Raw genomic sequence first — 60,948 nt, 5'->3', positions numbered from 1 at the left:
CATACATAATTTATTTTCGCCAGTCACATGGCAGTAAAGCTCATTTTGCATAATGGATACTCGCAATGGAAAAGTGCTTACAGGGTTTCAGTGTAGCAGACGGCCCTTTCATCTGTATCAAAGAGAAACTAAACAATTACGGGAGTTTACAGCGCTCCTGTGTTATAGAAAACTCCGCAAATAATGTTTTAAAGGTGTGCAAAACCCATTAAGGCAGCAGTTACCCTGTTCAAATGTGCCGCCGCACAATTGTTCATTTACGCCTCTTCCCGGCGTCTTTGTACCCCGGGATTTACATGGAATTCATTTTCTCACCTTTAAAAAAAAAAAAGTCCCGCTCTGGCCCCGGCGGACTCGGTGCCCGCCGCGCCCGCACCGCCGCTGCCGTTTGCGCTCAGCCGTGCGCCCACGCGTGAGCGTGCGCGGGTTCCGCGGGGCGGGCGGACGGGCTGGACGCGCCGCCGCCGCCGCCCCGCGATCGGGAACCGGCGTCGGGGGCCGCGGCGGCCGCGCGAGGCCACCCGCCGCCCCGCCGGCCGGTACCAACGGCCCCGGGACCGCCCGACCCGGGATGGCCGAGGGCAGCCCCACCTCCCTCCTGCACCTCTCCATCATCCGATGGTGCGTGTCGCCCCCTTCCCCGCCGCCGGGGGCCGGAGCGGGGCGGCTTGGGGAGACCCCCGGATGAGGGTGGAGGGAGGGGGGCGCGGGAGGAGGTGGCCGGGGTGGTCGCCATCCCCCCTCCTCGCCGCGGGGCTTGCAGGATCTGCCGGGTGGGCTTATTTCAGGGAGGGCAGGAGTCTTGCTTTTAGCACTTAGGGCAGTTTTGTAAGACAAAAGCCTGGTTTGCTGTAAAGGCCCCATCCTGGAATCATAGAATAATTCGGTTGGAAGTGACCCTCAGGATCATCGAGTCCAACCATAACCGAACTCTGGCACTAAACCATGTCCCTCAGAACCTCGTCTAAATGCCTTTTAAACACCTCCAGGGATGGTGACTCCACCACTTCCCTGGGCAGCCTGTTCCAATGCCTGACAACCCTTTCTGGGAAGAATTTTTTCCTAATACCCGATCTAAACTTCCCCTGGTACAACTTGAGGACATTTACTCTTGTCCTATCACTTGTCACTTGGGAGAAGAGACCAACCCCCTCCATGCTACAACCTCCTTTCAGGTGGTTGCAGACAGCGATCAGGTCTCCCCTCAGCCTCCTTTTCTTCAGGCTAAACAGCCCCAGTTCCCTCAGCCACTCCTTATCAGACTTGTGCTCCAGACCCCTCATCAGCTTCATGAAGGTGCATAAATGATGCCATGAAAGTGGGGAACTTGCCCTGAAAGTCCATCTCCCACCACAAGTCTTAATGACACGGAGGTGGCTTGACATGATGCTGCAATGCGGACGGTGAGGACCATCCCTGGCTGGACCACCCATGGCTGGCGGGGTTTTACAGTGCACCATGATTTGAATTATGGTTGGACTCTATGATCTTGAGGGTCTCTTCTTGATGACCTTGAGGATCTCTTCCAACTGGGATGATTCTGATTCTATGAATGGCTGTGAGGCTGCACGGCTGGTGTGCTGAGTGATTGACATTCTCCGAGGTTATGTTTCTTTGAGGTGAACGTAATGGTTGAACTCCTCAGTGAGATACCTTCTGTGGTGGAGTAAGGTCGTCACCATCATTTTCTTGTGCTTTGAGAAGAGCGTCATCTGCCGTGTGACAACCGAAGAGAAAACAGGGTTACTTTCCTTTTTTCCCCAAGCACAGATGAGTCCAGCTAGTAAAGAGTGTTGAAGCTTTGTGTAACAACACACACAATCGAACTTTTAACTTGACAGCAAGTAATCTTAAATCTTTTTTCCCCTTCTCAGTAATACCTGAGCAGCAGGAGTTAGTCTGTTTTGCTGTCATATAGATACCACTAGTCCCATTTTAAAAGGACTGAAGGAAGAGATTCACCCAAGATCATCCAACAAGTTTGAGACACTACATAAAACTGCATCATAAACAACCCTTGAAAGGATGAACCAATGATTTTTTCATCACAACAACCTTTCAAATCACCTTTTCATGTTCTGAAAATTTTTCAGTATTTAGATTCCTTTTACAGTTGGTGCATTGACAATAGCAAACTAGATTTTGGTCCAGAGATGGTTTACAGCAAACTTTCAAATCTCTATAATGGCCTGGCTGCCAAAAGTTCACATATAACAGGTGGCAAATCCCGAAAACCTGGAGTCCACTTGAGGTCCTGGAACCAATCAGCTAACAATTTCAATGGAAAGTGTGGATAGAAAATAACACAAAATTGAGGAGGTGTGCTTTTTCTTTACCCTCCATCTTCTTCCTTTACCACTCTTTTTAATTTGTTGTCTTTATTAACAGTTTTGTTTTGATGCGTGCCTTCAACACTCAGATTTTGAGAATCTCAGGTCTAATAGGCAAGAAGATGAGTACTGTGCTCTCTGTGGATTTTTTTTTCTTGATAGACAGTATTTTTGTATTATGTGTCAGCACTAAGAAGGTTTTTGACTTATTATTTGCAAAAAGGCTGGCAGTTTAATAGATGATCAATTCACAAAATGAAATTCCCAAATATTTTGTCACTAAATAGTTAAATGCTGAGGCAAAACTATCGGCAGAAACCTGCTACTGAAGCATGAACTAATTTCTGCTGCATTTCCCATTACTCTTGTGGTATTATATTAAGGATGAATTTGGACTTAGGTTTAATCTCCTCCGGGACTGCTAAGTTACAAAGGGTTTTGTGATGGTTGCTCTAGAAGAAACAAGCATTTCTGCCTGCTGGGAGGCATAAGATCAGTCAAGACTCTTATCTAGAATAAATTTCATTTATCTTTCAGACCCATGATAGGAAATACCCCATTAGCACGGCAGATCCCCGATCTTCGGTGCAGGTTCCTGCTCATGCTTTGCCGTGAAGCCTTGGCTGTGGGGTGGTGGGGCTGGAGGTGGTGAGGAGCTGGTGAGGAGCCCAGCACAGCTCAGACCCTGTACTTGGCAGCACCAGCCTCTTGGGTTGGTGGGTGAGAAGATGGGTAAAAGTGAGGCATTTGGGGGCATTCTACTAGGGAGAGGGAAACCTGGGGGAGATAGTCAGTCCTCTTTCCTGGAGAAAGGGCATGAATAAAAGGTGAGGTAGATATCATCAGACAGCACAGCAATCGTGGTCTTGCCTAGTCTGTTCTAGCAAGCGAGTTTGCCGAAGACCTTATCCACTATCTACTGCCAATACAGCTAATACAGAAAGATAAACAATGGGTCACTTGAAATTACTAATAAAACAGAGGATGCTGATTTAGAATTTGACAGGCTTATCTCACCTGATGATTATGAAAAGTCTGCTTTCCCAACCAACTCGATTATCAGAAAAGACAGAGTGAGTAACTGGCACTGTGCTGCACTAGCATTCAGCTGATAAACTAATTAAATATGCATAAATCATTTGATATAACGGAAGCAGAGTCACAGTAGGAAAACACTGTCATACGATCAGTGTGTCATTCTTTGAAAATTAATGTCTATGGTTCTCTGCTCCAGCTTTGCTCCTGTATTTGTACTGCAGGTGGCTATTATCTTCTGACATTAAAACTGTTGGCACTATCTCATAACTAAAAGGGTTTTTTCTGGTGAAGGTAATTCTTTAGGCTAATGAGCAACTAAGTTTATGCCTTCCTCACCTTATTCACACAAGCAGTTGCATTTACTTGACTATGACCATTCTGATAAGTAGGATGCATAAGGGATTTGGCCAAAGGATGAGTATTTAAAGACCTAAACCAGTTTTAGTCCCAGCAGTTCTATTAAATAGGAACTGTAAATTAAAATTATCTTCTCTTATTAAACTTGAGCTAAAACCAGTGAGGTTGTATCAGAACAGAATTTGGTCCTTCGTAGTTCATTCACTGTCCATCCCAAAACACCATATTGCACATTTCAGATGGAAAAATGCTCGTATTATTATCTTTGGTATAGTGGAGACCTTTCTAATTAGACGATCAAAGTTACATCCTTTGATGTAACAACAGTTACCATGTGAGAGATACTAATACTTTCCGTATTGATGTTGATGTTATAATGATATTAGTAAGTTGTATTTTTTTATTAAAAATGATGATTATTATTTATTATTTATTAGCAGAGTCTCACATGACCTCTCTTACACTTTGGAAACAAGTAAAGTAGAACTTTAAAAGTTAAAAACCAAACATATAATATATATATATATGAAAATGTATATGTTTTTCCCCAGAATACGGATTAACGTGAGAGTACTAGCTCTCTTTGATTCTACACTTCTATAAAACCAGAGTAATTAATTACAGAGTTTACTGTAAACCTGATGAGCTATTAAAATCACAAGCTAACAATTCTTTCGTCTAATTCTGACATAAACCAATTGATGTTTTTGTTTTAAAGGATAGCTGATAATTTCTATCTGTGTGAAGGATGCACTGTACCCCGTTGGCTACTATATGAATTGTATATGGAAAGCTGCTGTCCAGACTCCAAGTATCAAGTAAATTCAGCCACCTTTGGAAAGGTACAGAGTAGATAGGATATGTAAGATAAGAAGCAGAGATACCTAAACAGAAAATCTGATGATCAAATATGCACGCTGTATATCAAAAGATACTAAATAACAGAGAAGAATGAATATGTAATGTATCATGTTTGTGCCTTTTCTACCATATTTCTGGTAAGCCCTCACATAGACACAGTTGTACTAGAGAAAAGAGTATTGTCTGGGACGGAGTATATTTTCTTCAGGCAAGTGTTGTATGTTACACTAGCAAAGATTTCTTTGCCAATATATTTTAGAAAGCTTAACCAGGATAGACAGTGCAAGGTGGAACTTGTCCTAAGGAGCTGATTCTTCTCTCCTTAAAAGACTCCTTTGGTTGTTATATAATTTTATACTTTCTTTTTAAGTACACTTCGGGAGATTTTCCTCTAAACACACCCTTAAAAAGTTGTTATAGAATCATCCAAACAAACGCAGAGGTAAAACCCAATCTCCTTTAAACAGTTCCACTCTTCTCATACACAGAGATTGATACAACCTACGGAGCAATAACCTCTTAGAAATCCCAACTACAACGAACACTCATAGCTGTTCAACTTTATTTAGCAAATTAAGGAAGCTGGAATGCCTTGTGATTATTTGTTGCTCAAAACTTTTTGTTCAGAATTTCCTATTTTTACTGCTAATATTTTTCTATTATCGCCCATGCTAAGAGCTACTAAACATTGTGTTAACACTAACCCAAAATAATTTAAGTAAAAGTTGTACCTGAAATCAATTTCATTTGTGTGGATGACCTTGTTTTAGGAATCATTTATCTCAGTCCAGTTGAATCTATTTTTTTTCTTACTGGGTAACTTGAATCATTCTTACCTAAAATTAAGATATGAGTGAGTGATCCAGTGTGATTTGTTACTCTGTCTTAAATGGTAATCCCCCATCAACCAAGCCCATGGGTAGAATTTGCCTGGCTCAGTGTAGATGTCTGCCATGAAGCTGGTCACCTTAAAATCTCTTGGTAGCCAATGGAGACAAATAAGTAGTTACATATGATTCTTCTCACCCAAAATGAGTCATGTCAGGCATCTCAGATGAATTGTGCCTCAGAATTGCCTGTTTTTCTCCATTGACTACAGAGTCTACAGTGACTAGCTTAGACATCTCTATCCTGTAGCCACGTAGGTAAGATTAATCCCACCCTGTCTGTACACTTTGAGGTGCTCCAGCATGACTGAGTTACCATCCGTAAGATAAGCCTGCTTGTGATTAATGCATTTTAGCTTTAAGTTGGGACAGGCATGGATGAAGCATGAGTTTGGTCATGCAGAAGAGCTTAGCTGGTGAGCCATAGCTGCTATAGGTTGGTGCTTGCAACTGTTTGCTCACAGCCTTTACTGACCCAGGACATTGCACTGCAAGTCAACACGTCCCAAGTGAGCAAGCTGGGGTGCAGCTCCCCAGTGGCCTGAAACGTTTCTTCTGCAGCAGGAGGAGGGACCAAGCAGCAAGAGGTTGAAGGGGACGGGAACTGCAGCAACCCTGGCTTAAACTTAAGATACACATGTAATTGGTTACCACAACCTAGCTAATGGTCTGAGCTACTAATAATTCATCAAGCTGTAGTAACCTGACTGCATTACATGGACCGTAAGGACTTCTGCAGTCAAGTCCCCTGTGAATCAAACTGTGGTGACACTACTAATCTCATCTGCCCTGAACACACTACTGTCGCTGCAGAAGAGGCAGTGGGAATAAGCATGTGTCTCACGTCACAGAAGCCCCAGTTTCATAGCCCATCCTCTTGGGAAAATGGGATTATGCTAAAATACCAGCTTGAGAACAGGAACAGCTGAGGTGGGTGCATGCAGAGCATGCAAAGAACAGGACCACTCCAACACTGTTAAAATTGAAGGTGCACGTTAGTGTGAGCTGGGGAAATTTGTCCTTTGGACCAGCAAATGCACTTTGCACAGAATTCAAACTTTGCGATGCCAAGTAAAGGCTCCCCTCACTAACTTTGAGTACTCAATCCTCTTTTCCTGCTATACAGGGAATTTTAGCTCCAGCTGTTCTGGGTTAGTCTCTGCCTTCACAAGACAGCTCATGCAGAACAATTGTAGTGAAGTGGATTATTACCCTGACAGTATCTTATTACTCTGTAGGGCCTAACCTTGACAGATGCTGTGTGACCTCTGTTCATATTTACCACCATGGTGGTCAAAAGGTTGCTTTGCAGCTTGATGATTCAGTTCCTTTTAAAACAGATAAGTCAGGCCTTATCCTGCGAGTACTCCTTGCAAGAGTGAGTGGGTAGGCTAAGTGTCTTGTGTAAGTCCAACTCGAATCAGTAAGGCTTGCAGGACTGACAGAGTACTGGAGAATCATGGCATCTCCAAGTTCCCCCAGGTGATATATCTCACCTGGCTGTGGGTGGTCTCCCAGTGTGTGCACTGACTGTGTTCCAGGGCAAGGTAAAGCAGACTAATCTAAAGAAATTCCTACCTGAGGGAGAAAATCCCTTAAATTACTTAGATTTCGATCCACAAAAGCCTGATTGAGTTCAGTTCAGCAGTTACCATTTGAGAGGTATGTAAGAACAGGTATTAGCCTGCAAATAATGGAAAGCAAAAGAAGTGATTAAGGAGAAAAAGTGTAGCAGATACGTTTTTGCATTTTAGAATGAATTCGCCAAGTATCTGATTTCTTTTTTCCCCCCCAGCTCATTCGGTTGGTTTTCCCAGGTCTGGGGACAAGAAGGCTGGGCACAAGAGGGAGTACCAGGTATTTAGTTTGCCTCCTTTGTTCAAAAATGTTTTTCATAACTGTTCTAATAAAATTTAAAAATGGCTGAATTTTCAGCTCCACCACTGTAATACAGCAGCCGAATTGTTGGTTGCAAGTCTGTAATACACTGCAAGACCCAGAGTGACTTGCGATGTCACCCAGTACATTCAAATAAAGTTAATTCCACGAAAATCACTACCTGAGAGCTGCTTTGGTAGGGCATGAATTCCAGATCAGACTGGTTTTAAAAAAGTCAGTGCTCCAATTTGTACTGGCTATTACAGCCTGCATTGCATGAGGCACCTGCCAGACATCACAACCTTATTCAGAGCTCTTGAGACACGGGGTCAGGAAAGCCTGTCTCCGGGATGCACGGGGGTGGCAGCCGTGACTAATGTTTGCATTGTGCTTTTCATTCTTGCACATATCTGTGGAGTGACCCAGCATGTACTGGTGGTCAAGGGAAACGTTGTAAACAGTTTAAAACCATTTAAATCAGACCACCTCAGATCCTCCTCCTACACTCCTTTCTTTTCACTTCCCTCTCTTCTGGAGCACAGAGAGTTTGATACTCTTTCATTGATTCAATATCTGAACTTACAATCGCACTCCGAACATCCAGACTGGAAAAAGGGCTGTTTTAAGGGCACTGAGATAGAGTAATTTTAAAAGCATTTTGAGTAGCTGTCAAGTACTGGCTTTGAGACTGACATGCCCTTACTTGATCTGCGAATTTTCTCCGCTAGTCTGGACTTGCTATCAGCTTGATCCAGCAAAATCCTTTATTTTGGGAGTGCCTCACCGCAGACACTCCCAGGCTTCTCCTCAGAGCTGGCAGGTTTCGGAACAGTGTGTGATAGCCCCCAGCCTCCGTGCTCTCTCTTCCCACCAGCAGAAGGTTACACTCTGTGGGTTGCTGGTGGCCCCAAACCCTTGCTCCCCTGGCTTCCCAGTGACCCAGCCTGGCCAGAGCCAACTGGTAGCACCTGGGAAGCAAGGATGGTGACCCTGTTACTCATCAAGGTTGGGATAAACTTTAGAGAAGGTCTGGAGAGTTTCTTGGGTTTTAGTTTGCCATGACCGCTGATGTGCCACTCAGTCCCTAAGCTGCTGCGAATGGCTGTGGAACACCTGCACCAGATCCTTCAACTGCCATGGGGACATGGGGCCCTCTGTCAGCTGGGACCCTGGTCCCTGACTTCGCTGAGCGTTCCGTACAAATCTGTTGCAACTCATGCACCAGCTTATGTTTGCTCATTTAGAAGAAGGTAGCATTCCAGGCCAGAAACTCTTAAAAAGAGTTTTCAAAGAGTTTGCACAATTCTCTTCTGTATGTGACAAAAAGTTTTCAACAGAATTTTAAAAAACAAATGTACCTTATTTTACTCGATCTTTTCTTGTTTAAATGGGATGATTATCTGCTTTCATAGGAGGAGTATGACTTATTTAATGGCTTGTTGAAAATCATATGCTCGTCAGTTCATATATTTTTTCCTAGGTATCATTATGATGGAATAGCTATCAAGAAGAACTCTTCCTTTTATGCACGTTATTGCTCTCTTCTGTCTGAAAAAAATTATCACAGGTTGGTTTTTTAAAATGTTTTAACCATAAAATGTCACATGACAGTCTATATATTGTCTGTATATAGAAGTCTGTAAATCATCTGTTGGACATTGACAACAGTATTGTATCTTTCTTCTTATTATACACACTATAAAAGTACTATACCCTTAAATTCTGCGCCCTAACAGAGAAACTCCATTTTGAAAACATGCCCTGCCTAATCAAACTTCCTTGAATTGGATGTTTTAGCTACATAGATCCTAAAAGCAAGAACTTGTGCCAAACCTAAAACAGGAGCTTAATATATTGAGACTCTAAATAGGAGTTCACATAAATATATTGGCATTGTAGCACCTTCTGTATTAAACAGTAAGATGAAGAGACATGCATTAAATGCACTGTTGTGAAGAGTCCTACACATAATTGTGTTATCTGGGGTTTTTTACTACTTGAAACAATGAGGTATGTTACTTTGAAAATACTTCCTTCACTTTGTTTTAAAATTTCAGATTTTAAAATCACCTCTTGTAAGGAAAAAACAATGAGAAATGTATGAGTATGAACTGATTGCAAAAATTAAAAGTCTGAAAATAATTGATAAACGTAAGATACTTTGTCAGACTGAACTGTATACAAGAGCACGATCCAGTTGCAGGCAGATGAGGAAGAGTTCTCACGGATAAGCTCATGGTTGAGATAAACAAACCACAGACTTCCATTTCTCCCCAGAAAAAAAGGAAGACAAATGCTGCCGCCCCTTAGAAGTTTTACACTTCTTTTTAACGCACAGAAGAAAAATAGGTGCAGCCTATGCCTTGGACTTTGGAGAGCAGGCTCATATCCTCACTCTCTTACAGACTTGTACATTAATGTCTATACAGATAAATTCTGTGCTTTGGTTTCCATTCTTTAAAATAGAGCTATAGCATTTTTCTATAGCATGAATGTTAGAGGGATACTGTCAGCCTGTTAAGCGCCCAGATACTTTGATGATGATGAAAGTTGTTTCAGTGTCTGTGATATTTTACGTGATAGTTACTTAACTGAATGCACACTCCATGAGAGAATGGAAAAATTATACCCATAGGTTTATCGTCCTTCTCCATGGGTTTTGCAGCAGAGTAACGTTGCAGAAGTCCATAGAGTGACAGCTGTAAAGAATGGGACAGGGCAGAGGATCAGGTTCAGCAGACAATCGAGTGGCAATCAGTTGTTGTGAGACCAAACAAATTATTCATAGGCAACTCGAGGCTCATTTTCCATGAGACCCTTACTGAAGCGATATCCCTTGCTACCTGTGTACCCAGTATAACCAGAAGAGGCCTAAGAGTTGACATCCGTAATGAGGAAAAGTCTTGGCCACTGTTCGAGGAACATTGCAGGTCTGTGGCTGCCTCTCTGGTGGTATTTCTTCTTCAGGGAAAGAAAGGTGTTTCCCTGCAGCATCACCTGAATACAGCAACCTTGCTGGGCATAGTAGGAGAGCTGCTGCTTCTGGTGGTAGAAGAGAGAGAGAACAGAACAATTTTGCTTGTTGTTCCTTTTCCTCCCAGCAGCGAAACATACTGAAAAATGACAAAGAGTAGAAGGAACCAAAGAAGCGATGTTGGTTAAGTCCAGGCCAGGTGCAAAAACAAAGCCTTTAGCCACTGCTGGGAGCCAGAAGCCCCATGTGTGCCGGCAGAGCTTGTGTCCTTGGCCTCCTCACAGAAACGAGGCACATTCCCTGCCAGGCTGGGGACCCACTATAGCCCCTGCTTAACCTTAGGGGAGCTGCTGCACTGGCTGCAGGCCTCCCTCTCCTTCTCCACCAGCTGCCAGAGGCACCTGCCCAGGCACCTGCTCGTTATAAGCTGTATTTCACTTGGTCAAAACAATGAAAAGGTTGCTGGCATAACCAATCATCTAGTGATTTTGATAAAGCTTCTTGAGACAACTTTTCAGGTTAAAAAAAAAAAAATAAAATATAAAGATCATATTCAGACAAAGATAATCTTTCTAGTTGCAATAGTGAAGTCTCTTAACTACGAAATTATCTTGTCTGACACTTCCTTCCTCCTCACAGTTATAAGGAGTTGCCTAAGCTGATGTGCGGAGACAGACAGCTGAAATTCAAACAGCTTCCACTCTAAATGCAGCCACGCGCCCCTGTCCTGAGCCAAGGTGCACACCTGCAACACCTGGGTGGCCGGATGTTGCAATTACTCCTTAGTGTCTGATAAAAGACAGTAGGAAAAAAGGAACAGAGAGAAAGTAGCAAAAAAAGCACAAAACACAGCCAGAGGTGCATGAGTAGTGCAGCTTTGAAAAAAATGATTAGGCCACATAGAAAATAAGCAGCAGCTTCAACCAAATAAGTGAGTTTGTTTCCATCTGTATTTAGAGTTTTCTACATTCATTGCAAGTAAGTAGGAACACATCAAGGAAATACCTCATCTTTACTCTTCTTTCAATTCAGGGTTCAGTACTTTTTGAAATCAGAATTATTTCTCATGATACAATGGAGCTGATAAAACTAGCAGTAGCAAATTCTAGATTTTTTTTTAATAAGAAAATTGAAATTTAGAAAACGAATAATGAAAACTTGAAGACTTCTCTATGTGCAAGAACAACTTTTGTTCTCACAGAGGTAATCTTATCATTGCAACAAGGGTATTTGACCCATAATATCTCAATATTTGAGAGTTTGTTGATGTGGAAATTTCCACATTATAGTGAAGAAGATTTTTCATATACCATTGCAGTGCAGTCCAAATGCTGGTCTGTGAACCAGACCCAGCTAATGGGATGTATTTCGCTGGCTTGTTGCCATTTCTCTCTAGCAGAGGCAGGGAATGTCTGTTTGAGTAGTGAACATGTTCTAAATAACTATTGCTCCCTCCAATGCCTGAATAGAGATCAACATGCAGATGCTTTTTTTTGGGTGCATCTACCTGAGGGGAAGGTAGAGCTGGGAGCCCAGTTGAGAGACCGAGGCATCCACCAAACCTGCGGTCTGGTGAAGAAAGGGAGAGTTTCAAAACTATGATCCACTGTCTCTAATTACTGAAAAGAATATTTATTGACCACATTGAGATAGTTGGCAATTGACATGGTGCTGGTAGCAAGGAACCGGGCTCATTAAAAGTCTGGCAGGTTGGGAGCTTTGCTTGTCAGTGTAATAGAAATGGCAATAAGATTATAATGGTTTGCCTTTGACTACAAAGAAGGCAATTGCCTTTCGGTAGTCAGTGAGGCCTCGGATGTCTCGAGTGCCTGAGTTGGGGTGATGAGATTGGTCTTATACAGCACCTGCCAGTTCATTTAGAAATTGTGAATTTTTTAAGATATGTGTACTGCAACTCTGATGATGATGATGTGGAAGTAGCACAAATACACACAGCTGTACCCACTGAGGCCTCTAAATGTATTATGGAGATTTAAGGAAATCTGGTGTTTTACTGATTTGTGTTACAAAAGGGTGCCGTCTAGGAATGGGAGCTTTGAGGATGAGCTCTCCCTAAAATGGTACCTGCTTTGGCAGATCAAGGAGGCTAGGCCTATGGCAGTGTTAAAAAATGCCAGTGAATTTTGGCTTCATAAGAGTTAATCTATTGTTCTAATAATGGGGAAGGTTTGGGCTTCTGACTTTCTAGCAAAGCAAACCTATGATTTTTTAATTAAAAAAAATCTGATATGATTCTAGCATATTATCTTTTCTAATCTCAGTGTAATCTGACAGTCAACAGCGTGTACATTCACCACCCTCCCTCCTTTCTTTTTTCCTTTGTCCTTCACATTCACCTCCTTTGTTAGCCTTTTTGTCATCCTCACCATTGTATTTCCCATTTTAGCTCTAGTTCCCACCTCACAGCACCATCCAAACTCTGCAAGAGATACTGTGAAACGCCTTGTGATTTTGCTGTCACCCGTTTTCCCCTTCTCCCACCCACCTCCTCTTTTGTGTGTCCTGTCTTTACCCAGGCACCGCTCTCCAGGGGAAGGGAGCAGCTCTGCCTGGCAGCCGAGCACCTCTGCAGGCACCGGGTGAGTCTGAACCCCCTTTGCAAACAGCGGGAGGACATAGATGTTAAATTTCCATAGGTATTTGCATTTAATCCTCACCAAGCTCCTGGCTGGCTGCTGGGGTGCGGGAGGACCCACGCAGCACCCCTTCTCACGTCGGGGGGAGCGGGGAGCCAGCCGGCTGTGGGAGCCAGCCCACTGGAGGAGAGTGATGCTGATCTGTGTTACCATAGCAGCAGCAGCAGAAGATACAGCTGGCCGCCTTCTCAGGAAGAGCAGGAGCTGGAAAATATTCATTAATTTTGTTTCACAGGCTTTAGAAATCTGCAGGAAGGACCCATTTGAAAGAAGCGTTATGAAGCATGTCTGCTTACGCTTTCTCCCCTTTGTCCAGCCACCATCTCTAAAATGCCTGGGAGAAAGTCGATAGCGTTACCAAACACACCCCACATGAACATTGTGCTCTGCCTTGGGCAGCCCGTTTGGTTGTTTCACTGGAGCACTGCCTTCATGGCAGAGAGTAGAGGCAGAGGGAAGGGTAGTTTTTCAGGTGGCATGGGTCAGTCCTGTGGACAGCAGGGAAGCGTGAGGAAGCATTTCCAGTGGCTTGAATTTCCAAGCAGATAAGCTGTTACGTTTTGTCCTCTGTCCCTTCAGGACGTGCGGTGGTACCCTGGTTCATAACACATCCCAGCAGTGAAACTCAGCAGCCAGGGTCTGATTAGATAGCCTGAGTGTTGGCAGTCACCAGTGGAAGCATATTTTCTACAAAGCCCTTGCCTGTCACCCTTCAAAAACAGCCGAGTCCAAAAGGACCCTGGAGTTTGAAATGCCTTCACAGACAGTGAGCAGGTGTCAGTAGCAGATGGGGGCTTGACTGGAGGAATCCAACAACTCTCACAGCACGTCCCTTTCCCAGCAACGTTGCCTCTCCCTCCTGTAGTATAAGCCTCAGCGAAACAGGCAGGGAGAGAGGCAGGAGATGAGAAAGCAAGAAGGCAGCCTCCTGTGCCCACATCCTGGGCTTTTCAGCCAAAAGCCGGTGGTCAAGCCTTTGCAGGTCCGGGTGAATTCTGAACATGTGCAACATCGCAGCAGACTTGCAAAGTAAATGGAGGACAATTGGAAAAAAAAAAACACACAACATCTAAAGTGATGCAGGATACAGAACACGGAATTGCTGTGAAATTAAAGCACAAGGATGATAGTGCTTTCACTATTTGCATGTTTATAATAGTTATCATCATTGCAAATGAACTGCAACTACAAATACAAACCCATGATTTTGATGCAAAAAGTTGGAAGACATTGCACTGTTAAATGGCTAATACCTTGCTGTCTTTATAATGAATGGCTCAGTTTTACCTTAAAATGAAGTCGTAATACTCATTAGAAAATCATTGGGCTACTGAATGACAGGAAAGACAGGGGGTTCATTTCTCAAACACGATGCTCCAGCCTGGTGCACTCCATTCAGTTTGAGCTCATTTTCTTACTAAATACAAGATAAACTGGTGGGCTTTTTAAAGGTTTTTTTTCTATTGTATATTTTACCACAGTGGAAACGCCTGCAGTTCTGAAGATGCAGCTGGTTACAAGAGCAAAAGCCAAAAAAAAAGAACAGTGAGTTTTGGATACATTAGACTTATAACAAAATGTCTATCTGTGTGTCTAATTAGAACTGCTGTATAGTATGTTCTGGTGAAATACAGTCATCTTCTTCAAAATAGTCTTTGTGCAACCTCACTAAATGCTTACTTCTCCCACTCTTGTTTCACCTGGTATCTAAATATTTTTGTTGTCTTACTGTCGGCTCAAATAATTTCATCTGTGCTGTGGGTGGAAATTGTGACATACAATACAGTTTTTGAGTATTAAGGGAGCTAGTGGGGCACAACCTTCCGGGCCTGAGGCCCAGAGTGACAGACCCTCATGCTGATGAGCCAGTATATTTTCAATGTGCTCAGAGTTTATTGGCATGAAAAATATTTAAAGATAATACTAGGAAATGATTAAGAAAACAAGAGCGCAACCCCTGCCAGCAGGCTAGCAGGACTATGAGTACTGTACTCGGCACTGGTGAGGCTGCACCTCGAACTCTGTGTTCAGTTTTGGGCCCCTCGCAACAGGAAAGTCATTGAGGTGCTGGAGCGAGTTCACAGAAGGGCAATGAAGCTGGTGAGGGGTCTGGAGCACAAGTCTGATGAGGAGCGGCTGAGGGAACTGGGGCTGTTGAGCCTGGAGAAAAGGAGGCTGAGGGGAGACCTGATCGCTGTCTGCAACCACCTGAAAGGAGGTTGTAGCATGGAGGGGGTTGGTCTGTTCTCCCAAGTGACAAGTGACAGGATGAGAGGAAATGGCCTCAAGTTGTGCGAGGGGAGGTTTGGATTGGATATTAGGAAAATTTTTTCATGGAAAGGGTTGTCAGGCATTGGAACAGGCTGCCCAGGGAAGTGGTTGAGTCACCATCCCTGGAGGTGTTTAAAAGATGCGTAGATGAGGCTTTTAGAGACATGGTTTAGTGGCAGTGTTAGGTTAATGGTTGGACTCGATGACCTTGAGGCTGCCTTCCAACCAGGGTGATTTAATGATTCTGTGCTTGCCGAAAAGAGCAGATTCGAGGCTGACCTGTGGCAGTTCTTCCATAAGCATGCTGCCATGGGATGGCTTGACAGGGGGGTTGTTGGGAGCCAGCCAGCAGAGCATGAGCAACAAACTTATGTGGGCCAAAGTGAGGAAAAAAGGAGGGACTGGATGTCTGTCTTATTTTTACAGAGCACTGGGGTGCAGTAATGGGTGCTCTGAAGTGAATGTAATGACAGCTGATGAGAAATGTGCTGTCGCCTCAACAGCAGAACCAACTATCTGCAGCCTTATTTAGAAGGTTACAACTGTGACATGAGTGCTATAGAAAATATAAGTGGGAGATATGTATAGCATTAAATATTCACTGGCTTTAAAAACAAATTGATGTACTGTTTGGGATTTAAACATTTAGTCAGCCATGTTTGTTTCTTTCATCCACCTCTACTTTCTAAACAAAAGCACAAGCATTCCTCTGAAGAAATACATTATATTAAAAATCGTGTTATACAATTTCAAGGAAGTGCTTAATACCTTTAATAGAACTGACAAGATAATTGTGATTTTTTTTTTATTATTGTTCAAAATAAATTCTGATGCATTGAGAGCAAGAATTTGCAGTGTTCTCCATCTGTCATTTATCTGAAGACCGAACAAGAGAGATATCAGTACCCTTGGCCTGAATTCAACAGAATCTATCTTTGGGAGCAAGAGCTAGGGAAGAAATACCCATACGAAATGGTATGTTCAAGTATTTGGTTATCACACAAGTTAGCTCTTTGCCTCTGTGATCTTTTTGTACCCACTTTTTGGTCACTTTCTCCAGGTTGTCCTGCTTGTCAATGAGTACCACAGCTATTGTCAAGATCTTCTACATATGGTGAGAAAGGAAGAGCTTGACAAGGTATGCCTTTGCCTTAATAACACTCATTCTGACGACAGCAAACAACTCTTAGGATAAAATAATTTCTGTGCAGCTTATTGATGGTTTGATCTAAGGTAGATGATCATTTGTAGACAAAAGGAGCGTTCAGTCAAATTATTTGGGAGTTCTTAACTAACACAACATGCTCCAAGAATCTGAGTTTGTAGGCATATCCTGAGCACTCCTGGCACATCAACAGGCCTGAGCCCAGCACAAAACACAAGGCCATAGACACATATATTTCATTATATCCACATATCCATGGCACAATTCTTTGTTTCTCTCCTCTTTCTTATGCCGCCTTGTGAGGTTCAGCTTGTTGGCCCAGGATGCCTCCACTTTCGCTGGCGCTCAGCCAAGATGGGGCCAATAAGAGAGCCCAGCTCCACGGTTATTCTTTTGCTTATGTGTGCTGTTTTATTGAATCACACTTCCTATTTCACAAGGGCAAAATCAGTGAAAATTCATAAATGACTTTGTGCAACAGGTGGAAGATTGTATCATGTCATTCTGGAGGTCTCTGCAGCCTGAAAATATAGCATTTATGTCCTTGCCAGATGTATGCCAGCTGTTCAAAAGCTATGACAGGCAGCTATTCAAGGTACCATAGACACACTTGTTTGTTGTGATTATGTTATTACGTGTTTGTATCTTTTTGGTAGTTCTACCTGAGGAGAAGGGCCAGCTGTTTCTTGCGTGCTGTACAACAGGATTTTAGTTTGTACCTCAAGTCTATTCTTTGGCTTCTTCAGGATTTTTTAAGGAGTCAGTAGAATTTAAGATAACTTCAATTTTTTCTGCTGTGTATTCCTTCGAAAGTCCCTAATATAAATGGAGTATGCTGTTATAAATGTCGTCTGTAGTTCTGGCATGAGGTTATACGGCTGAAATTTCAACTAAGAACTGTTTTCCAAATTAGGAGAGTTATTTTTCCTTTGAGGACACTGCTGCATTTCTTGGTGACATTCCACATAGAAATATGCAGTTTTCTGATAAAAATAATTTGCTTCTCATTTACGGCAGGTCATTAAGTAGTGTCTAATAATTAATTCAGGACACGATATTTATTTTTAAGATCTTTTTCCTTACGCTAATAATGTAGCTTAGCTGTTGCTTAATTGGAAGAAAAAAATGAGTTTCTTTACATTTACATTTAAAGTATAAATACGATTTTGTTTCATGCTGCTGTAAATACCTGTAGTACACCAACCATGAATTGTATTCTAGGAAATGGAGAACATCTTACTTCACGATTTCCTGGAGGAGGTGCCTGTACAACGCATTAAGTCAATGAGATTGTTCAGTAAAAATATTGAAGTTTGGCTGCTTAATGCTTTGAAAGAGTTTCCATTACCGCTCCAAACATCTAAATCTAAAGGTATGTTTGAGTAATAGAGAGATTTTGCTTAAAATACCTTTGCTTAAATAGCAAAGAAGATTGTGTTACAAGACTCTTACAGAAATAATTTTAAAAGTTTTTTAACTGATGCAACTTTGATAGTAGTGAGGACTAGAGTTAGTTGGGATACAGTTAAAAATAGTCTCAGATAATGTGTGAGAACAAATTTAAGCCAAAATTATTCAAAATTCATGGTAAATTAAAGTGTATTTGAATCTTTTTAAAGATCTGTTCTTGCCATGATTGCTTTGGCTGTGTAGATGACTGCATAACGTGCAGTCTGCCCCCTGAAATTTAGGTATTGTTCTGTCTTTCCACCTTGCAAGTGGTTTTATGCAGATAAATTAATTAATGGCTATAGCACAGTTCAATACAAAGCGGGGAAAAAAGGCCATATTCCCATAGGGAAACAATGACTTTGCCTTTAGAGGAGGATTTGAAAAAATCTGTACTATACAAAGGTGTGTATATATGTGTGTGTTTGTAAATATGTATGAATGTACATACACACATATATTTATATATGATGCTGAAAATTCTGACTAAAACATAATGTTGCTCAGTTGCTCACTGAGTGCAGACCAACTGCTCAGTGGCAAAGCAGGGCTCCTGTGTAGAAAAAAGATTGCATTAACATTCACATGCTTAAGGAAGCCTTGCAGATAGTCTTAATTCTGACATTTCTTACACTTGAATGCTTGACAGAGCAAACTTAGTAATGTGTTTTTAAAATGTGACTGCATGGAAGTATATGTAATTAATCAGCTGCAACTAAGAATCAGTGATTTTATATTATATTCTCGGAGCATGCTTGTCATAATTGCAACACATTATAAACAGGGGAAAATAGAACCAAACAAACCAAAGCTTATTAACAGTGCTGCAAAATTATAGATGCACAAAGGTGGAAATGTAACCCCCCTAAACAAAATACAGGATGTTTAGAATTAAGATTGTTTTCATTCACCTTAAGCCATACATATAAATGAGTATTAGTCTTGATTAAGAAGTATTTCACGTAAAAAAATACTAAAAGCATTTTTCCTGTGTGCCACGGGTTACCAGATTTGCAGTGAAGGAAGAGTGGTGACCTGGGCAGCTTCTGCTTGCAAGCTCTAAGCTGCCAGGGTCCACAGCCCATAGTGCTGGCTCGGTGTCCCCACTGTGCCCTCCCGTAGTCTTTGTAGCTCCCCTAGGGATCTACTCTCTAACTTACAAGATCTGTCTTCATTAATGTCTTTTAGACTGTAAAATATTAATGATATGAAACATCTGCCTCTTCTTCTTTAACAGAAGTTACAGTGTTTATAAAAAGACTTGGGAGAAAGATAGACCTCTCTAACATGGCCAAGGTATGTTCCAGAATCCTTGAAACAAAAAAGCTGGGCATCTCATTCACTCAAGCAGTTTGGGCTATTTATGAGATGCTCCACTGTAGGACAAGAGCAGCAGCACAGGTGTACTTAGCTGTAGACTGCTCACAGTCCAAACCATGCTCACCCTCCTACCCGTCTCTTCCCACACTGTAAGTATGCTGACAGGACCTTTTCCTCCCTCTGCATTGAAAGCTTCTGAGATATGGTCAATGGTCCCCCATTGAGGAGAAGACAGTAGCTGGAAGGGTCAGATGACAGTTTCCAGTATCTTCACTCAGCCATGCAAAAGCCAGTTTTATTCTAAAATTTATTTCGCATTGCATCCTGACTACTCTAACGAGTGCCACAGCAGCCTGCACAAGGGAAATCACTAATACATCAGCTGCAGAGAAGCTGCATGGTGGGGGAGCAGGGCAGGAGGTCTCTAAGGGCACAAGACCCTCAACTTTTTCATGGATCCCAGGGATCAGCTGGCAAAATCTTCTCCATCCTCTGAGCAGACAGCGCTGAAAGGAATGCTGAAGGGAAGCACCCTCTGAACTTTCCTCCTCATGGCCACCACTCAGATTGGCTTTTTTCTTTGGGAAAAAAAGAGAGAAAATCTCTCTAACAATATCTCTGCCTGCTTTTTGGTCCAGAATATCATTCTTCTCAGCCACAGTGACAAAGGAGATGCATCCAGGTGCTGCATTTTTAACCCTTTGAACACTGCAAAGTGAATTGTTTCGTTCAGTACTGCATTATGACAGGCTGTACCCTCCCTGCAGCATTCCTTCCACTGGTGTCCTTGGATGCTTCCAGATCCTTGGGTTTTGAGGTGGTCTGGGGCACAACAGAACAGATAGGTCATGAAAAGAGAAGAAAACAGAAAAGAACAGGTGGTATGTTGTCTCCTCTCCTTCAAACACCAAGTACAAGATTCTCCCAACTTGCCATGTGGCTTAAATCACTACATTGTGTCCCCACAATAAAGGGAAGGAAGGGAACTGTGGCTTAATGAACTGCATGGCATTGTCACATTCTTCCTCAATAAACGCAGCTTCTCTTTATGGGAAAACTCATCACCAACAACATACAAAAGACACATCTCCCTTGAAAAAGGTTTTTAAAAATTGTAATAATACACAAATATGCACCGGTGTGCTAATACAGGCAAAAGGTTGACTTCTGTGAGGTGCTGAACACTCAGTTCCCATATACTGCAGCAGTTCTTGGAGATACTAAATACCTGAAAAGCTCAGCTTCGTGTGCTTCTAAAGAGTGTTCTTGTGCATCGAAGGACATGATCCAGCAAGACTGCAAGTGCGTGCCGTTCCCAGTCATTTGCATTTGCTTTGCATATTCAGACTTTACATCATCCTGCCCAAGCCATGGTGTCAAGGGGCTGGTTGTAGCTTTTTGAATCTTCCCTACCTATTCCTAACGTGCAGAAAAGCTGCAGAGGGTCAACATTGAATTTACACCCTCAAGATTTAGGGTGAGAGAATTGCAGCCTGCATTGGGGGGGATTCTCCAGCAGCAGCCTTTGACTGCTCTACATCCCCTTTATGCTCTTTAACTGACACAAAGTGAACCTCACAGACCTCAGAATCTGAGTCAGATCAACGCTTACAGCTGAGCACATCCCGAGCCTGGTTCTTGTTCATGTTAACAAGCTCTTGGCTGTGTTCTCACAAGTAAATGATGTTTGCACCTTCTCTAGAGCCTCTTTAAAATACAAAGGGAAGGGCAAAGGAGTTCTGGTGTACGTGGTGATTAGTCCCATTGGCAATTTAAAAACGATAGTTTCAATAAGTGAAATTATGCAAGGCTTGTAAATGAGCATCCACATGAGTCTTTCAGCAGTGATGCAGTCTCTATTACAACTTCTGCTGGAGATCTTGCCAAAGCCATGGATACTGGGCTCCAGCAAAGCAGAGCAGGAAACAAATATCAGCTAAGCATTCCCCTGCAAATATATCCTCCTGTCCAACACACACCAGAAGATGCTTAGCTAAACATCACAGATGTTTAAAATTTTCAGCTTGTGAGGAACATGCAGATGCTTAGTGAAGAGGTAGATGTCCCTCAGAAAGGACTGTTGAGTGGTTTAGTCAGCCAGACCAGGTCCCAGGCTTGTGTGGACTTGTAGCCTATTTCTCCTGGTGGTGGCTCTCATCAGTCCTCCTCCAGTGTACTCTCCTGGCTTCCAGCAATCTGAGGTGAAGGTTGTATCCACATCTTGGTATTTAATAGCTTGATTTTGGCATCCATAACACCCTGGGGTAGTGAGTTCCTGGGTTTGATTATTTATTGAGTGAAAAAGTACTTCATTTTATTAACTTTAACATTTCTGCCCTTCTTCATGCAATTCTCCCTGCAAACCTCCATCACATCCTCCCTCAGCTATTTCTGTCTGAACTTGAAGTTTATCTCATCTTCCTACATAGGAATCATTTGATATTTCTAATAATTCTTCTCAGTTTTCTCCATCTAAAATACACCTTGAATCTCCGCTAGAGACGGATGGTCAAAGCAGGTGAGAGTGCTCCTACTGAGAAGTATCACACTATGGAGGAGCTGCGCAACTGCAGCCTCCACATGGTGTAACCACACCAGCCCTTGTAGACTACTTTGCAACGACTTAGCCACCTGGTGAGAAAACAGGAACAATTTTGGCAGGGTCAGCATTCAAAACAACAAAAAAAAGTGACTTTCCTATCATGTGTGGATAAAGCAGGCTGACAGCTGCTACTACCTGGACATGCAAAAGTAATTAGAGCATAAAAAAGTGTGAGTTCCCTGTGAGAAAGGAATGTGAATATGCTGCTTGTTGTTTCTTGGGGCTGATTCCTGCCTCTGGTAACCTGTATTTAAGTGTTGTCAGAGCAGGCACTCAATCAGTTAGAGCATTTTCACCGGGGGCCACATCAGCCTCGCGGTTGCCTTCAAAGGGCCGAATGCAATTTTAGGACTTTATACATTTATACATTTGGCCCTTTGAAGGCAACCGCGAGGCTGATGTGGCCCCCGGTGAAAATGCTTTTGACACCCCTGATTTAGAGAATTATATCTGGTGAAGTGCAATAGCTAAAGGGACTGGTGTAAAACCGAGGCATAGAGAGAGGTGCTGGCAGCCTTCTGAAGGTGTTGTCCCCAGTAGTTCCCAGCCTTTGGGTCACGTCCTCTTGCTGCAAGCATCAGCTCTTCTTCTGACACTAGAAACTGCAAAGGGATTACCAAGTGAGAATCAGAGTGCCTTTGGTATTTCAGTAAAGCTAGCAGAATGATGAAAAAGAAACATCGCTGGATTGGGAATTATGTTTGCAAACAAATGGGCAGCTGCATTCTCTGCTGCTTGTGGGGGCATGGTAAGCTTCTGGTGAATGAGATTTGTTAAAACACTTACGAATCCCAAGGTTTTTCTAAATTTTACAAAAAATATTTTTCCTCTGCAAGGCCAAACTGGACATGGACTATTCATATAAAAGCCTGAAATTCAACAAAGGCTTTAGGTTCTTGCTGATCTCAGTATGGAAGTGAGAGACAAGTGAGAGACAAAGTGAGAGATTAACAAATTTTAATGGATTAAGGTTTAATTTCCTTCACTGTATTCATCTTTTTATCAAAATCTGGAGCAATACTGTTTGATATTAGCAATGAAATTTAAAAAAAAAAAAAAAGGTAAAGAGATAAGGATCAAAGTTAGGCTGAAAATTGCTTGCACTATCTATCTGCTTTTGGGGACAAATATGAAGCCAGATTCATTCACAAATTACTCATAAGCAGATAAATGGGATAAAATCCCAACTAATTTTAACTAGCACCACATTTATAATGTTATTTTTATCTTCTTAAAGGTTTGGGCAGCTTGAGAAAACTTGCCTTTGAATTCAATTGAAGCATAAACTAATGACAAGTAACATCAAGGGAAAGTCGGCCCTGATACCCCATTCCATGTTTTAGACAAAATACCATTATTTGGTGTAACTATAACAACTCTGGGCAAAACCAATTGCTCAGATACTTCAAGCATGTTAGCCTTGTCTGCTGCATCAGAGACACCACCACAGGGCGCCATTGAAAAGAATATTTCCTAGAACAAAAAAGACTTGAAGGCAACTTAAGATTCATCTCCTTTGATTTATTTTTCTTCCCAATTCAGAGACTGTTTATATAAAGTCTGATATTGAATAAGGGAAGCTTTTTGACTATGATAGGGGCTTGAGAAAATGAAAGGCATTAACTGTTTTCTTATTATCTATAGATAATGAGAACAGTCTTGAACAGCAACAGCAAAGTCACTGTTCTGCGATCAGACTTGCATGCTGTCATCAACCAGGGATTTCTGGATGTGCCTGGAAACCTCTTTCAAACAAAGTCTAGGAATCCAGAGGAGCCACAGAACGACATAGAACTCAAATGTAATATTTTTTTGTTATATTTTGTCTATCCACTTAAGCCCTTGCTTGCCATTGTTAAAGCTCCAGCATTTCCTCTTGTTTATTCACAGTTTCTGCCCCAATGGGAATTTCAGTCTTGCTGTAACCCAAAGTACTGGAAAAGAGCAATAAAATTGAGAATGGAGCATGTAATATTATCCTTATAACTTTAAAGGTTAAGAATGAAAGGCTTTCCATTCTGACTCTCTTAAAGCTTTCTATGGCAGCAGGAGTAGGTTTTGTGTTACTAAATGATATGCCTTCTAGAAGAAAGTTGACAAACATGGTTATCATTTGTTATCTTTTTCTTTGACAAAAAGAAGATTCCAAGAGTTGCATTTAGCATTTTCCTCTGTTATTAATCAAAGTACACAAAATCATTTATTGTGGCTGGATTTTAAAATATTGTGTGCTGAACTGGACAAGGACTATTGACCTTTCAGCTTCTGTGTCCTTTCGCTGTATTGCAGCCTGTGGGATTGATGTTGTGCTGTAAAACATGAAAATACACTGTTTGCATGCAGCCATGACATAATGCATTTGCCAACTTAATGAAAAGTGATGGGAAGATAATGGCAAGTCTGTTTTTATATTAATAGGCTGCCATTTAAATTGTTAGCAAGGGATGGGCAAGTTGGACTAGGCGGTGCATGGAACTGATAGGGGAAAACCTCAGCTCTTTGTTGCTGGCCCACCAGCAACTTGCTCACCGACGAGGGATGCACCACAGCTTTTCCATGGCTGCTTTCAGTGGGAAAAATAACTTGACCTCTTCACAGAACCATCAGGAGAACCATTTACATAATATTTATATACAGCTTAAAATCAAAAACACTGTGCAGAATGCTCTTATTACATTTGCTCATTATATTAATGATCTTACTCTTTCCAAGGTGAATTTATGGTATTCTCTGTTTTTGTTGCTTTTACAAACTGTTACTTTTAATAAGTGAGGTTTCACAGACCTTATCCGTATGCCTTCTTGAAGGAAGATGTCTCAGTTTGAAGGGTATACATTCAGAGAGGTGCCATAGTGATGTACCTTTTGGCACTGGGTAGTAGGTTCCAATCTTTTAGGGGAGCAGCTGTACTGATTTGTGGCAATATTATCTGTATTTCTGTTGGTCTCCAGAATATTCTGCATTTTCTGTTATTGTTTTAAAACTGTTTTCTCCCCCTCAACAGATAAACCAAGATTTTCTTTTTAACCACATAAAATCTCAGACAAGTAAGTTGGTATTGCATATAATGAAATTCCAGCTTTCACACTGGAAGTGTTTATTCTTGCCACCTTTGCCATGATGACTAGGTCAGTGCAGATATGGTGGAAATGGACACAAATGTGAATTCTGACTGTTTTCAAACTAGCTTACTATTCCTCACTAAACGAATAATGTAATTATATTAACCAAAATGCTATGAACAGATGTCTTAATATAGTTTAAGCTGAAGATGAAAGAATAAAAGGCTAAAAACTGCAGAAAAACCAAAAAGCAAGTCGATCACTTCAAGTAATGATCTCCCTTCTATATTTCATAGGTTTGAATGACTTAATGTCTCTGCTGGTCCCTTCCACAGATATTCAGGTTCTCCTGAATTGTGTGTCTTCAAATCTTCAGGCTTTTGTCATTCAGGTATAAAATTAATTTAATAATTCCAGAAAAGAAAACGTGATCACATCATTTATCGTGCTACATGCTGACTGTAACTAGTCTGCAGGAGCTACATTGTACTCTAGCAACCTGACCAGACTGTAGATTTGCATAAATACAATTTATGCATGTTGCAGAAAAAGAGGGAAATTAATTGGCACACAAAAATTCCATCTGTGCAAACAACTACAAGCACATTTCTGCGCATATATCCACTTGGATGGTTTCAGTATCTGCTCTTATTTCATAGACACATATTATAACAGTCCCTAATATGCCAAAAATCAGAAGAAAAATGTTAGTAAGAATGAAGTGAACACCTCATGATTGCTGAAATCGTTGATTTACGAAACTGTTGACCTTTGGCAGGCAGCAGGATAGTGACGATTTCTAGTACAATGCCTCTAGCTCTTGTGAAGGATTCAAGTATGATCATCCTCACATGTGCACCTTTCCATAAGTTACCAAACTCTACCACTCCTGTTCCATCACTGGTACAGAATTAGTGGTAGCTTGATTGTACAACTGCATTCGGTCGGTTACCAAACCAATTACCTTGGGTCTGAGTGGTGGTTAAAGTCGTTTTTGGTTTTGGGTTTTTTTCCGCTTTCTGAAGAAGCAGGAGAAACTGTACTTCCTGAGCTTGATTATTTCCTAATATTTTTTTTTTTAAATGAAGAAAAATACTTTGCAGTTCTGTAGTGCTTTCATCTCATAGAACCCTCAGCTGCCTCATGGGATGGTACAGAGAAGATGGAGCAGAGACTTTTCATGGGGGTTCACAGTTAATAAGGCATAAGGCAATAGACACAAGTTGCAGCAAATAAATTTTCCAATAGATAAAAAGAAAAAAAAATACCATTAGAGCAGTTAAGCACAGGAAGAGGTTACCTGGAAAGGCTTTGGAATCTCCATCCTGGAGGTATTCAGAATGTGGCTGGATGAGGCCTGAATCAAGCTGGCCATGCTTTGAGCAAGAGGTTGGATTAGATGATGTCCACAGATCCCTTTCAACCTAAGTTATTTCTGGATTGTAACAAAAAAACCTGCTTGTCCCACCTTTGTATGCAGTTTGTACAGGGAAATTGCAACACAATAAGGAATTATTTTAACCAACTTGATCATAAAGCATTTTTTTTGCTCTGTCTGCAGCCAAGCAGGAGTAAAGAGGAATTCAGAAAACTGGCCTCAGATTTCCAGTTGAGATGGAACTTCCTCCTGAGCGCAGTAAGCAAGGTTATGACCCTGAACTATGCAGACAGTTTTGGTAAGTAGGAACTTTGTGACTCTCATCTGATATACTCCTCTGTCTTCTGAGATGGTAGAAGCACCAGATGCTTTTAACTGAGATAAATTTACGCTGCAGTCATTAGGGGCATCACTTCTTCCTACGCCCTCCCTTGCAGCAAGCAGCACCATTCGTCTGGTGCTGTGGCTAGCCAGGTCAGGGAAGTGAAACGATTCATTTCTGCCAGATTTGTTTTCTGATCCAAAACTCCAGGATGAACAGAAGAGGGGAAGGTATTATAGGAGCATGCGGCTGGAGATGGTGAGAAGGGCACGACTCCCTCTTTCGGCAGAAGCCATCATTTGTCTGTGGGGACATGGGGAACAGCAGCCTGAGGTGTGAGCCTCTGCTCTCCCTCCCTGCAAGAGCTGCCAACCCCAGCAGCAGGGTGTGACGGAAAGCCGGGGCCGCTAATATCCCAAACCATCGAAATTCCAGATCTCTCAAGTGACAGCTCCCAGTCCTTCAGGTTCTTCCCGTATAATGGAGCCAGAGCAGAGCCACTGCAATAACTACTTGCCAGAAGTTCCTCTGACAACTATATGCTCCTTCCTTTTCCTTATGCTTTACACTGATACGAGTGCTTGCCTAGCCAGAAGCAAGCCTGTTTAAGGTGTTAAACTCTCTTGTCACTCCTTTAGCTGGGTTAGTTTTCTCTCTGTCTTAGGGCTTTGGGCTGTCAAGTATCAAATCCACCCCACACCAGCGAAAGGCAGGAGAAGTGAAGGGACTGTGCAGTCACATTCATTCAAAGAGGTTTGAAGGGGTACAGCCATGTCTTGAATCAGTTCAGTCTCTTTCATTTCTGTATTGCACCAGCCTTATCTGCCTTTCTCTCCATTTGTAAAACCTTTCAGAGTCTCTCGCTCTGTTATTCATTCTGCAGAAATGCACCAGCTCCTGTGAATAGCATCTGATCTCAAACTGCACGAACCACTTTTTAGATTTTCAAAGGAGCACCTTCACCTTTCTTTCCTCTTCTGTTGGATGGGGCTTCACACAAATAGCCAAAGAAAAAAGTATGGTTTTGAAGATAATGAGGTTATGTGTTTCCTACAAGGACATAACAAAGCAGTGTGTTAAGGTTGTTGCCTTTTGTATTCTTCAGTATTCTTCCCCCACTAATATCGGTGTTTGTGCGTGTATGTGCACAGCCCTTTTCTGCATCAAGCTGCCACCTTTTGCCTTATATTTAGATAGCAAACTCTCTGGAGCGGGATCAGAGTTTTGTTCTGTGTCTGCAGGGAACAGAGCACAGTAGCATCCCTTGTCCGTCAGCTGCTGCATTACAGTAATAATAAAATAATTATTCCTTTCTCTTTCTCCAGAGGAGTTCTGCACAAAACTCTCCAATGTTACATGCAAAATTTTGGGCAATGAGGAAATTAGGAATGTATTCCAAGAACAGCTCTGGAAACATAATGCTTATTGAAATTCCCAATGATGATGAAATCCTCTTTACTCTTTCCACCACAAGAAGAGTTTAATGAATTGCCTCCCTGTCCTGCAGTTGTCAGTGATTGGGCATACAACTGATGGAGAGCATCCCTTTCTCTGCTGAGCCTTCCTTAAACTAGTTACAAATTATATTTTCATCCCACTTACAACAGTCTTCTTATGATACTTCAGCGGCACTAAGACTGAATTTATTCTCACATATGAGAGAGTTAAAAAATGTCTTTTAACCTTTCTCTGTGATGCTCCAATTAATTTGGTCATTATTATATTCTTTCTTACTACCTTTGGTTCTTTAAGATATCGGGTTCTACAAACTAACAATGTCTCTTCTTTCCCATGTTTCTGTTCCAGTAGAATTTTGAGTTTTAGTGGACAAAGCAGAAGCCATTATGTTAACAAGCCATCTGCTGTAAAAGTTCTGTACTCAGGGTCATTGCTTTTCAGAAATTTCTTAAATCTCAGCATTTCTTGCAGGAATGGTGGGCAGCCTGCAAGTCAAAATATGTAGCATCCACACTGAGGAAACACAACCACTTAGGCAAAGATGTGAGCGTCATGTTCCTGCAGTGTGCCTCCCCCCAAAATATACCACATACCAGTAAGCAAAACCAAACTTACTTCTGTCTGGGGCTCTTGCCTTGGAGTTTGGCACATCTAGCACACATAATATGCAGGCATACTTACGCGTCTGAATTTAGGGTTGACTTTCACCCTTCCCAGCCTAGCTTCCCCATGGGTGATGCCCAAGTGTGGTCGGAGGAACCGTGCAGTTAGCCCCTCTGAGGCAGCAAGGGACAAGTGTGCTACAGCAGTCAGGGCTAATGGGACCTCTACAGCTCTTCCAGCTCCACCTCCTCTTCAGCAAATGTGCCTCTATGTGTCTCAGTCACAGAGCCACACCTCAGCTGGTACACCTCCATCTCCTTCACCACCCTCCCTTCCAAGGCATTCAGGGACGTATTGTTGAGCCGCACTGGCTGGAGAGAGACCTGTGCATTCCTCTTTTGAAAGCAAGCCGATTCACCTTTCTCCCTCTTCAAATCTGTGTCCCTCCGTACTATCCCAAGGGACAGCTGGAGTGGTAGCTTTTGTTTCATGCTTGCTGTTGCTGAATATATTGAAAACATCTGTAAGACTGTTAGAAACAGTCGTGGACTACTAGTGTCAGGTCTGTATAGTTTGAACTCCAAGTATCAAAGTCTCTTTCCTTGTCCGATAGATTAACAAGTCCTTTCACTTACTTTGCTATCATTTAAAAATGTGCAAAAAGACAAACAGTAGAATCAGCAGCTTCTCAGACACATCTAACATCAAAAGAGGCAGTATTTTTCATTTTTGAAGCTCTGTAAACCTTGGTCATCCATATAAATGGTGGTGTCTCCTTGTCGATGTCCAAGTAAACACATTTGTGGGATGCAGAGGTTGTGAACTGTTTGATGAATTCCTATGCAGATTTATGGCATAGAGGAAGACCTACTCTTTACTGCAAGGGCTTTCAACCAAGTTATGATTCAAAAGTCAATGGTCTCAGTGAGTCTCACTTGGCTTTTGGCAGTTATGCCCCAAGCTGCAAGGTAGGGCATTTAATGTCACAGATATAAGACACACAGATGTCTGTAGGAGGATTTGCTTGGGAAGAGGTGAAACGATTTATCTGTCCAAGGGGAAAATGGGGATGAGACGTGTTTGTCGATAAGCTTTGTAGTAGTGGTGAATGTGGGGAAAAGCTTGAACAGGAAAGCGAATAAACACAAGTACACTTTCCTCTCTAGCTAAAATAATAGGAAAAGGCGTTTGCTCATGTTTAAAATCTGCAGTTGGTGCCTATTTTGCTGTGATATTTGGAAATACATAATTTTGTAAGTACTATTTGATGAGTGCTAGTCTGCTGCTTTGTCTATCCCATTTCTGTCATGAAGCCCTTCAAAAAAGAACACATCATGAAGATAAGCAAATGAAGAGGATGTTAAAATTATTTTTGTTTTTCTTTAAACCTAGGATCCTGGCATTTGTTTAATTTGCTACTCATGGATTTTGTGGCTCACATTTTCCTGTCCTATATAGAGGAGGAAGCTGATGAAAGTTTCTGGGTTACAAAGCAAAATGAGTCCCCTGTTCTGTGGGTTTATGAACCCAACCATCTCTGGGGCTATTTTGCAGAGGAGCAAACTCAAGCCAACACTCCACAGACAGCTCTTATAACTTTGATGCAGAGCCAGAATAACTTCGGATTAAGCAACGTTTTTCCAGAGTTCTGAGTTGTTCAGTGGACACAGCCGCAGGCAGCAAGGTAAAATAAACATTAACTTTTAATGTTTTAACAACAACAACAAAAAGGTTACCAAGTGGGTAAATTGGGAGGGATCAGGGCGGGTATTGTTGTTTGAGGGGCTTTATGTGTGTGAAGTAGAACTAATGAAATCCAGGTTTGCATGGAGCTGTGTCCAGCGCCACCTAAACCTCAAGCCACAAAGCATCTTCCACAGCCCCCATCCACCCCAGATCCCACCAAGGGATCGTAGTCTCCACACCACCCACCCCCCCATTGCCACAGTTCCCTGATTCTTCCCTTAGCTTTCCAGCAGACCTTGGGTGTTCCTTTAGATTCACCAAGCATTGCCTAAGCAAGAGCAGCGCTGTTCTGGTGGGCTGGGAACAGCTTGTGGACTTGCTGACCAAACAGACTGCATGTATTTTTTGATAAGATACACGAGCATATGGCATGGTCTTTTCTCGCTGTTGGAAGCACCCAGAGGCTCTTCCCTCCACTTACCTGTTAGTTTTAGTAGAACATGCAGAAGTATGAAATCCTTGAGATCTTTCTGCTCCACTAGACTTTCTTGCAGTCAGTCCACTGGTTCAAACTTACCAGCATAAGGAATGACATACAGGTAGAAAACAAGATATACTCTAAGTCTTCCTAGGATGCAAGGCTAAATATGAGAACATGGATCAAGCCTCTGTGCTTAATACAAGTGATGAATTATACATTCAGCTTTTTTCAGGTTTCTCTTCCATGCAATAACAGCACTTGTCTTCACTCTTAGAGAACACCATGTTTTCCAGAAAAGAGTGCTAGACAAATGTTAATGGCATTAAGATTCACAAAGAAAATTACACTTTGAGAGTCATCCTGCTATAGTTATTTTAATGTTTATCCAGCACCTCCCAAGATGTATTCAGCTTCCATAAAATAGGACCAGGACTAGAAACAGACTGTTTTTAAAACGTCTTTATTAGCTAGAAAGACCCTTGGAGGACCCTTGTTTTTAAATATAAGATGTGCTAAAACCAGCTCAACAATGAAAATTAGAGAGGAGAAAGAAGGTACAAAGGGGACAAATCAAGAATGATTTATACATGTGATAGGCATGTTTGACAGTTGTTGTCATTTTTCAAATGACCCATCCTGTCATACCATGTTAACGTCAAAAACCAAACTGAGCTGGGTGCAGGCTATGAACAGGGAATCTCGAAACCACTGATGGCCAGAAATTAGGAGACAAACCAATAGAAAGATAACTCAGTATCTGTTTTGCTTCTTATGTTCTTTCACTGTGCTGCCCATATATGCTTTAGTATGGTCACCAAAGCTTTTGTGCGGGTCTCAGCAGACAAGGGTTTGACCCAGGTGTTGTCTGTATACCTGATGTTTTTACAATTATGTGTAACAGCTTTGCATACTTTGTACATGATCTCAAGAATAGAGCAAGGCTGACTAGAGTGAGGGACGAGAGGTGTCTGAGTAAGAGATGATGGGTATAAAACATGAAATAAAGAGTAGAGTGATTTGAGAGAACATATGCATGAAATGTAGGACTGGCAGAGTATAGAAAGAGCCTAGAGATGAAATATCCCAGCAGCTGATGGACTCTTAACAGCCCACATGCAAAATGCTGACGACGGTGATTATTGAAATAAAGTCTAGTAAGAGCCTGCTGATGCTGTGGTTCAAGTGTTTGCAGCCTGTGAGGGAGATGAAAAACTTGAACCTGCAGCTCAGAAGCTTTTCAGGAGCTGTGTCAGCATGAATGAGCCCTTCTGTCTACCTGTGTCCTGCAAACAGTTGGTAGCTCCCTCCTCAGCCATTGCAGGCTCCTTCTCTGGGTGTCAATACTAATTCCATAGGTTACTGAAAAACACGGCTGCCAAAAGCATCTCCATCACCCACTTCTTTTTGCATATCGCCACCTCAGTAGATCCCCTGAATAGATTCCCACTGCATGAGGATTTGCATTCTGCAACTTTTGATCACCAAAAATCATCGTCATGCTCCCAAGCAACCTTCTGCCCCTGCTCCTGACTAATCCCCCTTCAGCCACCGCCCGTTGTGTGGGGTACCTAAACCCTCAGCAGCCTCAGTGGCATCCACCAGATATGCTGCTGTTTCCTGGACCACATTTCTGCTGCCTGACATTTCATCACTCTGTGCATCACGGGGATATTTCATAATTTTTCCTTTAGCTCCTTTACCTCACGCAGCCTCTGCAGCTCCCTGCGACCCAGCATCTTTCATCAGCTCCCATCCTCCCCTCCGTCCTCTGCCAACAACACCAACCTCCATATCTTTTTCATCTTGTCCCACGAGGCATTTCTCTGCCTTCTCTACAGCCTGTTATGCTTGGGAAAAAAATCTGTTCATCGCACCTCCACCCTCATCTCATTGAAATTAGTGCTAAAAACTCAGTTTTGCTATGAAACCCTGGAAAAACGAGAGGGAGGACTGGTAACAGAAATCAGAAAAGAATTTCCCAACCTTGACCTGATAGCAGCAGCATCAATATGTGTCTGTGGCTTAGCAGATCCCTTCATGATCTTTTAGTTGACACCTTCATTCTTCCTCTTCCTTCCCCATCTGTTTTTGGTCGTTCATTCCTACTTCATGCTGAATATAAATTACACTCCACAGCAGAGAGACCATGTTTTTTCATTTATTCTGAACAGTGCAGCACATTTCTGTGTTTGTTTTTTTTTCTAAATACAATTTGAAGCATGAGAATAATTGTTAATAATCTTGAAAAGGGCATACGTTCCAAGTTGGCGACACCATCTGAGGAAAACATTATTTTTATACAAAGAAATGTAAAGGGCGGGGAGTGAGACAATACAAGATTTGAACGCAGTGGCTTAACGGGAAGTGTGGCAGATGACATGCTACACAGCCAAACACACATAATATGAACTAAGAATTGTTGAAACCAGTGGCAGTAACAAAGATGCTCTGAGCGAGCAGTAATCTATAAAAGTGCAGCTCAGAGAGCACTGGCCCAATCTTTATTCCTTATCACAGAGCTTGCAGTTGCTTTCTCTCAGCACGAAAGGCATTTTTTCATCTAGAAAATCCCATTCTAGGCTTCCTCTCTTTGTTCACTTGCTCCTGAATTAAAATCCTATTAAACTGCACACCTGCAGTGGGTTTATCTGCAGAGCACCATGCTGTAGCTTTTAATCCAATTCCATACCTTCGTGACATACAATATACTGCAAACCTGGGCGTAGAGAGACTGAGGTTATGCTGTTTGTAGCTCTGTTAGCAGAGAGCAAATCAAACACTTTGATTTGTTAAAAAGGGAGAAAAAAATAAGGACATAGTTAGCTACTTCACTTAAAGGAACACTAAGTGGTTCATCTCAGTGGTCTGTATAATTCAAGATACAGAGATCAAGTGAAATCATCAGCTAAAATGATCAAAAAATGAGAGTAAAATCTTGACCCTGCTTAAATTCAGTGGCAAAACTTCTGCTGATTTTAAGAAAGCCAGGATTTCAGCATGAAAAATCAGTCCCCATCAGGGGGAGAGACAGGCTGAGACTATTTGTTTTGAAAAAGAATATAAGGGTTTATGGCAGACATATAAAATGCGAATGATTTACTAAAAAGCGGATGTGGCCTCCTCTCAGACCTTTGCCACTCTACGGGGAAACAAAACGTGGATCTCCTCTTGTTGGGTTAATTGATGTAAAATAAGCTTGGTTATCTGTAAAATACCTCAGATTCAGCAGGAAAGAACAGAGAAGACTTTTTTATTCAATGAAAGGAGAAACAAATGATGCATAGTTCCTACAGTCAAAATATTTCCATGTTTCTTTTCTAATTTTCAGCTCATTTCCAGGTCAGGAAGAGAGAATTACTAAAACTTTTACTAATTTGGATCTTCAAGTAGGAAGGGAAGCAGTTTGTACTTAAAAATATGGACAGACACTTTTTTGCCTCTGATGAACAGCAAATCTTCAGAGAAAACCAGCCTGACTTGAAAATTCTTTATGCTAGACCATTCTTACTTTTTGATGCAACTTTAAGAAATACTGTTTTAATTCTCTTAAATTTAAGAACGTTTTCTGGAAATACTAAATGCAAAACTGTGCTAGCAATGGAGTTATTTTAAGTTGGCACACTATTCGGCCATTTGACTTTATTTTAATAAATCTTCAGGAAAAAAGTGAAATATTTGTGGTTTGGTTTTATCTATTTCTTGTATTTTTTGTAGTCAGTAAAGCTGAATACCTACCTGAAGTCATTGTGGTAAATTTATCTGGAAGCTATAGAAAAGATGAATGACTCTGCATCAATGTTGCTTTGTTTCTACCATGCATAATTTTAAAATTATATTTATTGTATATAGAAGTTAGCACTAATTCCTATGTCTTGAGAAATTCCTGCTTTGTTTCCCATCTGCAGGATACAAGAGGCAATATTTCACATACAATCCTACTAACTGAAATTAAACAGGTTGTATATAACGTCATTGATTTGCTTATGTTAGAAACAATGTTGTTCGAACTTATTCCATACGCAAAGTACAAGCAAAGACTTATAAAGACAAACCCTGGAATAAATTGCTATGAAATAGTAAATACAGAGTATTAAATTTGTATCTTCTGTGCATCAGATCGCATGAGGAAATGTCCTGAAACACCAGAGAAAGTAGGATTTTAAATATTTTTAAGAGCATGTCTGCAGGGAGTTGACTGGGCCTGGTCATTATTTCAAGAACAACTGCATTGTTATTTTAAGAAGTGACATTTCCTGAACTAGAGAAAAGCAACTGTCAGGAGCTTAGCAAGCTTTCGGTTATTTTGGTTTTGGAAATCTACATTTATTTTCCACTTGCATGTACATTCCTCTGCCTCAGCTGAAGCACTGAAGTGGGATTCAATACTTAAAATGGTGGTATTACAGCAGATGTAGATAGGGCCATATGCTAAAGGAAAAGGTAGTAATGTATTTGATTTTGCTGATAAGATTAAGAGTTTGGTGGCGAAATTGCATACTCTGGGGCAGTAGCTTCACGGTCAAAAAAAATCATTTGGCCCTTAAGGCCCATTATACCCATTTTCACTATCCTTCAGGTTTTTATGGTGAAGATAAAAAGCAAAACAGGGGGTCTAGGAAAAATATAAGCTAAAAATACCCAATATTTTCTAGTTCACTTCTATTTCAGAGAATCACAGAATGTTAGGGATTGGAAGGGACCTCAAAGGAACATCTAGTCCAATCCCCCTGCCGGAGCAGGAACACCTAGGTGAGGTTACACAGGAAGGCGTCCAGGCGGGTTTTGAATGTCTCCAGAGAAGGAGAACCCACAACCTCCCTGGGCAGCCTGTTCCAGTGTTCCGTCACCCTCACTGTAAAGAAGTTTCTTCTCAAGTTTAAGTGGAACCTCTTGTGTTCCAGCTTGAACCCATTACCCCTTGTCTTACTGTTGGTTGTCACCGAGAAGAGCCTGGCTCCATCCTCGTGACACCCACCCTTTATATATTTATAAACATCAATGAGGTCATCCCTCAGTCTCCTCTTCTCCAAGCTAAAGAGACCCAGCTCCCTCAGCCTTTCCTCATAAGGGAGATGCTCCACTCCCTTAATCATCTTCGTGGCCCTGCGCTGGACCCTCTCCAGCAGTTCCCTGTCCTTGTTGAACTGAGGGGCCCAGAACTGGACACAATATTCCAGATGAGGTCTCACCAGGGCAGAGTAGAGGGGAAGGAGAACCTCTCTCGACCTGCTAACCACCCCACTTCTAATACACCCCAGGATGCCATTGGCCTTCCTGGCCACAAGGGCACAGTGCTGGCTCATGGTCATCCTGCTGTCCACCAGGACCCCCAGGTCCCTTTCCCCTACACTGCTCTCTAATAGGTCATTCCCCAACCTATACTGGAACCTGGGGCTGTTCCTGCCCAGATGCAAGATTCTACACTTGCCCTTGTTGTACTTCATTAAATTTTTCCCTGCCCAACTCTCCAGCCTGTCCAGGTCTCACTGGATGGCAGCACAGCCTTCTGTTGTGTCAGTCACCCCTCCCAGCTTGGTGTCATCATCAAACTTGCTGATAGTACACTCAATTCCCTCATCCAAGTCATTGATGAATATATTGAATAGTATTGGTCCCAGTACTGACCCTTGAGGCACTCCACTAGATACAGGCCTCCAACCAGACTCCACCCCATTGACCACGACTCTCTGGCTTCTCTCCTTCAGCCAGTTTGTGGTCCACATCACTACCCGATCATCCAGTCCACACTTCCTCAGTTTTGCCGTGAGGATGCTGTGGGAGACGGTGTCAAATGCTTTACTGAAGTCAAGGTAGACCACATCCACTGCTCTGCCGTCATCTATCCACCTGGTTATGTCCTCACAAAAGGCTATGAGCTTGGTCAAGCATGACTTCCCCTTGGTGAAGCCATGTTGACCGCCCCTAATGACCCTCTTATCCGTGATATGCCTTGAGATGGCACCAAGGATAAAGTGTTCCATCACTTTCCCAGGGATGGAGGTGAGGCTGACCGGTCGATAGTTACCCGGGTCCTCCTTCTTGCCCTTTTTGAAGACCGGAGTGACATTTGCTTTCCTCCAGTCCTCAGGTACCTCTCCCGTTTCCCAAGAATTGGCAAAGATGATGGAGAGTGGTCCAGCAATGATCTCAGCCAGCTCCCTCAGCACCCATGGGTGCATCCCATCTGGACCCATGGATTTATGGATGTCCAGATTGCTTAATTGCTCCCTATTTATTAAAGTTTATATTCAAGATTAGATATGCAGCATATTCTCATGGAGTAATTAACCAGAAGTTGTAACAGTAGACCAACCTTGTGATCTTCACAGCTATGGAAAGGTAAGGTCTATTAGATGCATCCGAGAACCGTGTGAAAGGCAAAGGCTCCTGTGAGACTCATTCCTTCCTGTCTCCTCTTGAACCTGTACTCCTTAAATAATTCGCAGGAATGCAATGAAAGTTTAGAAGCATGTATTTTAAAGAATTATAAGTTTGCATTGCCATACTGAAGGAGCCTTCTGCCAAGAACAGAAAAAGAGCAGGATGCAAAAGTGCCTTTACTAAATAAGGGCCATTGATATCAACTCAAATATACACTCAAATTTTTGCCTAATTAAAACCTTGTCTGGGAAACATATCATTTAACAGCAGTTCCACGTACTTACATGTCAAAACGAATCCCACAAGCACTGCAACAAATGATGTCTGACTTCTAGGACTTGGGGTCTTGCTGTTGATTGATCCCAGTGTCCAAATGAAGCTTTGCCTGCAACGAGAGCATTCAGGTGGGCGCGCTCCCTCGTGGATTCTCTCTTTTCTATAAGTGGAGAGATCATAGAATAGTTTGGGCTGGAAGGGACCTTCAAAGGCCATCTAGTCCAACCCCCTGCAATGATCAGGGACATCTGCAACTAGATCAGGTTGCTCAGAGCCCCGTCCAGCCTGGCCTGGAATGTCTCCAGGGATGGGGCATCGACCACCGCTCTGGGCAACCTGGGCCAGTGTTTCATCACTCTCAGTGTAGAAAATTTCTACCTCATGTCTAAATTGATCACACCATCTCTGCCTTGATGCTTCCATGTGCCTGGTTTTGCACATGACGTACGTCTACAGAATAATTCAGTTAAACACCTGCCCAGCCACACGCCTGACTGAGGGGTCCGGCAGCCTCCCGAGTCCCCAGCAAAGGCCACGCAAACGCAGGGTGAGCCCCAGCCAGCCCCAAATCCCGGGCTCTGCCCCGCCTGGCCGGCGAACCCAGAGGGGCCGAGTTCCGCCCCACGCCGCGGGTGGCTGTCCCACGGGTGTCACCGACAGGTGTGGGCAGAGCCCACCACGCAGTTACCCTAGGCGCGGGGCGGGGAGCGAGGGGACAGGACATGAACGCGTGACGCCCGCCCGAACCGGGGCGGGGGGCGGTGCTGCGGTTATTTGGCACTACCAGCGGGGGGTCGCCGGGGGGGTACCGTGGGGGGAAGGGGACCGGAGGAGGGGTGCCGGGAGGGGGGTGGCGGGGAGGGCGAAGCGGCCGGGGCGGGCGGCGGCCGCAGGAGGGGGCTGCGGGCGCGGCGCGGGAGCTGCGGCAGAAGATGTCGCCGAGGCGGTGGCTGCCGGCGTGGTGGCGGTGGTGGTGGCTGCCGGCGCTGCTGTGGGGCGGCGCGGGGGGGTACGTGGTGGTCAGCTCGGTGTCCTGGCCGCTGCCCGAGGGGGAGGAGGAGGCGGCGGATGAGCTGCACGGCTCTTCCACCGAGGATGCGCTCCCCGCGCTGCTGGAAGAGGCGGGCGGCCTCTGGAAGCAGAGCTACCCGGCCTCGGCTTACCGGGAGGACGCCGCTCTGGGCTCCGGGCCGGCGGCGCGGCGCTCGGGGCAGGGGGCCGCCCCGTCCAGGATGTTCTCCTACCGACGGGACGGCGGCGGGGCGCCGGGCCGCGCCGGGACCGCCCGCTTCCTCGCCCACTACAACACCTGGGGCTTCGTGGCTACGCGGGCCGCGCACGGAAAGGTACGGTGCACTCCTCCCCGACACGCACCCCGCCCGGTGCCCCCGCCCGCGGGCTGCCGCGGACACGCGTGACCTGCTGACGAGCACCAGCCTCCCCGGTGGCCACCCGGCGCTGGCGTCGGGAGCGGCGTTTTGTTCTGTTCCGCCGCCACCCGCGCCGATGTCAGCAGGCATCAAACGCGCGGAGAAAATAGTATGAACTCCTTCTAGGAAAACAAATCCTGGTTTGAGTACGGTCAGGGGGAACGCTAAAAAATTAAAAACAAACAAAGAAAAATACCACACACACACACACACACACACACACACACAAAACTCTACCAAAACCAAACATCACAGCAGCAGCGAGGCACAGAAAAAAATTACAATCTTTAAGCCACAACCGGAGCTACAACGTTGGTTTTGGAGACAGGCTTTGTCGTTCCCCACAGCCAGGGGTGGGTGTTTGCACCCTCCAGCCCGCTCCCGGGCACGCCGCCTGTCCCTGTCCCCGTCCCCGGGGGGTGACCCCCTCTGACAAACCTTCCTCCAAAACGACGCTTGTGGCTCTTTTTTTTTGTTCCCTGGGTGTCTGGCTGTCACCCGACCAGCAGGAGAGAGGGAGGAGGAAAAAGAGGAGAAAGAGGGGGTGGAAGAAGAGGGCAGCCTGCTGGGCTACTGGAAATCTGTCCGTCCCGCAGCGGTGCAGCTACACCGGCTTAAAGGGCGATTTCTCTGTCAGGAGCATTAAGCAAGAGCACTGGAGAATCGGGGTCATGTTTTTTTCCAGCTTTAAGATATTTTCCTCTTTAAAATTAAAGGTTGGAACGAGACACGGCATCCAATACCACTCAGACAAAAAATAATTTTAAAAAGACAGCTTTAACTTGAAAGTATTCACAGACTGGTTTAATGTACAATTTAAAAAACAAAGTTAGAAGCACATTAATCTTCAGAAAGCTTGGCTGAGTTAGTGACAGTTTATGTTATTGTGAAATAAAAAGCCACAGGTTAAAAAAAGATACCATTAAATAAATACAAACGTACACACAAGAGGCCTGTAATTCTACATCAGATTGTCGGAAATCCTGTTGAAACATATGATCTTAGCTCTTCTGGTTTACGCTCTCACCAGAAACCCTTGGTGGAATTACAGCTATAATATAGTCTGCGGTTAGCTACCTCTAGCTACAATGCAGAGGTAACGCAGAAAAATCTGATTCATAAGAAAATTTATAATTGATAAGGGGGTGTTGCTGCTCTGAATGCCGAATTATGCTGCCTGTGATCCCAATTCTTTTTGAGAATCCACTGTAACGTTAACTGTGCACAACACTCTGAGCATTTTAGGCAACGGAAACATGTCCTGCAATATTACTGACAGCTACTACTTTTTTTTTACATTGTAACGTAATAATAAACAAGTATTTTTAGTATCTAAGTTATGTAGCTTCATTAAAGCGTTCCTTTTAAGGAATGCTAGCAAGGACCAAGCACTATAAGCATTAAAATTTTAAAGGCATATAAACATTAAAAATCAGAAAGCGTTCAGTGCAGGTGATAACATCATCCAGGGTTTTCTTATTAATTATTCATGCTTAATTTGATTTTTCTGTAAAGGATTTACCAGTTACATTGAGTTAATGTGTTGACTGATAATTTTACTATTTAACATCTAACTGACCATGAGGAAAGAAATATGTGAAGACATGAAAAAACAGTAATTCATTAAGTAGCTGTCATTGCAATTTATAACCGGATGAAACGCATAATGAGTATAAATCATAACAGAGAATGTGTCACTGCTGGGCAAGGACAGTTTTGCATGTGTTATATCCATCATATATGTGTAGGTCAGAGTATGGGAGAAAACATTTTGAAAACTTGGCTCCTTGGTGCCCCTCCCCTTGCATGGGAGGAAGGTTTGCTCTGGTTGGCTTGGTGGTCAAGACCTTCCCCCAGAGCTGTTTCCTGCCCAGGCAGCTGAGCTGAGGTTGAGCATGACTTTAAACACAGCTCTAGCTAAAATGCCTTCCCCTCTCTCTCAAACCGATGTAATCACGTTGCAAAACAAGGCTAAAAGGGGAGGCAAAATTAGCAAAAAAAAGCAGGCTGAATCAAGGCTAAATTAGGCTCTGTGTCCTTTGGGGTTTGAAAAAATGATCTCAGCGCTCTTTTGGAGTAAACATTTCTTGAGGCTGATGGCATTGATTTTAATGCACCTAAACATTTTTAATTTGGTGGAACATAAATGTTCTCTCTAGTGTCATGGGCAGGTCTGGAAAGAAGAAATAGAGGAGAAATCTGTTTTCGTAGAAGCGCGATAGATCTAATTTAGAAGAAGGTCGTCTGTCTCACGATGACAACAGAAGGTGGGAGACTGAGCACTTCGGGGTTGCTGTCCTGTCTGCTGGAGCCCTTGAGGGAATCCCTGGCATTGCAAACCCTCTATGTGCAAAGAGGTAACCAGCTGCTTATTTGGATTTTGCAGATCCAAGGTATGCCCTATGGGAACTGTTTACTTCTCAGCGACGGTCTCATCAATAACAGCACTGGAATCCCTTTCTTTTATGTGACGCCGAAGGACAACACTGTGGCAGATCTCCTGAAGAATCCCGTGGCTTCTCTGACCCTGCCAGAGGCCGATGGAAATTTCTGCAGGTAACAGAGTTTTATCTGCCTACTACCACCTTAACGTACAGAGGGAACAGAGCCCTCAGAACAAAATGCTGGGCCACCACCTCCAATGTCCTGCCTTTATTTTTGATCTCACCATCAGCTACAAGCTCCTCCTTAGGTTTGTTTTGCAGGAGGTTGCCCCAGTAGAGCGTGGTAAAGAAATGCAGAAGTGTCATTGGACTGTATTTTAGCATTGACAGCTGCAGTGGCTTTCAGCTCTCACATTAATGTATCTAAATTTTAATCTCTTCTTGGAGGTGTCTACATAAAATCTAGGTGGTCAAGATCCCATTATTGGCCATGGTGTGAAGTCCCTAGGGTTTTGAGGGCTATCCAAGTCACAGTAAAGCAGACACCCTTGCTCTGCTGAAGAGCTTTGGAGGTCCCCCTGGTTGCCTTGGCAGGGCTCTAGCTCTCCAGGGTCTGTAAGTACATCTCAGGCTCTCAGTTCATAAATTATACACTCAGGACCATGCCACTCAGTCTGGTTTCCAGCTCTTCAGAGAGTACAATTGAAATATCATTGCACATTTTTGGCGCCTTGTGTATCATGAACAGCTGGCAAATGATCCCCCACATAAAGGAAGCCAGGTCTGAGATTTACTGATCTACAGCTGACCCCAGGTTCATCACTCCAGAGACAGCAGTGAGCTGACTTCTTTCTTCCTAATCATATGTACAGTATGTAACTCCAGATCACTGAAGCTTTTCATGTGTAAAATGTATATTTGTAAACTCAAAGATGATTCAGTTTTCCCCTCCATGCTTGTCTCCTTGAAAAAGACATATCTCTGCCATATGTTTGTTTACAGTCAAACACGTGGCAAACTTGGCTGGGTCAGCCTTGTGTGAAGTCGTGTTTCCGAAGGCCTCTTTACATGAGGAGGTACACGACACCGAAACTGTGTCAGACAGGACTCTGTTACCAAAGCAGATCTTAGCTGGTATTCCAAGGAGGGAGAGAGGAGAATTGGAAATTACAGGCTGCTTCAGAAAGAAATGGGATTGAAAGTTTTTACCCCAACTTAGTCACAGAATCACAGAATGTTAGGGATTGGAAGGGACCTCAAAAGATCATCTAGTCCAATCCTCCTGCCAGAGCAGGAACACCTAGATGAGGCTACAGGTCATTCCCCAACCTATACTGGAACCTGGGGCTGTTCCTGCCCAGATGCAAGACTCTGCACTTTCTCTTGTTATATTTCATTAAATTTTTCCCTGCCCAACTCTCCAGCCTGTCCAGGTCTCGCTGGATGGCAGCACAGCCTTCTGGCGTGTCAGCCACTCCTCCCAGCTTGGTGTCATCAGCAACCTTGCTGACAGTGCACTCAATTCCCTCATCCAAGTCATTGATGAATATATTGAATAGTACTGGTCCCAGTACCGGCCCTTGAGGCACTCCGCTAGATACAGGCCTCCAACCAGACTCTGCCCCATTGACCACGACTCTCTGGCTTCTTTCCTTCAGCCAGTTTGCAGTCCACCTCACTACCCAATCGTCCAGTCCACACTTCCTCAGTTTTGCCGTGAGGATGCTGTGGGAGACAGTGTCAAATGCTTTACTGAAGTCAAGGTAGACCACATCCACCACTCTGCCATCATCTATCCACCTTGTTATGTCCTCATAAAAGGCTATGAGGTTGGTCAAGCACGACTTCCTCCTGGTGAAGCCATGTTGACTGTCCCTGATGACCCTCTTATCCTTGATATGTCTTAAGATGGCACCAAGGATAAGGTGTTTCATCACCTTCCCAGGGATGGAGGTGAGGCTGACCGGTCTATAGTTACCCGGGTCCTCCTTCTTGCCCTTTTTGAAGACTGGAGTGACATTTGCTTTCCTCCAGTCCTCAGGCACCTCTCCCGTTTCCCAAAGGTCCTGTTTGGGGGAGAAGAGGTTTATCTTAAGAACCGGGTCACAGATTTACCCATCTGGGAATTGCTTTGGGTATCATCCCACCTCTCAAGCCCGCTAGCTGAGAACACTGGAAAAAACAGTGAATGGCAAATATAAAGCACATTACTGTTACAGTTGTCTGCATTTGCCTCCAGAATACACTGTTTTCTTAAGAGTTATACAATGGCAAAATGAGATGTTTCTTAGTCCTAAGCAGGACAAGTGATTTCAGACTGACATGCTCATACATGGCATCCTCTTGCAAAGTCAAACATCTAATAGGAGCCTTCTAGTGCAACATTTGTTAAGGTGATTCAGCTTTGAGCTCTTGAGAAGGTCAACAGAGTGGTGAAGTTAAAACCGTAATGGTTCTGCTCGTTCCTTAAAATGATTTCATTAAATATTTTGAAGTAATAATTTAATAAATAAATGTATCAGTTCTTTTGTAACAGACTAATGAAGCTTATTCCTGCTTTCTAAGCTTTTTCATTCAATCAAATATCGAGCTGAATATCTGGACCAAGTGCTTAAAAAATGTATGCAAAGTCCTAGCACCTACCCAGTGCCCTATTTTCAGAGGCTCAAGACTCAGAGCTGCTGGTGTTGAACGCTTCTGAAAACTACACACCCATGTAGGCACTTGAGTGTGGCCTTTCATCCCTGACTTGAAACAACCACTCTTGAAAGCCTTTGCCTTTTATGTTTTAGAAACATCACTACCCAATTTACCTGTTTGGGAAGTGCCAATTCACCAACAAAAGAGAAATGCTGCATGATTTATAGAAATAAGAAATTCATATGCATCTCAACCCTTGGAGAATATTTATTCACTGTCTTTCTATTCAGTAACTATTAATTACCAAACCACTACCCTTTTGTTCCATGTGGCAGAATGTGCTGCTGTTTGTCGTGCAGCCAGGGCAACTTAGATTCTGCTACTCAACTTTCTAGTTCCCTCTACAGCCCGAGACCGTGATTTTGGGCCAGGTTTAGCTTTCCAGGCACTGCCAGGGACATAAACCTGGATTTCCAAGACAGCTTAGGCCAAACTACTTACCATTGGCCACATCTCTGTACTCCTTCCCTACCAGCAGTCCCATGATATGCTGTGTGTCCTCCCCCACAGCCGCCATCAGCTCTGGGATTTGCCTGACCCTGAGTTGAAACACCAGTCTGAAGAAAATTAACCTGACAGTGAGAATAAGGTTTTCCACTGGCCCTTGTTCCTCTCTTCCCATGGTGGCTGCTGCTTCTGGCTGGGCAGTCTCACCCCCTCCCTTAAGCTGACCATATGGTGGGCCTATTTTAGTTCAATAACCCAGCAGAAAACTCTTCCCTTTTTTTTTTTTTTTCTGGATTAGATTTCCACTGGGTTAGTAACTTGAATCAGCTCCACAAGAGCCAGAGGAGGGCAAAGGAGAGGGGAAAGGAGAAGAAGGAGGGAGATAGGACATCCCCATTTTACCACGTAACCGTACTCTAGATATTGAGCTTACTACTGAATTGAGTACAACGATCCAGAGGGTAATCAGTGCTCCTTGCATTATGTATTTTGTCCTTACATTCAGTTTGGTTTTCATTCTTTCTGGAGTTCTCATCTGGAACAGATGTTGGCTGGCATTAGTGCAAAGAACAAGCGAGACAGAGAATGAAAAGCTGGGGCATTTGTGGAGCTGCAGTTTGTGTTTTTGATGATAGCTGGGAAAATGTGAGCAAGCTCTGGTGCCGTCTCACAGCCAGGAAGCATGTGGGCACTGGAACTAACTTTCTTCTTTCCCATCCCTCTCTAATCAGGGTCAGAAATGAATTTACTTTTTAAACTAGTGACCCGTAAGAGACTTTTATGTTTTAAACTAGTAAAAGTTTAAAATGCGACCCTGTACATCATCCTGCTGTTACCTTAGAGCTTCTGCGGGCAGTGTGACAGTGCAGAAAATGAGTGTGTCTGGGTGCCACTGCCAGCGCTTGGGGTTGCCTGTCCCCAGCACTGCCTGCAGCACTGGATGTGCTGCTGGTGACACAACCAGCTGGCTACCTCCCCAGCATCTTTTCGGGGTGCACTCTACCTACTGAGAGAGCCAACAGCACCCTGGCTTGTACCAGAAATAGTGTGGCCAGCAGGACTAGAGAGTGATCATCCCCCTGTACTTGGCACTGGTGAGGCTGCACCCCAAATCCTGTGTTCAGTTTTGGGCCCCTCACTACAAGAAAGATGCTGAGGCGCTGGAGCGAGTTCAGAGAAGGGCAATGAAGCTGGTGAGGGGTCTGGAGCACAAGTCTGATGAGGAGCGGCTGAGGGAACTGGGGCTGTTGAGCCTGGAGAAAAGGAGGCTGAGGGGAGACCTGGTCGCTCTCTGCAACCACCTGAAAGGAGGTTGTAGCATGGAGGGGGTTGGTCTCTTCTCCCAAGTGACAAGTGACAGGATGAGAGGAAATGGCCTCCAGTTGTGCCAGGGGAGATTTACATTGGATATTTGGAAAAATTTCTTTGCAGAAAGTGTTGTCAGGTGTTGGAACAGGCTGCCCAGGGAAGTGGTGGAGTCACCACCGCTGGGGGTGTTAAAAAGGTGTTTAGACAAGGTTCTTAGGGACATCGTTTAGAGGTGGACTTGGCAGTGCTAGGTTAATGGTTTGACTTGATGATCTTGAAGGTTTTTTCCAACCTAAACAGTTCCATGATTCTGTGATTCTATGCAGACAGCAGATAGCATTCTGAGTGCAGAGCTTGATGTAATGGCCCAGTTTTTATATAGCAGGTTTCTTTCTTTTCTTTATTCACTTTCTGTGAGAGGCAAGATCTTTTACTCTGAGGGACCTCTGGTCCTGCTAGGATTAAAGTGGCATCTGTGAGGTTTTCTTTGCAAAGGCAAGTGTCATTTATAGATGGTTTTAATGCCATAAATTTTCTTGGTCAAGGGTGTTACTAATTGTTTTGGCTTCAAAATAATTGTACAAAATAGCTAAATGAGTAATGCTATACATGAGAAAGTTCATGTCCTTGTATTCCAGCAATGTATTTGTAGCTTTTTTTTCATATGAAATTTTATTAGAATTTCATTATTAAGCTACTCTGAATTGTATGAATTAAATGTGAAAGCTGGTCGATGTCTGTAGTCAATGCTCCTGGGAGTATCTGGCACTTTCCTGAAAAATGCTTCTGACCTATTGCATGCAAAAAAAATCTCTGGCCTTTAGAAAGAAAATATAGCTGACATTTCAATAGTCTTCGTGTATCTAATGAGTATCAAGTGACTTGTGTGTGTGTACATCAGTTTGATATTAAATTTATTTAGCAGCGATTTCATTTGCTTTGTTTCAGAACAGACTCAAGTTTCAAACCATGACAATAAATATTTTCACTTTCAGGGATGTGAGGAATACACAGTGGCCTTTTTGGTGCTCCAGCGTTAACATTTAATCAGCTGGAGAGAAAATTTGAAAAGCATAAACTAATAAGAGAAATAACATTTACTCATGAAAGAAAGAGAGCCGTGATGCATCTGAAAAGGCAGTAATTGCAAGACATTGTAATGTTGCAGCTCCAGTCTGGATTCCTCATCCCTGACCTAGAGGTTGCCATTTCCCAGAGGGAGATGGGCCGCGCGTCTCTGAGGAGGCTCTGATGGCCGGGCTGCAGAAAGCAATCATTAGTCACTGCACTGCATCCGATCTGAAGGCCGATAAATGCATAATAGAGGAAAGAAAAATTAAATGGTTCGGGCCTATAAATAGACTAAGCTGGCATGTCTGTGCCACAGACAAGCTGAAAAGATTCAGTCCCATTCTTACAGCTTTCAGAGCGAGCAAGACGGAGCCCGACATTAAAGAATAGAGCAGCTATTGTTCTAAATACATTTCCCAACACACAGGCTGCTCAGAGGATCCCTCTTTCCAAGTAAGCTCCTGGGCCTGCCTCGTTACAGCTGCAGTCTGGAAAACAGGCAATTAATTTTAAACGTGTGTCACCTCCTTGACATCAGGTTCAGCACATTCGTAGGGGCAAACTGCAGCTTTCTTAGAGAAGGAGCTGCCACGAACTGGTTTTCACACAAGGGAAAAAGAAAAAGAAAAGCAATGAGCTTTGGGGTCAATGCATGCATTTGTTTGTGGGGTTTTTTTGCTGTTAGTTTGGAGGATGGTGTTTCAAATCCACACTGCAGACTGTGAGTGATTTTGAGGGACGCAGGTTCTCTTAGTTTATGACCTGCATCTTGATGTCTCCGTCAGAGCCATTTTACCCTCCATGCTTCATCTACTGCTTGAGGTAGCAGATTTGCACTAGCAGGCAGATGTGTTCAGTGGGTATAAGCTGGCTCTATAGGTTTCCTAAACTCTGCATCAAAAAGGCTGACGGGAAGCGCTGAGCATCTCCAGCGCTTCTGGATACCACCAGGCCATAGGAAGAGGAGAGTAATGCGGTGAGATAGGGTCCCTGCTGATCGGCAGCATGCATTTACAGCTAACTTCATTCCTCGGCAATCCTGAGAGAAAATAAGCCTGGCATGGATGGCAGACACAACCTCTGGGCTTGTAGAGTAGCTGTCTGTTAATAGAAGGATGACTAAACCAAAGAAATTTGGCGCTGCACCTTCACACAAAGGGAAATGACACATGCAGAAGACAAAGGCTGAATCCAGACATCCCTCAGTTTTTGAGATCCACCTCCTGGTTCTGTGGCACAGACACATTTCTAGTTCTGGTGTTTATATTGACCCGTTTTAGTCATATGCAAATAATTATGGCAGTAGCTGTTCCTGAAAAATCTGTATTTAAAAAATCAGGAAGATACCAAATTAGAAAGTAAAATATGAAACCTACTATTATCATGACCCAATGCACACAATATAGTTCTAAATTACTATTTTTTTTCCTGTATTCTTAAATAACCAACTTCCCAAAATCCCCATTTAGTGACGTAGTATGTGTTTCTCTGACTCTGTTTACAGAAATAGTTGATGCTGTGATTCTTTTTTCTTTCCCTGTGAATTGTCTATGGTTTAACTATATAAAAGTTTCCTGTATGAAACACAGAGTTCAGCTAAACAAATGAATTGTTATTGTCAATGAAGACAGACAAACAGATTGACTTCACTTAACAAATTCTGATTAAAACATTCTAGGGAGGATTATCTTCTAGGAAGAGTGAAATGATTTAAAACACAAAACCAGATATACTATGAATACAGGCCCACTTAGATGCAGAAGAGCCATTTTACCAATGCTCTTCAGCTCCCAAGCCTAACTTCAGGTTCAGCACAGAAGAGTGCTCTTCCAAATGCAAACGCAAAGATGTCTTTTAGCTATCTTTGCTGGCTCTCAGACACGGCTGATAAAGAAATTCTTGTCAAAATCAGAGCAGGGCAGGGCAAAACTGCCCAGCCGTATCCAGCTGAAGGCCAGCAACAGCTTTTCAGATTATGAAATTGCTTTCAGCAGAGATTTTGTTTGACGTTCATGCCACACAGATTAGCAGCACCAATACATTCTTTCTGCTTCAGTGACCATGGTAGTTAGTGGTGAGCAGATGAAATGTATGAAGAGGATAACTTGCTTTTCAAAATTAATCATATTTATGAATCAAAATTATAAGCACTTCCCAGTAATTCTCTGAGGACATAGCATTTCCACCCTTCCTTTCTGTAAATTTTAGGGGACAAAAAAATCCTATGATGTATTGTGTATATACTAGAAAATAACTCTGAGTCTTCGCCTCGCGTCCAGGTTGGGCTTAGGCGAACAGGAGCCCTGCGCAGGGTGACAGGGTGCCTGCCTTGTGTCCATGGGAGGTGGCAGGGATGAGCTTGTTCCAGCAGCCAGCCCCAGTTCACGGCTTTGTACGGCAGCTGCTGCTGCTACAGGAGAGGTTGGAATGTGTGGAGACAGTCATTGCCACATGGCCCTTATGCCACACAAGCTGCATGCTCTGAAGTAGGAAAAAATGCAGGAAAACTGTTCTCTGGGGCTTTCTTCTTGGCTCTCTGGCTCTCCTTTTCTGCAATAGGAGAAGGCTGTGTCTCAACTTCTTTTCTCTTCTATTCTGCTCAAAAAATAGAGGGGTAAAAGCAGTGCTTTCCTGCAGGGTGGGGAGAAGTGCCTTCAGGGGAGATGGGGAGGATTTATGGATCCTGAGAGGGAGGATGGAAGGTCCTGTCTCCTCAGGGGAGTGGAGAAGAATGGCAGCTCCTCTGTGGGAAAAAAAGGCTGGGGAAGAAGAAAAAGAGAGATTCCCCTCCATAGACCCTTGCTTCCCACCAAGCTGGGAGGGGTGGCTGACACGCCAGAAGGCTGTGCTGCCATCCAGCGAGATCTGGACAGGCTAGAGAGTTGGGCGGGGAAAAATTTAATGAAATATAACAAGGGAAAATGCAGAGTCTTGCATCTGGGCAGGAACAACCCCAGGTTCCAGTACAGGTTGGGGAATGACCTGTTAGAGAGCAGTGTAGGGGAAAGGGACCTGGGGGTCCTGGTGGACAGCAGGATGACCATGAGCCAGCACTGTGCCCTTGTGGCCAAGAAGGCCAATGGCATCCTGGGGTGTATTAGAAGGGGGGTGGTTAGCAGGTCGAGAGAGGTTCTCCTTCCCCTCTGCTCTGCCCTGGTGAGACCTCATCTGGAATATTGTGTCCAGTTCTGGGCCCCTCAGTTCAAGAAGGACAGGGAACTGCTGGAGAGAGTCCAGCGCAGGGCCACAAAGATGATGAAGGGAGTGGAGCATCTCCCTTATGAGGAAAGGCCGAGGGAGCTGGGTCTCTTTAGCTTGGAGAAGAGGAGACTGAGGGGTGACCTCATGTATGTTTATAAATATATAAAGGGTGGGTGTCACGAGGATGGAGCCAGGCTCTTCTCGGTGACAACCAACAGTAAGACAAGGAGTAATGGGTTCAAGCTGGAACACAAGAGGTTCCACTTAAATTTGAGAAGAAACTTCTTCTCAGTGAGGGCGACGGAACACTGGAACAGGCTGCCCAGGTAGGTTGTGGATTCTCCTTCTCTGGAGACTTTCAAAACCCGCCTGGACGCCTTCCTGTGTAACCTCACCTAGGTGTTCCTGCTCTGGCAGGGGGATTGGACTAGATGATCTTTCGAGGTCCCTTCCAATCCCTAACATTCTGTGATTCTGTGATTCTGTGATTCCTCCCCCATTCCATGGAACCCTCCCACCTTCTTGCTGATTCCTTCTCAGGACACTTGGCTTGCCCTCCCAAGTGCCCCCAAACTCCTGTTTTGCCTTTACTGCTGATATGTGCCAGACCTGTTTCACCTCACTATTGGACTTTAGAGGCTGAGAATCAAGGTAATACCCTAGTGATAGTTTTGATCAGAAACCAGGAGACAGAGCATTGTCAGTCAAAGCAGAGATCTCAGATGTGAAAGGAAATCCTAAAAGTCCCAACATCATCACCTCATGTGCAAATATAACCACATCAGCCTGAGCTATGGGTTCATCAGATCTGGACTTGGCTAGTTGTTGTACAGGAACCTTCTAATTAGAACCCAAGAGATGGCTAAGTGTAGTAAACAATGTAATGAGCAGGTGGCACTATTTACCCTGAACCACTCTTGAACCGTGACCCAGAACGTGCGGAAGTGGTTCGCAGTAAAATATTATTAAGTGGGACGTGTCACTTTGTGGCATCGCATCACTGCTGGGAAACATATTTCACTTGGACACGGGCTTCTCCTTAAGCTCAGTGAAGCTGGCACCTTTGTGAGTGAGTGCAGCTCATGCTCTCATCTCGCAGGTTTGGGAGAGACAACTGCTTGGACTGGGTCAGACTCTGTAGGCCTGGTTTGCTCACCGTAAGCAGAGGAACAGAGACAATCAATTCTTTGCTCTTCATAAATCAGATGAATAACTAAGGTAACCTCTCTTAATGCACTGCGTTATTAGAAAATGCATAAACTGAATCTTCTTCCATTTTAATCTGGCTTCCTTCGAGTTCTGCAACAAGGTGTATGGATTTTACATAAGCACAAAAAATAAATGTGCTCCCTATTGCTTGGTCTCCTTGCACAGTTCCGTGCTTTCTCTTCCCCTCCTTTCATATTTCATCATAGCCTTCGTGAAATCCTCTTGGGGTAGACGGAGGACCTGATTCTGCTAAAGACAGGGCCTGAGAAGCCACCTGGGGTTTCCTCAACCGAGTTATCACCACATGCCATCTCTCCCCATGGCTCTGCCCCCCTCTCGCCCCCAGTCAGCAGCGCACAAATGCCGTATAAAGCTGTTCCTCCGCACCTACTTGTTCCTGTGCCAAAAAAGATAAAAGGAACCCAAGGACTAAGAGCTGAATGTGTGTTTACTTATACAGAAGGCAAGAAATAACTAGTGAATGCATTACTAGACCTCTACAGATGTGAGGGAGGAATATTTTAGTAAACATACCTACTTAGCCTGGTGTCCCTTTATTATCTTTAGTAAAAATATGAGATATATCCCTGCCAAAACCTCTAGGAAGCAAAGCCTGCATTTACATTAGTTGCACTAGTAACACCGCTGAAAATTCAAGACCTGTTCACAATGGAGTTAGAAGTGGTAGATGTAAGTTTAGTATTTTTGATGGTTTAAAAAGTATAAAAGTAACCACACATTATTAAGGAAATACTATGCCAAAATTATTCAGAAACAGATTTATTTCAGAATATGAAAGGGCCCTTTGATAAAGAAAAAACTCTAATGCTAATGTAAGATTAGAATACAAGGTTCCTATTCTGAAACAGAAAACCTATGATAAGAGGCAGCCCTAAAAACAAGTCCAACAAATAGCACAGCAAACTGAACTCAAATGTATCATTATCCTGTTCAACTCCTCCAACACTTCATCTAACATAATCTTTAAAAATTATTTGTTTGCCTCATTTCCCAGAGAAGCAAACCGACCCTCCAGAATATTATTCCAATGTGCAAAATTCAGGCTGAGTAAATTTTACCGGGAATGATAGTATTGTGCGTGTCGATTAGTGTAACACCTGAATTCATGAGAACATACAGAAAACTGCGAACAGAAGGAGCAAGGACAAACAAAGCAAAACCAACACAAACGAAACAAAATCCCAAACAAAACAAAAAACACCGGTTCCCCCCTCCCCAAAAACCACCAAAAACCAAACAAAAAAAAACCCCAAACAAAGAAACGACAAAAAACCCCACCACATACCAGAAATAAAACCATTCCAGATATGGATGTATAGCGTGTGGGGTTTGTTGTCAGCCAAATATGCGGAGAGCTGTTTTTCCTGTAAATGGGGGAAGAGTCACATCTGGCACTCATATCAGGCAAAACTGTCTCAGCCAAGGCAGGCAGGATTCACTGCTTAACCACAGCAACATCAGGTCAAAATCAGCGAGTACGCTTTTAGAATAAACATGTACTTGCACGAAAAGATTAAATAATTGTAATTGAGAAGGTGTCAGACCAAAACCTCTCACTGCTCCTGATCATGCCCAAATCTCTTGCCTTTATCCACTCCTGTGAAGTACACTCATTCTTTAATGACAACCCCTTTCTAGTTCCTCTCTGAAAGTAATTAACAATGTCTTACCTAGGAGGTACACCCAAGAAAGCACTTGGAAATACTCTTGCTTTTACCTTCTCTTCAGTTGTTTTACGATACTCTTGGGCTGCAGAGGAAATGGTTTCCTACACACAGATATGCAGTTACTAGTCTAAAGCAATCTTCTGAGCTGAAATTTTGCTAGTGAGAAGTCCCTACCTTTCTGCATTTTTAAGAATCATCAAGTTAAATATAAAAACATATGTAGAGGGTGTTGATACAGTATTAAGCACAGAAGACAACGATAGATCAGGAGACCGCTTCAAATGGACTTGAGGACTCTGCTACCCAGGTTCGAGAGCTGCAAGAGTGTGAATCTGCACTGCCCTGGCTGCTGGACACGCAGGCCCCCAAGTGACACCCTGTGTGCGTGGCATTCAGCTGCTCTCTCTGCAGCTGCATGCACTGCATTTGCCTTGTATTTATTTTTGTTTCGGTGGGTGAGTTTTCCTGTCGGACCATGAACACTGAATGGTCACACCACACCCAAAGCTTGTGCAAAAGAAATGCCGGGAGCTGCGCGGCTTAGGGACGGGATGCTCTCGGGCCACTGGAAGCCAGCTGTGAAACTGCATCTTCAGCATGCGGTAGGAGTTAGTGTTGAGGATCTGCAGTGTGCCACGTGTCCACGGTGACAAGTTTGTAGTCTGAATAAACGCTGATAGAAGTAAAGCCAGTGACCAGATAGGGAATGCAGATTTTCAGGTACTCAGGACACCCTTCATTTATTACTTCATAATTTAAAAAAAAATGTACTAGAGAAAATTAGACCATTATTTATAGATGTGAACAGCAAGTTTGAGCTTGATCTTCGGCAGCTGCTCTTCCTCCCATGCAGAAAGCACAGCAGAGGAAAAAAGAGCATGAGTGGAGCTTGTCCAGAGGTCATTAAGCTGAACACCCTCTTTAGACGACTGCTGCTCCAGCCTGAACAGTGACTGCAAATGGCTCTTTGGAGCTCAGGCTACAGGTGGTGCCAGGTGCTTACCGGGCACAATTGACTATCAATCAACCACCTATATTTCCTCTCCTCTCTCTGTTCATGACCCTATCTATAAAAGCAGATACTTTATCGAGTGACTTACACAGTCTTTCAGAACCATCTGTGGGGAATCTGCAGGTGTTAAATTAGCTGCAGGAGGATGCCCATATGTTTCCTGCATGCAGCAGACACATATTGAGAATTATAATAAAATTTTTAAAAAAAAGCCATTGCACACAGTTAAGGCTAAAGGGCTCAAGCCAAGATCTTTAAGTAAAATCACACTCAGATGAGATGTAATTTACTGTGATTTGCTGCTTCAGATTAAAACACAGAGAGAAAGAAATGCAGTCTTTGTTTGCTAGTGTAGTTTTTCGGGCTTAGGTTCTTATGTAGGCAGACAGCTCTGTGAGATGCTTTGCAGTCTCAAACTGCTGGCAGTGGGGCTTGGGGCTGCTCAACACTTGCCAGGATCAGGCCTTTGCAGTTATTTCATATAACTTTCTCTCTTTTTTTGTGACTGGTCAATTTACTTATGATTTATATCCTTGTATTGTATATGTCAGAGTCAGCAAGTGCTCCTCAGCTACTAATGGGAGTTATGTATTATTCCTGTATAGAAAGAGCCATAAAGCAAAAAATGCCTTCCCTATCTTGGTCTGAAGGATTAAGGCAGCTGGAGAATTTATTTTTTCAATAGATCTTGTCTCTTTGGTGCAAAGCAATTGAAAAGTGGGTAAAAATGAACTGAGTTTCTAGGATAGGCGTAAGGAAAAGACCTTGTGTTTTACAGACAATACACATATACATGCTTATTTTGTAGGCCCAGGTGCAGACTACTCATCTCACTAGTTCTCTTCAGAATCCTGAATTCAGGTCTGTACATATGTCTGGGAAAACTGCCATTTTCACGTTTTTTACAATCTAACATATTAATCCATTTATTAAGATCATAAATTAAGATCAAGCAAGTCTCTATAACAGAGATCTCTTTCAGGTGAGTATTCCTTCAGCAGCTCCCCTGCATGTTATAGCTGGGCATAGAAAAGACCTGCAAGGCTTGACAAAATCTTGCAGCTTTTTATACACGAGCAGGAGTTCATATTCCTCCAAAACAAAGAAACCAAGCTATTATACATGAACATTTTTCTCTGTGCACAGAAAAAATGTAATTGATCCAGAGGATGCAAGGTGTGCCAGGCTGACTCTCACGGGACAGATGGTCACGGTGTCTCCGGAGGAAGTGGAATTTGCCAAGCAAGCAATGTTTTCCAGGTCTGTACGTAACAGGCATGTAGTAGAGTGCAACCTGCAGGTTCGAGACAAATACAAGGATATGGCTGTTTGGTATGGAAAATCTGAGGAATAAGAAGCTTGATCTTTACTTTGGGGCCACAAAGTGTGTTGGCTCCTATGTGGCTGGGAACTACAGGCAGAGCTGTGTGACCTCCTTTTAACTCTTGATGTAATGAACTATAGAAAGGCAATTAGTCAGTATTCGGCTCTGGTACAGCATGTGGTTTATAATCTAGGGATGATGAAAATATTTCACCTGGCTTCGAGGAGAGATTCCATAAATCCAGGGTGTATTTGTTAACTTTAATGATTCTTCCCCACCTCAGGACAGGTAGAGCTCTTCAGCCACAGCCCCCTGCTCAGAGATGGTGCAGAGCTCTGCTGCGTTTGGGCTTGTGCCTGTTTGCATGGTGGAGTTTACGGGTTTTATTACCTCTCCTGATGTACCACAACTGCTACTAAAGCCATAACACTTGCAGAAGAGTCTCCTTTGAACAGATGTATGCACAACCTTGACACATGCACACACCCAGGGTGTGCCCCCATGTCCTCCTCTGGGTCTTCAGCATAACAGGCACTAAAAGCCCAAACCATGGCTGGGGCACACATCTCCCACACAGGCTGCCAGGGATGGTCCTGCCTGGTCGGTCACATTCTGCTGGGAAACTGGGATGAGCTGGAATCCAAACCAGCCCAGAGGTGAGATCCTCTCTGTCCTGCTAGAAGGGGTTAGGGTGGGAGCCTGTCAGTGGGTGTCCCATGAATAGCAAAAAATGGGACCAGGGGCAGATGGGGCCTATATTGGCACACAAGCCTTTTTTAGACTTTGCAGAAATCAGATTCCTATGCGAGCCAGGGTCCACCAGCACCTTGACAGCAGATGCTTCACTGTCCGGGCCCAAAGGCCAGACTGAGTCGGTGAGGGCTGCCAGGGCTCACCCATCCAACGCCAGCAGTGGCTGGAGCCACTTCCCAGTGCCACAGTCGTGGGTGCTCAAAGGGACAGCTCACAAAATCAGCTCAACCCAGAGGTAGCCAAAACAACCATGTGGCAGAGGAGCACTGGGCCAACGCTGCCTCGACATGCACCGCTTCCCCCACAACAACAGCTACCAAAAATGCAGCATGTTCAGAACGCTGGTTCCTTGGAACAGATATGAGCACAGCCCTGACCCACATTCAGAGAATCTCCTCTGGTTTTCCCTTACTTAGAGACCGAACAACATCTGCCTTTAGGGCTGGGGTTCTGCAGCAGGGGAAGGTGGTGTTTGCTGGTGGCCTTGGTTGCAGTTCTCGCCAGACTGGGGTGTGGAAGATCATAAACCTTTCTGCAAGGGAGGGCAAAAAAGATGGATGGTGGTGGTTCTCAGATCTCAGGTTTCACTCCAGCTGAAGAAAAAAACAGACTATGCGTATGCTTTGGCACTTTTTTTTTCTCTTTTTCTTTGTCCTTCCAGGCACCCAGTGGTAAGAAAGTGGCCTCGTAGCTATGAGTGGTTCTTCATGAAAATGAACATTGAGCACATCTGGCTTCAAAGCTGGTATGGAGAAGTTTCTGCCATTGCAGTAGAAGAGTATTTAAAAGCAGTTCCAAGTAAAGGATGATTGAATGGACTTCGAGATAAGAGATCTTCTGCATTTCCTTTCCAAACACTTTCAAAATTTCATGCTGGATGGTTACCTTACAGTGATTTTTTTTTTCCCAAAAATGCTTCAAAATAGCCCTATCTTACATGGAGAAGAGTGAAAATAAACCAACGCAGACTTTCAAATTATAAAGGAGAGGCGTATACTAGCCCTACCCTGCAATGTACTAACGTGTCATTTCAAACAGGCAATGCATCATCTTGAATGCTGCTTTAAAATGCTTTGTATCTGTTTGTTTTGACTTTTATTGCTGTGCACCCACAAGGAAACTACAGTATGTGCTAAATATAATGTTCTGATTTACAGAAAAAGCAAATTGCCTATTCAGAACCCTCTATGTATCGTGGATGTACTACTGCTGCTTCGTCTCCCTTGGTTTGTAAGTACTCTAAGATAAACCTCATAGCTGCAACTTTAGATATTTTAGTTTCAAAAAAAATATTTTGCTAAGCTCTCCTCATTTCCTAAATTATATTTTGTACATGTGTTTTCCCCTAATTATCTAATTTGATATTTCACTTGGAAATTGAGTAGAAATTATCTCTTTTAGTAGAAAATTGCAAGCAGCTCAAACAGCATGGCTTCAGTATAACTTACCTCTTACTGACACAAAACTGGTTAAACACATTAAGGGCCCAAACCAAATCAGCCCCACAAAGATTATACCAATACAAGTATAAACATTCTCATAAGAAAAAATCAAGTAAATGTCCTCAGCTAACTTGTTCCTGTTACAAGACAGGGAAAGTATTTTAGTAGCCTGTAGTCCCATTTTTTTTTTGCATTCCTTCTCCAGCCACTGTTTTGCTTTTAACTCATTTGTGCAAATGATTTTTGCAAACCATCACGAATTCATCTAGGGGTGGAACATTTATTTTTCAAAGAAGCCTAAAGATACGTAGATACTTCAAGCCATGAAAAACTCATTTTCCTAGTGTGGAAAGTGCAAACTTTGTTGCAAACATGTCTTACGTGATAATACTAAAAGAGTTCAAAGGTATTTTTTTCATCTTCAGCCCTTTCTCTAGGTGTCCTGGTAACTTATCCTACGGTATCCTAAGGGTATTGCAGTAAGAAAGATAGAACGGCTAAGTGGCCAATTCATTACACGGTTTGCAAATTACACAGCGGCTCTCCCCATTAGGTTAAGAAGGGGACACACTGAGGTGGGGTGTCTGTGGGGAAGGTCTTCCAGCATCCCTGGGAGAGCACTTAAACTCTGGACACCAGCCCATGCCACGGCTGGGCTGAGGAAGAGCCCGGGTCCCTGGGTGAGCAACCGGAGCTTGTACAGGTTAATCCCCGGGCAGAGCTCAGAGGTGGCCGCATGAGCTCTGACCCGCTGTAAGCCAATTAAGTGTAGCTGAGCTTATTTTGGTTCAGGTGTGGAGAGAGGGAGTCGTTCCCAGAGCAGAGCTGGGCACTGTGGTAGCCCTTGGGTGAGTTCAAGGCTCCAGGCATCATTATCATTCCTGATATTCTGTAAGAATTGAAGACAGATGCAAGGAGAACACTTTCTTTAGACACTTAAAATCATTTTATTTTCTTGTCTTGTCTCATTGCCAGAGACTCAAGTCAGAGATACAAGCAGTGCAAATCTTTTGCCAAGGTAATTAAGCGAAAGGAGGAAGTGTCCTGTCTGAATCCATTTCCTTTTGGTTTGGTTTGGTTTGTTTTTTTTGGCAGATGAGCAGCATTTTCCCATTTGAGTTTGCCCCTGAATCTTGCACGGTGTAGTACTGAAGCAAAATGGCCTATCCTATACAAATTTATAGGATACCATCAGCTGAAATCCTCCTCAATTTGTATCATTTTGCCATGGAGATCTTTGTCCACTACGGATTTGATACTTTGCCCATTAGGACTAATGAGAAACTTAAAACTGAGTTCAACAGGCAAAGCACAAGAGCCTGTAAGGGAATCTCCACAAGTCTAACATTTCTGTGCAACTTTAATTATGTGTTTCATTATCCCAGTTCACTACTGTTCCCAGAGAAACACGAACTGTGTATTCTCTCCCCTGCCCCTAAACAGACACACAGATTAAGCAAATCCAGTGTACAAGCTTAATGCTTAAAGGAGCTGAAGAAGAAAGGAAGAATTTTAGAAATGCTGCTGTTACTATACTCTCAATTTCACTTCCATCCTTAGACAGCCTGATAACAGCGACATCGTCCTATGTCCTATCCGTAAACTTATGAACACTCTTGCCTTAAAGCAGTAAGGGATTGTATGGATGTTTTGTAGAGCTTTAACTGTTTAAGAAGTCAGCATACACTACGAAAGGTTGTGAATTTACAGTACCCTACTTGCTATCAGCTGTCTCCGTGCACGCCCAGATTAATTGGAGTAGCTTCTGTATGGTAAATTGACACATTCATCACAAAGCTTTTCTATATGCACCTGCCTTGAGGCTCTTGACAGAACGTCAAAACATGAAAAGGCAATGGCAGTAAAGTGACAAAAGTGGCTTCATGAAGAAACTGTTTTAAATCACCTGTTCTCATTTCATGCTTCCTTCTCCCAAGGAATAGCTACCACAGACGTCCTTGAATGTCTGTAGAAATTCATCGAAAATATGACCCGCAGGTTTTGAATGGAAGCAAAAAAAGAGGGAGGAGATGGTAGTTTGCTTAATTGGGCTTTACATTATTAATTATATACTAGTTTGAATTTTTCTTTAAACTGACAAATGTCTCAAGTGATATTTGTCATCATGTCATGATGTTTTTTAAAGCTTTTAACCCAAAGAGTGTTATTGAGATATCATAAAAAAATCATAGGTCCTTTAGACTGTAAAGGGTGTTACCTTACATCAGTTCAAGTCAATAGCAAAAATCCTATTTATTTGTTGTGCTTTAATTATCAGATCAAATAAGCAGTTTTATAAAAGGTCTTGGTAAGTCCTTATGAATTTATTAAGGCTTTCAAGCTGATGTGTAATTTATTTCCATGTGTTCTGTATTTTAGTTATTTCTGTAGCTTCCCCCAAAAAGCTTGTTGTGCAACATGTATTATTTCAAACTTTAACTGTGGTTTTGAAATATTTCAGTGATGCATTTAGTCATGTCTGTATACTTGTTGAAAAAGGGAAGGCCAAGTTCTAAACTTGGTTCTCGCTTTTTTCTAATTTGTGCAATGTAATGCATGTACAGGATTTAAGCACAGCGAGTTTGAACTGCTGTTCTTATTTAACCAAAGAATGCTCCGTTTCTGATGAAATCTTCATCACTCCACTGGATGGAATGTAACCTCTCTTGTTTCTGTATGTGTATTTCAATTTGCAATGTCTTTTGATTTCTAAAGATACTGAATGTTGTTAATAAAATACCTATCAAGAAGACATGCAAATAAAACGAATTTCAAAGTTAGTTCAAAGTGCAGTTAGAATATTCTTGAGTCTGCAGTACAGCATCAGCCAGAGTAACTGACCTTTTGCTGATATCTGTTATAATTTCTATCTGAACCCAACATCTGTTTTTTTCTTCAGTTTTCCTGAACCAAGCTAATTTATCTCAAAATGCTTCTGGGAGTTTAGACTCAGATCTGCCTTGATACAGCCTTGCTTTTACCTGGGGAGAAAAGTCTAGCCAAGCACCTTTTATCTTCCCTTCGTCTTCTCATTACCATCAGCTTTGCTTTCACCGTGGCCATTAAATGTCACTCTTAACATTTGCTCTTCTTTTCTACATGTGGGGACTGAGCACCCGCCTCTCAGGTGCACATTAATGGTGTTTTGGAAGTTTCCTCAGTGCTATTTCTTCCCTTGCTAGCCTTGCTCTTACAAGTTCTTGTTACAGCTTGTTCCCTGCCATCTGTTTTCCTCTGGCACGTTTTCCTGAGCTAAGGCTGACAATTTACCTCCTCATCTTGCTTTCCCACACCATTTCCTTTCAACAAAATTCAAGCTCTCCCACTAAAATTCCCACTTCATATCCGATAAAGCTTATAGGAAACAGCCTGTGTTTCCTATTTATACCGTACAGTCTTTGTCTTGCCACTGGTTGGACTGCAGTCGCTGTGAGGACTGTGACAACAGTTTCCTAACCTGTGTAAATCACAGTCAACATCAGTTTCCTATTTCCAGTGACTCCATATTCTTAAAAGAACATTTCTGGCAGCTGTTCTTTTCCT

At 43.2% G+C, this 60,948-nt stretch overlaps 2 protein-coding genes across 2 annotated transcripts; both read left to right on the top strand.

The window, feature by feature from the left end:
• The first annotated feature begins 571 nt into the window (after positions 1-571).
• RFX8 (regulatory factor X8) lies at positions 572-30,264 on the top strand. The gene is made up of 15 exons (XM_065658509.1): positions 572-621; positions 4,444-4,567; positions 7,269-7,330; positions 8,832-8,918; positions 12,863-12,925; positions 14,464-14,527; positions 16,094-16,228; positions 16,314-16,391; positions 16,900-17,013; positions 17,640-17,790; positions 19,105-19,163; positions 23,434-23,590; positions 25,148-25,242; positions 26,413-26,527; positions 30,005-30,264. Exons 1-15 carry the CDS (start codon positions 572-574, stop codon positions 30,262-30,264), a joined length of 1,614 nt encoding a protein of 537 aa, XP_065514581.1.
• Positions 30,265-38,368: 8,104 nt separating this feature from the next.
• CREG2 (cellular repressor of E1A stimulated genes 2) lies at positions 38,369-56,853 on the top strand. The gene is made up of 4 exons (XM_065658427.1): positions 38,369-38,782; positions 41,253-41,422; positions 55,033-55,146; positions 56,625-56,853. The coding sequence occupies exons 1-4, from the start codon at positions 38,369-38,371 to the stop codon at positions 56,770-56,772; spliced, it is 846 nt and encodes a 281-aa protein (XP_065514499.1). The 3' UTR covers positions 56,773-56,853.
• The last annotated feature ends 4,095 nt before the right edge of the window (positions 56,854-60,948 follow it).

The sequence above is a fragment of the Caloenas nicobarica genome, chromosome 1 (genome assembly GCF_036013445.1).
Source record: "Caloenas nicobarica isolate bCalNic1 chromosome 1, bCalNic1.hap1, whole genome shotgun sequence".
In the NCBI taxonomy this organism is placed as follows: domain Eukaryota; kingdom Metazoa; phylum Chordata; class Aves; order Columbiformes; family Columbidae; genus Caloenas; species Caloenas nicobarica.
Note: the sequence above shows the minus strand (reverse complement) of the source record. Positions and strands in the feature narration are given on the sequence as shown.

Coding starts and splice junctions, on each gene's coding strand:
- RFX8 (XM_065658509.1), top strand. CDS start 572: ATGGCCGAGGGCAGCCCCACCTCCCTCCTGCACCTCTCCATCATCCGA. Junction 23,591..25,147: donor GAACGACATAGAACTCAAAT/GTAATATTTTTT, acceptor TATATTTCATAG/GTTTGAATGACTTAATGTCT. Junction 25,243..26,412: donor TTCAGGCTTTTGTCATTCAG/GTATAAAATTAA, acceptor CTCTGTCTGCAG/CCAAGCAGGAGTAAAGAGGA.
- CREG2 (XM_065658427.1), top strand. CDS start 38,369: ATGTCGCCGAGGCGGTGGCTGCCGGCGTGGTGGCGGTGGTGGTGGCTG. Junction 41,423..55,032: donor GCCGATGGAAATTTCTGCAG/GTAACAGAGTTT, acceptor CTCTGTGCACAG/AAAAAATGTAATTGATCCAG. Junction 55,147..56,624: donor AAGCAAGCAATGTTTTCCAG/GTCTGTACGTAA, acceptor TTGTCCTTCCAG/GCACCCAGTGGTAAGAAAGT.